General features: G+C 39.0%; 1 protein-coding gene across 1 annotated transcript; it reads right to left on the bottom strand.

Moving 5' to 3' along the window:
• Positions 1–2,982: 2,982 nt before the first annotated feature.
• On the bottom strand, positions 2,983–12,561 carry LOC125109302 (sulfotransferase 1C4-like). The gene is made up of 7 exons (XM_047746153.1): positions 12,186–12,561; positions 9,369–9,494; positions 8,233–8,330; positions 7,614–7,740; positions 7,309–7,403; positions 4,362–4,542; positions 2,983–3,435 (listed from the first exon to the last, which is right to left on the bottom strand). Exons 1-7 carry the CDS (start codon positions 12,352–12,354, stop codon positions 3,320–3,322), a joined length of 912 nt encoding a protein of 303 aa, XP_047602109.1. The 5' UTR covers positions 12,355–12,561; the 3' UTR covers positions 2,983–3,319.
• Positions 12,562–62,568: the final 50,007 nt, after the last annotated feature.

The raw sequence follows: 62,568 nt of genomic DNA, 5'->3' as shown, positions 1-62,568 counted from the left end.
TTGAGTTTGTAGGTGTTCAGAATGGTTTGATAGCTATCTAGCTGAACTCCTGTGACCTGATGTCATTTCAGTCTGCTACTTCTCTGCCATCTTGCCTCTCTCCTTTAATATTTTCTTGATTCAAACCTAAACTTCCTCCACAGTAGTTAAAGGTTATTGCTCACATGTGCTAAAACAGAATGTGTGGGGTGGCTGGGTGGATCCATTGGTTAAGTGTCCAGCTCTTGATTTTGGCTCAGGTCATGATCTCAGGGTTGTGAACTCAAACCTCACACTGGGTGTGGAGTCTGCTTAAGATTCTTTCTCTCCTTGTGTCCTTCTCCCACATTCTCTCCCCCTCAAACAAAACAAAACATAACAAAACAAAATAGAATGTGCATTCCATTGGTAGATTCTATATATCAGAAGGATTACAAAGACTAAGTACCTTATTGTAATTTTCTGCTGAAATGGAAATAATGCTGACTAAGTCTAGAATATAATATGCTAATCACTAGTTTTGAAAGACCAAAGGGGAGAGGCCAAGTTAAGGTGAGTTTGAGTTGGTTTGTTTGGGAATAGGGCTTAGAAACCAAAATACACAGATTGGGTTTGCTGGTCAAGATTATATAGGTAGTTTGGAGGCAAGTAAGAGGTAGAAACTTGAGTCCAGGGTGAAATGTCTAAGAGCCATGGGCTGAGCACAAGCACCCTTCCCCTGAGTTGTCTATGTTAGGCAGAGGGCAGGGCATGGATTTTGGTGTCCTGGAGGATTGGTGATATGTGAGGGAGAGCTGAACACAGCCACAGAAGGCACTGCATTCTGATAAGGGCCTGCAGAAATTTTACTCCATTTCAGGGGGAACCTTAGAGATATAAAGGCATAAAGGACAGATTTCAGACTGGACACATGAGGTGGATGCTGAGTGGGAGGCTATTGTTGGCTTAGGACTCTGTCTACTTCAGAGCATGTAGACAGTGGGAAATCTATTCAGTAGACTATTGCTAAGCTTCACCTGATCATAATGGGGAATGGCTGACAGTTTGATGCCAGTCTGGTTGGTTTTTGGATCAGGATCTGAGTTGGGCAGCCTTTAGTTAGTGGTGGTCATGATGAACCTGTGATGAGACTGTGTCAGGAACAGGAAAGGAGAGGTTCTATTTTAAGCAGTTAAAAAGGCAGATTTTGGAACCATTGGTGCTATGTTCAAAGCTAAATGCCAATATTTCTTATTTGAGTTAACTAATATCTCTGAAGTTTATTTATTTAAAAAATTTTATTTATTTATTAAGGCTATAGCAGGCAGAGGGAGAAGCAGGCCTTCTGCTGAGCAAGGAGCCTGATGTGGAACTTGATCCCAGGACCCTGGGATCATGAGCTGAGCTGAAGGCAGACAACTGACTGAGCCACCCAGGCATCCCATATCTCTGAACTTTAGTTTTAGTTTTCTCTTTGGGATAAAAATGCCATATTCAAAGGATGGTTGTAAAAATAAAATGTCTTATTCACTAAATCTTTCTCTGATGATAGAAATCTTTTATAATGTACAAGTGATAGCTACTAGCCATATGTGGCTACTGTGCACTTGAAATTTAACTAGTAAAAACCAATAACTGAATTTTATTTAGTTTTAATTAATTTAGATAGTCACATTTAGCTAGTAGCTAGTATATTGGACTAGCTGTAAATGATAGCTATTATCGGGACTACTTAAAATATAAAAAGTTAGCTTTTTAGAATTTCCTTGACTGATATATTCTTTCAGTTACTTATTTTTGTCCTTGTCATATTTTGTTTGGTGTGCAATGAAATATAGAACAATGTTTCTATATTGGAGAAAAAAACAAATGAAAAATTTAATAAACATACAAGAGACCATATATACGTACAAGATATATAATATACTTTAATCTTAATCACAAAATAATTATACCAAGTGTAGAGGACTTCAGAAAAGCAAATGTTTGTGTTGTATTGAGCACTAGGTGTTATATACAGCTAATGAATCGTTGAGCACTACATCAAAAACTAATGATGTACTATATGCTGGCTAACTGAACATAATAAAAAAAAAAGAAAAGCAAATGCTCCCTTCAGCTCTCAGTATTTTCAGGATGAATGAACCACTTGCACTGGTCATTGAAGCATGTTACATGTTTTGGACAGGTAGAGAGAAAAGAAAAGAAATTTCAGGTGGAGGCATGGTGAAAATAAAACTAGTAGAATATAAACCTTCAAGATGTGATCAGAGCTCAGTGAGTAGGCTTATTTTCTGAAGTATGGAGGTGGTTTAGAAGGTGAAATTAAGCTAGGAAAGTGGTTTGGAAGATGATATCCACCATATCATATCAATATAGTTGCCTTCAAATTGATAGCTAAAAAGTGTGGGATTTATCTTCCAGGCAGTAAAAATTAAGAATTACTGATGTATTTAGAACCAAAGAGAAATATAATCAAAATATTGTTTTAAGAAAGTAACCCTGGTAGATGTGGAAGAAACAGAGATAAGAGTTAGGAAGCTTAAACTAGTATGGACAAGAGGTAAAAGGTTTCTGAACTAGAAAGGTAGCCATACAAATGACACCCCAAGCAGGTAAAACTGACAGATATTGCTGTGGATGCATTGGAAGGAGGCGAGTCAAGACTCAATCATAGCATTGGCTGGAGTGAGAAAGAGACTTAAGTATAAAGGATATGATAAGAGATAGGGATAGATGTATTATAGTAAAAATACCGAGGTGAGTTGTAACATTTCATGGAGAAACAGAGTCACTTGATGGTTACTTGACTACCAAGACATTTCTAGGGGAAATAGTCACTATCTATATATTTTTGTGATGCATTGAAAAATTAGTCTGAACCAACACTTTGAAAACGTTAGTTTTTTTTTAATATAAGGAATGAAGCACTTTTTTTTATTTTATATTTTATAAACATATATTTTTATCCCCAGGGGTACAGGTCTGCGAATCGCCAGGTTTACACACTTCACAGCACTCACCATAGGGAATGAAGCACTTTTAATATGTCAACAAACACATGATCTGTAGGAAACTCAAATATAATGATAATCAACAATGACACCATGATTGTAACTAGTACCTCCAGTTACTAGTTTGTAACTCCAGATTGTAACTAGTAACTCCAACTCTCCGCCTTGTCTTCAATCTCTGCTAGCTTTATCCCTATTTCTTTTTTTAGAGCGAACAAAAGCAGATACAATAAACAACTAGTCTGAGAACTTGAATCCAGTATCATGTGGTCTGGGTAATAAGGTTTTATTGATTATTACCAATAAGTTGGTAATAGACTAAAAAAAAATTTTGGTTCTTTTCTTTTTTATGAGAATTGGAAGTGGAAAGTTATATTGGTATCAGCCATTTTCTTCTCGTAATCTTCATTAAATCTCTCATTCTGAGCAACAGTAAAGTGATTCTTCCAGTCTCCAACTGTCCCTGAAATTGTCATGTGGGAGAGAGTCAGTTTACCTTTCTCTACTCTCCTGTTTCTGTGTGAATTGTTCTACTCTACCTTTCAAGGAGCGCAATATTGGACAAAACATTTCTGTTGCTAACCTATCAATTTCATTCTGAAGGGAAGAAGAATTTCTTATCTGATTTGTGGGAGAGGGAGAGCCCATTATCTACCGATGCACATTAATGGGGGAAATAAAACTACCACAATTAAAACAGCAAGCCTGTGGGGGGATATCTTGTCTTTTTCCCCTGCCCTATTTGGATGTCAAAGTTTGGTAGGTGCTTATGCCTGTAGTTTCCATTTATAGGCCCACTGAGAGGGTCTTGTATGTGGGAGAATTCAAGGTATAGTTTTGAGGAAGAAAACTAAAAAGGAGGACCCCTCAAATTCTCCAATTGCAATCCTTGTTACTTTTCCACAGATGTTTTCTTCCCCGTTAGTGCTTAGCATCATCTGTTATCCTGGGTATAATTGTTTATTTTGTTTGTGGCTATAATATAACATTCATGAGGGAAGAAATTTCTGTGTTTTATTCACTGCTCTGAGCATTACCTAGAACAGTGCCTGACACATATTAGTCCCTCAGTAAGTATTTTTGAATGAATAAATCTGATAGCATAGAGCCCTTATAAACCCATTATAAAATGGATTCTTTGCCCCATCTGACTTAATTCAATGTTTTCACCTTATCAGCCAGATCTCTGGAGAGAACGGGAGGATGAGGAATTGGATGTACACACCACACCTCACTCTCCAATTGTTTTCATTTCATTCCCGGTGTTCTACTTCTTTTTCCAGAATCATTTATTATAGATCTTATTTTTCTTAGCCACAGAAAACTCCCTCAAATCTGTGAAAGATTGGACAATTCTTTAGGATTATGACCAAAAAAAACCATAAATACCTTTTCTCATGAATGGAGAAACAGAGTGGTTCATGATTGTAGTAGGAATTGATGAATAGTTTGCCATTGGATTCTGCTTCATAACATCAAATGAAGTGTGAAGGACAATTTTATCTAGGACTTCATCATCTAGGTTTTTCCCAATAAATTCTGCCAACTTCTGAATTTCGTGCTTTGGATTCTATGATGAGAGTCAAAAGAAAAGTGAAGATATGATATAAGATAATTGGTTTAAAAATATTGAAATGAGTTAATAACAGTAATCAGTAACATGTCATGAGTTAAAATTTAAACAAACATCTTAGGGTACCTGGGTGACTCAGTCAGTTAAGCATCCAACTTTTGATTTTGGCTCAGGTCATGGTCTCAAGGTTGTGAGATTGAGTCCCATGTTGGGCTCCATTGCTTAGTTGGAGTCTGCTTGAGATTTTCTCTTTCACCCTCTGCCCGTCCCCCTGCTCTCATGCAATCTCTCTCTCTCAAATATATAAATGAAATCTTAAAAAAAAAATCTCTCACAAGTACTCAATTTAACATGAGGACCCACACTGTTCTAATTTTTATTAACTGGAATTACTAAGTTTTTCTTGCTCTAACATGTAAACAAAAACTGAGTGGTATTAAGTGAAACATTTACTATAAAATAACATGCAGTGCATGGAGAATGCTTCACTAAAAGTTATGCCTAAGTGTCCTATGCAAGTCAGTTATGGGAGGAGTCTTGGTCTGTTAGATGTCTTACAGGGAGAGTCCATAGACCGATGATAAGAAGAAAGACATTGCAGAAGCATAGGGTCAGACAATTTAAGGAGGCACTCTCCTGTTTCTGACATTGATAGAAATATCCCAGACCATCTCAGTCATGGCAATAAGTGGTAGGAAAAGAATGACAGATGACTATTTTGCACCCATCAGGTACTCAAGAGGCACCCATGGCTAGTAAGTGTACTACCCAGCATATCCAGGTGTTCACGCATTCCTGAGAGGAGCTCAGTTCCAATGTTTCCTCATCAGAGGGACACACCACCCTGGGAAGCTGTGGCTATGGGAAGTCCCTATCTCTGGAAGGAGTGTTAGGGGAGTGCACGTGGAAAGGTTTAGCCTGACAACTGTGTCTTCTGCTTTAAAAGCTTGGATATCAAAAGTAGTACTTAATTTATTTGGCCTCACATAGACTAGGAATCAGCATGAGTGGTGGGAATATTGTGCTTTGAGTGACTAGTCAGGGCACATTCCAGAACATGATGACAGAAATACTTAAAAGGGCTCTAGGGACTCTGATGTTAGAACTACCAGTTCAGTAAAATTTCTTCCTGGAATTCATAATACTTCAGGATGCACCTTGTTAAAAGACTGTCATTCTTGGTGACATAGCCTTACTTTCCCACTGCTATGATACATATGATAGACAAGTATCACCTACATGGAGTTTTCTTATTCTGAGTTTAATAGCACCCTTCCTTCTGTGGCTTCCCCAGTTTGTCATATCTACCCATGAAAGGGAAACTCTCCCCTCATAGCATACAACTCCCTGCCATAATATTTCTTAACTGAGTATCTAAATCTAGAATTCTGTGAATAGATAACTCTCAGCACTAAAATAGGGATATGTTTGACATTTTCTGTTTGAAAAAACCATAGAGTGGAATCTAAGCAACAACAACTAAAATCATAGATATGGAGAAGAGATTGACGTTGCCAGAAGTGGGTAGTGGGGGGTGGGCAAAATGGGTGAAGGTGGTCAAAAAGTACAAACTTCCAGTTATGAAATAGGTATATCCTTGGGATGTAATGTACAGCATGGTGACTATGGTTAATAATACTGTATTGTATATTTGACAGATGCTAAGAAAATAGATCTTAAAAATTCTCATCACAAGAAAAAATTTTGTAACTATGTGTTGGTGATAGATGTCAGCTGGACTTGTTGTGGTGCTCATGTCATAATAAATACAGTTACTAAATCATGTTGTACCTGTAATTAATACAATGTTAAATGTCTATTATATCTCAACTAAAAAAATAGAAAAATTATTGTTTTACTCTTTTGATATTCTGTAGAAACACCTCGATGAGGCCCAGCAGTGACTGAACTTAGGAGTTGTGCGTCTAAACTAATGTGCCCACAAATCCCCTGGGCATCTTATAAAGTGCACATTCTGACTTAACAGACCTGATGTAGTCTCTTAGAGCCCCTAATTAGAGCAGCTAATCTGTGAAGCACCTTTTTAGTACCAAGACTTCCAGTGATAAATTGAAGAACAAAGACTGTAATTTTTGTAGATCTCTGTATTTAGTTAAGTCACAGATAGTATTTAGCATAATGATACATCAGTATATATACTATATATACTATATATACTATATCATTATATACTAGCTCCAATCAACATCATCTTATTTAGTCCTCATTGTAGATCTTGGAAGAGTATATGTTACTATCTAGTTTTTGCATTTAGGGAAACTAAGTCTCTATGATGTTAAGTGTCCTCCACAAGAATACTTGCCAGTAGGTGGTAAAGCCAGAACTTGAATTCAAGAATTTTGAATCTAAATCATTAGTATTCTCCATTACACTCTAATTTCTTAAATCATTTCTTGAGATTATGATGTTTCTCACGTACTAATGAAAAATCCCAAAATGTACTAGAAAATGTTTTCCTCTCTAAACAGAATTTTAGAGTAGACATGAAAGGGGAAAAAAGGTATCACTCATACTTTGCCTATCTGGAAAAGGTGTACCATACCGGATATGCTCTGGGGAGCTCCAGGAATTGGAGATGAAACTATGTGATACATAAACTCATGATATGCCATGTGTACTTTGATGCATGGACAGCAGCAGCCAATGAAATGCAGCATTTCTTGTTTCAATCTGTGGGTCCCCAGTGTGGTGCATACATTATGACCTAAATGTCTTATGGTCTATTAAAGCGTTGCCCCTCACCTTCTTCAGGTCCTCATAGAAGAGGTAGAGAATGCGATGTTGGTCTTTGGCTTTCCACCATCCTTTCACATGGTCATGCCAAGAACCCCAGCACACTGCAAAGAGGGATGAAAAATGGTAATGAATCATAGAAGCCCAACAAACAAATATTCCACTGAAAGTAGAGTTCCTAAAGAGAGGGAGAATATACTGATGATTTCTTCACAGTAAAGCAAGCAGAGCCCTGGCTGGTCTAAGGAAATGATTCTTTCCTTTTAGAGTGAGGATTTTGAGAAAAGGAAGAAACAAAAGCTGAATTCTCTTACCCTTCCCAGCCAGAAAACTCTCAAAATACTCTTCCCAGGTTCCTGGAGCAGGAAGGGCTTTATTCATTCTTTGGAAATGGTAATAAGATACCATATTGTCCTTTGGATTTCTTGCTACATAGATTATCTAGGAATGGCAGGAGGAGGGAAAAAAGCAAAAGTAGGATTAGACTTCTATGTAGTTATTGCCCATACAAATTATGTTCAAGTGGCTACATTCCATACAGATGAGATTTTCTGATGCGGTGTTCTTGTGATCATGGTCTTTGCAGGACTTAAGAATCAGATCAATCTGCATATTGATTATTGTGAAGAGATCTCTTCTTTAATAAGTGAGTGGTATTTAAAAAAGATTTTTTATTTATTTGTTTCTGAGAGAGAGAGAAAGAGAAGTGAGGGGTAGAGGGAAAGGAAGAGAATCTTAAGCAGACTCCACACTGAGCATGGAGCTCCCAATGTGGAGCTTGATCTAAAGGCCCTGAGATCATAACCTGAGCTGAAACCAAGAGTCAGATGCTTAGCTGACTTAGACACCCAGGTGCTCCAACAAGTAAAGTGATTTAAGAGGAAACTGAAGACCACTCTAAGGAGTAAACTGTGAATTCCTTTTTCTTTTTACCTTACAGTTTTTTTCTATGAAGGATGGTGGCAGCAGCTGGATGGGAAGATGTGTTTTCAGGGTCCGTGGTGAGGGCATTTTATTAGCTTGGTTCAAACCTGTAAAATTGATTTTTGATCACTTTCCACCATTTGTGGTTGCTTTAGAATCTTGTTGCTTCAATTGTTACTATTTTAGGAACAATTGAACAATTCAAAGTCACCTGTGCAAGCACTATAACTGTAAGTTTGATCTGAGAGAATATTTCTAGCCTATGAATGATTTTTTAAAGATCTGGAACCGTTTTTAACCTTAACAAACAAGAAACTAGGTAAATAAGAATGCAAAAAATTCATACTCTTCCACCATGAAATTATCTCACTTGGGCTCACCCTTATGGAATAAAATTAATTTCTTTTTTTTTAAAAGATTTTATTTATTTATTTGACAGAGAGAGAGATCACAAGTAGGCAGAGAGGCATGCAGAGAGAGAGGGGGAAGCAGGCTCCTCGCTGAGCAGACAGCCTGATGCGGGGCTCGATCCCAAGACCCTGAGATCATGACCTGAGCCGAAGGCAGAGGCTTAACCCACTGAGCTACCCAGCGCCCCAGGAATAAAATTAATTTCTAATGGAGAATAAAAACTTAACTTACTTTTGTATAAGCAGTAACTCCATTAGAAAATGTCTGGAGGGACGCCTGGGTGGCTCAGTTGGTTAAGCGGCTGCCTTCGGCTCAGGTCACAATCCCAATGTCCTGGGATCGAGTCCCTCATCCGGCTCCTTGCTCGTCAGGGAGCCTGCTTCTCCCTCTGCCTCTGCCTGCCATTCTGTCTGCCTGTGCTCGCTCTCTCTCCCTCTCTCTCTCTCTGACAAATAAATAAATAAAAAAATCTTAAAAAAAAAAAAGAAAATGTCTGGAGTACAAAAATGGCCATAGTTAAAAAAAAAATGCAAAGTCACAGAATTCATTAGTAATTGTTTGAATGCCTAGAATTTAATTTTTTTCTAGTTTTTCAAGGTGGTTGTATTAATTCTTATGTCTTCTCTATTAATTTTTTTCAGCTTGACTGCCTAAAATTTTGAGAGGGCTATGTGGTAGTAAAAATCCTAGGTGTTTATTTGGGCCTTAGTCAAGTGTGGCTATTTGAAACTTACCAGATCCTATGGATGGATGTATCCATTCGATGAAAGGAATTCGTATATGAGTAGGTGCTCGTTGACTTTTCTCAATATTGCCTTCATTTTGTATTAAGTCCACTATCTCCTGAGTCCATGTTGTTCCTTATTCCATTTGTAAGATGAAGATGCATAGACATTTAGTGTATTACATTTCTAAAAATATGATTATACTTTTCAGAACACCTCTCTGAATTTTAAAGCTAGGTTTATACTGGAATTTAGAAAACATCATTTTTTATTTATGTCTTGTGTTATCATAATGTGAATTTTTATACAAAGGCTGCAATTTGGTGTGGATATTATATTGGTAAATAGTTCACTTTTTTGCCTGTCATAACCATTAATTTGGATTTTTACCCAATCGATGTAGCTGCATTGTTCTAAGAAAGACAGAATGAAAGGTCTTTCTCACTTGATTATAATCTCTGGAGAGTAATCACTATGTGGTTTTCAGGCTGTTTCCCAAGCACATAGTATGGGGCTGCCACATAGGAGGTATTTAATATATGTTGGTTCCATGAACAAATGAATGATTAGTACCTGGGCTTGATATTAATCATTAGTACTTAGATTTCATTTTCAACTTTTTCTCAAATTTTCCCTTATCTCAGGGACTAGAAGGTTAAAAAGTGTATTCCCTAGACTTCTTTACCGCTAAGATTTTGAATACTATTTAGACACTGCTAATGAAATGCATTGGAAAGTGGAAGAGTGGTAGAGGTCATTCTTTCCGAGGTAGTGACACTAATGGTAACTCCAATAGGTAGACATTTTGCATAGGCCATACCACATTTTGCTGCCTAGTTCTTGAACCCGAGAAGCTACTGGAAGAAGGGCCTCTTTCTCCAGCCTCAGTTTCTGTGTGCTGCCTGATTCTAGACTAATATAGTTCCTACCCACTGAATCTTCATACTTTGATGAAGAACTGTTGTACTAGGTATTTTGACAAATCCATGTTGGGAAGATAGTTGACAATTTTAGGATGGTTCTCTGAATCCTGGATCTGGGCTTACCTTCCTGCAGTCTATGACACCAGCCCTCATTACAGTTGCCTTTTCTCATACTGTCAATTCAGTGCTTTTAGGTCTACAGGAAGGGCGTAAGTCAGGGAACAATGAAAAAAATTACTTTTTATATCCTAGACGAGTTAGGTCTCTAAGAATTTCTAGCACCAACTTTTTCATAACAGGGTAAAGGACCAATATTTCTTTAGCTATCTAATCAAAGAGAGAGCTGTTTACACTGATTTGATGTATTCATTGAATTTACAGCTGTTTAGAGTTAGCTGACTTTGGGGCAGGCTGACATGTTGCTACAGGTTTGGAGATGAGCGGAATGACTTCTCAATTCATCCTCTAGAAGTCAGTGATTTTAGAATATATTTTTCTCTTGGCTCATTCCCAGAGTATTTAATTATTCTTTTAAAAATTTAGGTATAAACCACATTTTTAATCTATGCTTTTTCTTCTTCCCGTTAAGCAATATAACCTTTATTAATGGGTAAGGTTTTAGTGATGATTAAATGTTACATTAGCTGGCAAGCAGGGTTTTTTTTTTTTTTTTTTTTTGAGTGTGTTGTTTGGATCATTCAAGTTCTATTAATTCTAACCCATGAAAACTTTAAACAAACCAAGTCCTACTGGTCACATTTGGCAGGTGGAGAAAAGATTAATTTTTAAATATTATACTTAAATGATGTAACCATGTACTGAAGTGATGACAAAGTAGAATTGTGGACAAAATTAAAACTGTGAGATGTGATTCTCACCAGTGATGACTTTTACATTCACATTAGGAAAGTTTAATCCTGAACAGGCTCCTGATGAGTAAGATTAGAAAATTAGGAACAATATGAAAGTGATGGATAAATGGGAGTCTAAAACTGCCTTCTGCTGGCAGAGTCTTTTATCAGGATCATTAGAGATAAAGACTCAAAAGGGGTTTGAACATACAATCTAAGAAAATGCTAGGTTTAGATTTTTTGGTGTGTGCGCACAAGTGTATGTTTCAATATGAACGTTTGTGTGTGGGTGTGTATGTGGAGTTATTGACAGGGAGCTTGGTTTTGCAAAGACCAAATGTATATGCAATCTGGCTGTGAATTGAATAGTATATTTTTAGAATACCTGCAGATATGCACAAATATCTGCAGAGAACTATTTCTCCCTGGTCATCCTAAAATTTTTATGATACAGTGGCTGGACTCAAGAAATCTAACTTCTGTAGCAACTTTTGTTAAACTGATTACTGAAACAAGGAAATAGGTTCAAAACATACCACAAAGGAAGATAGAAATCAAAAGAGTAATTCTTAGACCCTGAATTGGGAGATTTTGAGGGCTTCTGGAGGGTGCTGAGGTGAAATCAGCATTGAGGAGCAAAGCGCCTCTAATTCTTCACCTTTTGGGGAAATCCCTTTTGTAGCTTACACACAGACAAAGCAGCGGGTCCCCCCACCCTGCCTTTTTTTTTTTTTTAACAGGATCTGCACTAAGAGCCTGCATTGGGAACAAACAAATCAACAATCTAGTCCTTTACTTCTTGGCTGTTTGAGTCACTCCTGGGAAAGTAAAAAAATATGTGCATTATAAGAAGAATTAAATTCTTAAAATTTTGTGCATTATTTTAGTATTTTTTTCTGTAGTTTCAGTTTCCACAAGTGTTTTGACTTAGCCATATCACTCTGTCCAGTAAACAATTTTCCAACCCAGATCAGTTTCTTTATTTCATTACTAATATTTTCCCCACTCACCTTCCTAATTCTCTTCTTCACCACCCCCCTCCTTCCACCTACCTGCTTTAGGATATGTGGCAATAAGAAGATCATTGGACTTGGCTTGGAAGTTCCAGATCTGGTCCCATGAGTCACAGGTAGGTGTGGGTTGCAGAATCCCCTTCACATAGTCGACAGTTATGCGCTCTGTTCCATCAAATGTATCATTCTTTGTTTTGTTTAAGGCCATTAGTGTCAGAAATGAGAGTCCTGCTCCAGAAAAATGTTACTGCTCAATCTGCACAAAGCTGAGGTCTATTTATTGCACAGACAATGCAAAGCAGGCTGCAAGTTCTTCCTGTACAGCCTGGGGATGGCTGGCCGTCAAAGGGGAAAGCAGCTAGAGGTCTGCGGGCCCAAGTTCCAGGAAACTCAGAACTACTGTTTAGGCCTTTGTACCGAGGGCGTTTTCTTAATGAGCTCCAGTGCTCCTCCCTGCCAAGCTATGAGGTAATACCAGAGGCCCTCCCAAATCCTGGCTGCAGGGTTAAGGTTCATGTTCAGTCCTGCTCTTCTGTGTCAGTTTAACAGGAGTTAGTGCCGTGTTGTTTATGTTTTTCATCTTTGTGTTTGTAAAGTAATTCACAGATATTCGTTGTTTCTTCTGTTAATTTTAAGCTAATTAAAAAGTTACAGAGAATTTGCTCATGGAATTAGATAGCAGTATAGAATAACTTCCCTGAAAGGCTGAAGGGAAATGTGTCAGCTCTTGGCAAGAAGGTCCTAGATTTGAATCTCTTAGGACAAATATCCGGAAGGGTCAGTGTTGTTATTTTTAAGAGTAAAATAAAATATTCTCTATTACGGAAGCTTCTCTTCCTTTTGTAGGCTGTACAGTGTCAGTTTCAAAACAGGCATGTCTCATTTAAAGCAAAAGAGTTGCGGACAACTCCTTGCTTTTTCCTTGGAACCGTTTCTGGTTCCCTCTTGAATTTTCTTCTCCTGTTTCAACCATTACTTCTTCTCTGCTGGCCACCTCTTGAACAAGACTAGATTCCTTTTTCTTTTTTTTTTTTTTTTGTGATTTATTTTAGAGAGAGAAAAATAGAGTGAGCATGTGCACATGAGTGGGGAGGAGGGGCAGAGGGAGAGAATCTCAAGCCGACTCCCTGCAGCATGCAGAGATCTCAGAATCTTGAGACCATGACCTGAGCTGAAATCGAAAGTTGGATGCTTAACCCATTGACCCACCCAGGCCCCTCTCCTTTTAGTTTTTAACTGCTAAATATTATAGGTCACCCACCTAGTTTTCCTGTGTCTGACTGTGATGTAATAAAGAATGTATCAGGTCTTTGTTTCTGGTTCCTTGCACAGAGTTTCAAAAACTCCTGGAAGTTCCTGAGTGACTGGAGTATCTTTCGTTATTCATAATGAGTCCCTTTAGACTATTCCTGAGTTTATGTTAATGAGGTTACTCCTGATGGGCCCCTTAGATAGTTTCAGAGGACGGGCTGACCACACCCGAAAGATCAAGGAGGTATTAGAGGGTTGGAACTTTCAGTCCCATATCCAACCTCCAGTGAAAAGAAAGGGGCTAGAGACTGAGTCCAATCATGTGGCTAATGACAGAAGACCCCGGCAAAACTGTTCACTGAAGCTCAGTGGAGCTTCCTGGTTGGTGAACACATTGATGTGCTTGGAAGGTGGTATATCCAGATTCCATGGGGAGAAGGCAAAGCAGCTCTGTGTTCCGTCTCTGTCAAGAACTTGCCCTGGGCACCTCTTATTTGGCTGTTCCTGATCTGTATTTTTTAGGATAAAACTCTAACTGTAGGTATAGTACTTTCAGTGAGTTCTGTAAATCACTCATTCTAGTGAATTGTTGAACCTAAGGGGTCATGGGAAACTCCAAATTTATAGCTGGTTTGTCAGAAGTGCAGATGGTCCCCAAGACTTGTGGCTGGCATCTAAAGTAGAGGCAGTTTTGTGAATAACTTTGTCCTTAATTTGGGGTGTGCACTAACTCTAAGTAGTTAGTGTCAAAACAATTGAATTGTAGAACACTCAATGGGTGTCAGAGAATTATTGTTGGAATATCTTTCTTGCCCTAGGCTTTTTCAGAATCCATTCTGTTTTGGGCAATCAGTACTTTCACTTTTGCTTAAAACTCTTCCCAGCCAACCTTTTGTCTGTACCATCATTTGCAAATATCTTCTCCCATTCCGTGGGTTGCCTCTTTGTTTTGTTGACTGTTTCCTTTGCTGTGCAGAAGCTTTTGATCTTGATGAAATCCCAAAAGTTCATTGGGAGGAGAAGGGAGTTGAGGGAAATTGGAAGGGGAGGTGAACCATGAGAGACTATGGTCTCTGAAAAACAATCTGAGGGTTTTGAAGGGGCGGGGGTGGGAGGTTGGGGGAGCCAGGTGGTGGGTATTAAGGAGGGCGCATATTGCATGGAGCACTGGGTGTGGTGCAAAAACAATGAATTCTGTTACGTTGAAAAGAAAAAAAAAATGTACCTCAGGTTCTGAACTTCAAAAAAAAAAAAAAAAATCTTCTCAGCCAAACTTTCCTAGCATCCTAGGAGGGCCTTCATCTCCTACGGGACTGCAGCCAGGAAGGCCTTTGTTCTCATCTTGGCAGGCCCCCAGCTCCTTCCTGTGTCAAAGCTGCCTTTCTTCTGTTGATACTGTCTTGGCTATTGCCTCTTTGGTTCTTGTTTGTTTTTTTAGCTTCCTCCAAGTCTCTTTTTTTAATGTCTTCCTTCAATGTATCCTTTCTGGAGAGGCTTTCTCTGAATTTCAGTGTTGTCTGAACTAGGTCCCTTCTATTTCCTTACTTGTGGTACCTTCCTTTCCTTTAGAATGGCCATCAGAATTTAGTCTTTCTTGTTTACTTGTTAACGTTTTCTGCCTCCTATCCTATACTCTTCAATGTGTAAAACAGGGCCTGGGCTCTGTCTTGTCTTCTCACTCCAAGCCAGCTCTATGCCTGGTGCCTAGTATGCCACTATTTCTTGAGATAAAGAATGAGTACACCTAAGTAGAAAATGGGAGAAATGAGTTCTGTGAGCCATCATTGTTTTGGGGATTAGGTATGCCTGGTGGCTATCACTTGGTAATCTGCAGACAGAAGTCAGGAGTCAGACTGTTTGTATTTGAATCCTGCATCAACTGGTAGATGTGGGCCTACAGACTTCTCACACATTGGGCACCAAAGATGAAGTTGTACTCTTTCTCCTCCAATTCTTCCTCAAAGTACTACTACAGCATATGACTACTACTTCTACTTCCTCTTCTTCTGACTCTGTTACTGTTTTTTTTCTGGGTTGGAATGGAGATTCCAACTCTCCGTGCACTTGCTGGATGTCCCAGTTGCAAACTTTAGTAACCCATTCAGGCACAAATGTGATCCATTTGAAAAAATTATGACTGGGACTTCTAGTATGTTTTTCTTAGGAAGAGTCTGAGTGCAGGTTACTCTCCTTAAATAGGTTCTTTTTTAGTGTTTTTACAAGAAGAATCTGTCTAAAATAGATTTTGATTCAGTAAACTGCTTTAAAAGACAACTATTGGAAAGGGAGCTGAGTTTGTACTGAATGAAATTTAATTGGAATTGTGTTTACTCCTTGAGTCAATATTTAGCTTAGGCTCATTAAAAATGCCTCATTTGTATGTAAGGCTTCAAACCAAACCAGGAGGAAGGAACAACAAAGCCATAATCAATAAAAACTTGAACATCCAGACTGTGCTGGGATTGAGAAACATCTGTGGTTTACCCATAACTTGTTTCCATTCTACCTTATCCTGTTGAGATTGCGGAAACATCTATGGTTTACTTATAAATTGTTTCCATTCTACCTTATTCTATTTAGATTGCTCTTTATTATTATTATTATTATTTTTAAAGTAGGCTCCATACCCAACGTGGATCCTAGTGTGGGGCTTGAACTCACAATCCCAAGATCAAGGTCTGAGCTGAGATAAAGAGACACTTAACCCACTGAGTCACCAAGGCACTCCTCTACTTATATTTCTTTATGGCTATTTGTAATACTCTGTTCCAGAAGTAAGTAGGGAAAAAAATTAATCTGAAATGAATTGTGTTAATACTTGCTACTTTGATCAACTCCAGAGAGGTTGGGGTTGAGTATGAACTCTAAGTGAAGTAAGGATGTAGGAAATCTTTAATCTTAGATAATTCTTTAAAATATAAATCCAAGAATTCTTTATATTCTTGGAAAAATAAGTAGTGTTAAAACACAGAACACCAAGTTACATTTGAATTTCAGATAAATAATGAAGAGTTTTCAGTATAGGTATATCCCATGCAATATTTGGGATGTACTTAAAAAATTATTTGTTGTTTATCTGAAATACAAATGTAACTGGAGGTTCTATATTTTATTTGGAAACTCTAGGTAGGTAAGAAGATGCTAGCTAAATCTAACTTCAAAACAGAAAAACTCTGGAAGCTTAAGGAGTGAGATTAGAAAGATGACTGAACCAGAAAGCCCTTCAGAATTCCACACAAACTGAGTGAACTCCCTCCAGACTCTTTTCCACTGGTTTGTGGGCAAATGTGTACTGTTTGCACTTCCCAGTTATTAGCATCTTTGTAGGCTCTACTTCTAGGCCTTGAGAGTTACTCAGCTTGTTTTGTGGAGATGGCCCTACTTCATGAGTGACTATGGGTAAGGAAATGACACATAAAGATTTTCAGTATGAAAAGCAGTGAATAAACAGAAATTGGTATAAGTCCAGTGTGTTAGGTGAGACTTCTATGTATGCTTGGCCCTGATCTATCCTTATTAGTGTTGAGGGATTTAGGGGCAGGGAGAGATAGTGGGCACATGTGGGCCTCTTCATACTGTGTTTCATGAGAAGCTTACTTCATTGTGCTACAGCATATCACAATATAGCGTATTCTTCAATATCCAGTTTATTCAAATAAAACAAGAAAGAAAAGGATTTTAGTGCCAAAGAAGGAGTCTTTGAGCTCCCAGTATCAATGAAGAAAGGAAAAAACAACAGGTAAGCTGCTGTAGCTAACATGTTAGGAATTCTGATTGACTGGTAAGGTCCCTAAAGGGGAAGGGATACCCTTGCCTCTGACACTGTGAGAACCACAAGGAGACCTCCTTCTCTGAACAGGGGGCTGCTTTTGCTTTGTCAGTGTTCCTAGGACCTGGGGCAGTTTCCTTTTTTTCTGTGAAGCAAACACAACCTGCCTCTGTTCCCAGCAAGTGGAGAGTGAGGGGGGTGTACTCTCCCTGCCTTTCCTCCTACTCATTTGAAAACAAACACACAGGCTCTTTCTCTTTTCAAGCTTTTAAAAAATTTTTTTAATTAAAAAAAAACTTTTTTATATCTTTTCAGCGTAACAGTATTCATTGTTTTTGCACCACACCTAGTGCTCCATGCAACACGTGCCCTCCTTAATACCCACCACCTGACTCCCCCAACTTCCCACCCCCCCGCCCCTTCAAAACGCTCAGGTTGTTTTTCAGAGTCCATAGTCTCTAATGGTTCACTTCCCCTTCCAATTTCCCTCAACTCCCTTCTCTCCATCTCCCCATGTCTTCCATGTTATTTGTTATGCTCCACAAATAAGTGAAACCATATGATAATTGACTCTCTCTGCTTGACTTATTTCACTCAGCATAATCTCTTCCCATCCTGTCCATGTTGCTACAAAAGTTGGGTATTCATCCTTTCTGATGGAGGCATAATACTGCATAGTGTATATGGACCACATCTTCCTTATCCATTCGTCTGTTGAAGGGCATCTTGGTTCTTTCCACAGTTTGGTGACCATGGCCATTGCTGCTATAAACATTGGGGTACAGATGGCCCTTCTTTTCACTACATCTGTATCTTTGGGGTAAATACCCAGTAGTGCAATTGCAGGGTCATAGGGAAGCTCTATCTTAAATTTCTTGAGGAATTTCCACACTGGTTTCCCAAAGTGGCTGCACCAACTTGCATTCCCACCAACAGTGTAAGAGGGTTCCTATTTCTCCACATCCTCTCCAACACACATTGTTTCCTATCTTGCTAATTTTGGCCATTCTAACTGGTGTAAGGTGGTATCTCAATGTGGTTTTAATTTGAATCTCCCTAATGGCTATCTCTTTTCAAGCTTTAATGTTGATTGCTAAAAAGAAACATAAGGTTAAGAAAAGATAGCCTGCCTTTGGCTCAGGTCATGGTCTCAGGGTCCTGAGATCGGGCCCCACATGGGGCTCTCTGCTCGGCGGGGAGCCTGTTTCCCCCTCTCTCTCTGCCTGCCTCTCTGACTACTTGTGATCTCTGTCTGTCAAATAAATAAATAAAATCTTAAAAAAAAAGAAAAGATAGCCAGTGGGGGTTTATAGAATTTGTAATTTTATGGTCTCTGTTTTCTGACTTCCCTGCAGTGTCTCTCTAAACCTTCATGTGTCTCCTGGACCAGAATTTAGCTGCTTTCAGAAAATAGAAGATCAGAGGAGGTAGCAGCCAGCGTTAACAATGAGCAGAAAGGATGGAGACAGAGCAGGAGACTTTGGCCGTAGATGAAGATAGCCTCACAGATGAAGAGGGGAGGAAGAATTACCATTTACTAAATGCCTTCCATTTGTAGGATCTTGTGACTGCCTCAGTGGAAAGACACAGTCTCTGCTTTCAGGGAATTTGCAGTCTGATACAGAGACAGATATGCAATAAAGTAATTAGAATATAGTATGATACTTACTTTAGTGGGGGTATGGACACAGTGTTCTACAACACTGGAAGAGCCCTGAAATCAGACTGGTCTTGGGAGAGATCTTCCGGAATAGAGAAGACATTTAAACTGAGGCCTAAAGGATGAATTGAGGTTGGCCAAGTGACTGAGAGAGGAAGTAGTCTAGTAGAGGAGCTTGCATGTACAAAGGCCCAGAGAGGTAAGGTGTTTTCAGGGGGAAGTGGGCAGCATTGCTGGAGGGTAGGAGGTGTGTGTTGCAAGACCTTAGATGTTGCCAAGGAGCTCAAGTTAGATACTATGTAGATAAAGAGGAGGATAAAGATAAAGTTTTCAGGGTGGCAGTAAATGTCATATTTAATCCTTTGAGGTAAGAAGTTGTGTCTCGAATTTAGGTGGAATCTTGGAGAAGTAAAATAAGGGCCTCAACTTCAGAAGGTAATAAATGGTAAAGTGAGGACTCTGTTCCATTTGTTTTCGACTGCAGAGTCCAGGCACCTTCCATTTCACAGAGTTCTGCAGTCTGGAGATGACGGATATGGGAGAAAGTGATTTTTAAGCACCTGTGCCCTTCTAAAAGCATATCTACTAACACACAGGTTAGTGTTGGGTCTGGCTGTCACTGCCTCTAGGAAGACAAGCAAGGTCATTTAGCCCTCTGGTCCATACTGTCAGCCTCCAGGGCCCTAGCATGGCAAGTTACAGTTATAATAGTGAAGTCAACTGCACATTTTAGAAAGGTTTAAAATGAAAATCAGTATTTACATGTTAACTTCCGACTCTCTGGAGTATTTGCTTAGAGTGAATGAATTATTTGAGGAAGGGCTTGTATAACCTATATGTTGGTTGGAGGCACTATCTAGCAATAAAATGAAAGTCTTTGCAAAACGTGGCCACAGAAAGTCCTTAAAGGTTGGGATAGTTGATTGAAGTCACACATGCTCTATGTTAAGTATAGGTTGGAGTCACCAATAGTAGCATTTTAATCCCTGGCATGGTATTGTGAATATTTTACCATTGATACAACCAGGCCATGTGAAGCAGGAGGAATGTATCAAAACTCAAGACCTCTGTGGAATTCACTCTTTCCTTGGGTTCCCAAAGTTTGAAACTGTAGACTCTTAGCAACAACTCTCTGACTGGTGGTAATTGGTTCGGATCTCAAACCACAGGAAGCTTTATTGAATGAATATAAAATATTGTATGTGAATCCGAAACATATGGATCATCTTTACACTTGTGCATCGGTCTAGGCAAGCCTTCTGTGCTCTTGCAAAGAAAGGAATGCCAAAAAAGTTGCTAATATTACTCATAAAAATATTAATCTCATGCTGAAAATATAGTATCCCTAGTTTTTATCAGAACTATATAGCAGAATCAATGAAAATTTGTTTACTACTTTTTATTTTTGCATCATTTACAAGTACTTCATCTATTATGACACAATTCTATCAATAGGCACTGAACATAATTAATTTGAAATGTTTCAATACTTGCTCAAATACCAAAGCAAGTACTTTATTCATTCCTCTCCCTTCCTCTTCTCTTCTCTCTCCCTTTTTCTTCCTGCTACCTCTCTTCTTTCAGTACTTCTTGTCTCTGAAATGGATGAATCACTTCTTGGGCCTTTCTACTGAATTGACTGTTGGGGTGTTTACCTGTCCAGATGTCTCCTGTTGCTGGTCTCATAGCAACGAGATGAGGTAAAAATTAATAGGGTGTTTTTGGGGACTGTTTGAATCCCAGGTGTATCTCATTATCTCCTCAGTCATGTCTTACTACTTGAGAGAATATGTAGGGAACTGGGAGAGCAATAATTAATGGCTAAATAAGAGGTAATGTGGCAGAGACCTGGTAATAGTATCCCACATTTGTGTAGTGCTTTGCATCATCTCTGTTTTCCCACATATCCACATGAGGATATGCTAGCATAGGTCTTGGGGGGCAGCAGAATATGGTAAACTAGGGGAACTCTAAATGGTGGATGTCCTTGATGGAGGATACAGGCAAACTATTCCTCCACCTGACCACTTTCCACTGGTTATGATGAGACTGACGGATGTCAGATTCAGGTTGTCTGATGAGATCTTATTGTCCATGCCCTTATTGACACCCCTCCAGTGTCCATACCTATCATCCATGCATTTTCTCTAATAAGACTTTTTGCAATAGTCCCAGGAATGATGCAAAGTGGTAAAGGTGGAAGTATCCTCATAAAGGGTAGAAAGAATTGAAGTAATGGTTCATGGCATATCATCACTGGTCCTGCAAGGCCCCTCTCTCTTATTTTTATCCTTGTACCTCATTCCCATTGCCCTCCTCCTGTAGAATCCATGACATTTAATATGTATCTGTGGTTTGTAAGTGTTCTTGCAAAGTGAATATTTTTGGTTTGAGTATATTTAAAAAAAAACTTACTTTTTTCCTCTAAGCACAATATTTTAGACATATCTCTATATTTCTATGTGTAAATCTACTGCTTGTAATTGATTATTTTCTGATATCCCTGAATGTGTGTCACCACATTTTACCCTATTTAAATTCCTGGCACTGGGCACCCAGACAACCTTCAACTCCTAGCCAGCAAAAAAAAAAAAAAAAAAAAGTTACAAGAAACATGAACATAAATATCCTTATACACATTCCTTTACAGAATTGCTTAAGCGTTTATTTGGAATATATTAACAGGTGGGATTTCTGGGTTAAACAATGTTTACTTAATTTTAGTAGGCATTGCTAACTTGATTTTCTGGATAACTGCACATGTGTATTCTTCATCAGCAATATGGTATTTGACTTTCTAATTTTGGCTTGCTTAATAGATATGAAATAGTAGGTCATTGTTTTAACTTGTATTGAATCTTTAGAAGATTTATTTATTTGAGAGAGAGGGAGAGTGCAAGCAAGGGGAGGGGCAGAGGAAGAGGGAGAGAGATCATCTTCAAGCAGACTCCCTGCTTAATGTGGAGCCCACACAGGGCTTGTTCCCAGGACCCTGAGATCATGACCTGAGCTCAAGCCAAGAGTCAGGCGCTTAACTGACTGAGCCACCCAGGCACCCCATAGCTTCAGTTTTTAAAAAGTTTCTCAGGATGCTTTAATTTTCTTTTCTTTTCTTTTCTTTTTTTTAAGATTTTATTTATTTATTTGACACAGAGAGAGAGAGAGATCACATGTAGGCAGAGAGGCAAGCAGTGGGAGAAGGGGAAACAGGCTCCCCATTGAGCAGAGAGCCCGATGCAGGGCTTGATCCCAGGATCCTGAGATCATGACCTGAGTGGAAGGCAGAGGCTTAACCCACTGAGCCAACCAGGCACACCTAATTTTATTTTCTATATGACAAAAAGAGAAACTTCTTATTTTCCTTATTTCAAAAATAAATTACATTGGTTAAGAAAAATGTAGAAAAATATGAGCATACAGACAAGTCAGAAAGAAGAGATGAAAATCAGGGTTTATTTTTGAAGTCCTTATAGCAAAAAAGCTGCTAGAGGAAGCAGTCTCCTTCTGATCACCCAGCAGCTCTGGGGGTTTGAAGGGGTGGAGGAATGACACTCCAGGGATGCTGCTCTGTCTGTGGGTATTTTCATCAAGGGCTCACTGCAGCATGGCTTGTGGACTGCCCTGTGACTTGAAGGATACTGACATAGGTGGTCTGGATAGCTGTCACTGATTGTCACTCTTTAGGGGTGATGTCACTAGCGACACACTAAAGGGGTGTCACTCTTTAGGCAATGGTGGTTCCTAGGCAAAACATAAGAAAGACCAATGCAAAAAGATTAGCAGCTTTCCTTTACCAGTTCTCCCCTGTCCTTGCTTCCTCTAGTCATCCTCTGCTCCAGGCTGCTGCCCATCCCCAACCCTCACCCCAACTTAAGTTAGCAGTAGGTGTCCTCAGGGCTTCTCAGGACTATAGAGTTTGTCCTTGTAATGCACACACCCCTTCACTTCAGTTTTCTGCAGAATTGGTATTGAGGGGAAGTAGTTGGCAATCTATCAGGAACCAGATAGTTTTGGGGATAATTCCTAAGCTAATGACCTAAGGAATTCATGGAAAAACAAGACTATAACTGCTATTAGGCTTAACAATAACCAGCACTTGGCAAGTCTACAAACATGTTCTTAGTAAATGGTGTTAGGTCTACATATTTTAAAACAAGGGCTTTAAGATATGGTTTTGAATTTCCAGTTTAGATACTTTCTGTCTGTGAGACCTCAGAACAATTATTTAATCTTCTGAGCCTCAGAGTCCTTATCTGTAAAATGGGAATAATATTCCTGTTTCATGTATTGCTGGAGATTCAAAATGCATTTTAATTTAGACATATTTAAACACCATAGTGTCTGACACATAGACTCTCTATACAAGAATTCCTTTTATGTTTGGTGTAGAGTACATTCCTCTTCTTTCTTTAGTGATGGAGCCCTTGCCCTAGGTGCTGCTTTCTGTAGATTCCTTGATTTTCACAGTAGGCTTGGCAACTCTGAATTTACTGGGATATCTGGCTTTTATAAGGCATCATCCATATTCCAAGTTTATTCCCAGGACTTTCTTAGACTACTATGAGATAAGGTCTTTAGCTGGCATTCTGCTAAATTCTTGAGCTCATCCTCAAGTTGAAGTGAATGTTCAGTTGTTATTAATTTATATCATCAAGTCTGGCTTACGTCCAAGGCTAGAAGAATGAACATTTAAACCAGTAGAGACAAAGTCTCTGGGGAAAATTTTCTTTCCATGAAGCATCTGCTGCTGTCTTATCCCTAAAGCTGGGGAAAGGACTTGGGGAGGTCGGGAATCCCATCCTACCATATGAGCAGAAAATGGCTACGGTGTATTCCTTTTGTTTTAGATTGTTATTTCTTAAAAAGCATAACAAAAGGCTATATGGGTTATTAATTGTACTGAAAACCAAATGTTCTTCAACTATATTGTAGCCGGTCAATGTGAATAAGGAGGTTGTCTTTATGACTGCTCTTGACGTCTAGTTTTACTTCTGAGAGCTCTATGCAGAAAGACAGAGAAGTACAAGCCACTTTTTTTCCACAGTTTTCATTAAATTATTCATTCTGAACCACTAAGTAGTGATTTTTTTCCCCTAACCTCCAGTGGTACTTAAAACATGCTAACAAATGATACTTTTTTTTTTTTTACAAATGATACTTTAATGTGAAAATACATGTATAGAAATACCCGAAGAATGTATTCCAAAATGTTAAAGCTACCTCTGGGAGGTGGGATGATATATAATTTAATGGACTTCTGGAATTTTCTATAATAAGTATGCATTATTTTATAATAAGAAAGTTATTTAAAAGTTAAAACAGTTTATAATTAATTATAATTTATATAATTATAATTATAATTTATATAATTATAATTATAATTATAATTTATATAATTATAATTATATAAAAACTATTTTGGAGATTTAAAGTATCTTAAAAGTGGATTTTCTCCTAACACCTTAGTGAGAAAGGAGAAGAATTATTATTAGACAACTTGAAATATTGTCTTTCATAAGAAAGTCAGACAGCATATGTATATTAATATTATGATGATGATGATGAACATCAAGAAACATGGTCCAGGGATGTTCTGTAACTTGGACTTGAATAAACATATGAGAGATCAGAAGAGCCTGGCATTCTGACTCCTACCTCCGTGTTGATCGTATTTATTTATAGAGGGAACAGTTCTAAACTTTTTACATGGAATAACTCATTTATTCTCCACACACCTGCTCAGGTAGATACCAATATTCTCTCCGTATTACAGATGACACAACAGAGGAACAGAGAGGTTGAGTAACTTATCCATGGTTATATCCCCTGTCAGTGGCAGAGCTGGGATTTTAGTATAAATGTTTGGCTTCAAGGACAAGAGACTGCAAAATAGAAAAAGATATATATAAAATGGCATTATATTTAGTGTGCTTTACATGTGTTTTTGAGAGCAACAGGATGAAAAGGTATGGTTTGTCCCTGTACTTACACTTTTATTTACACTTAAAATTATGAAGTGTTTATTACATGTGAAGTATATTTTAAGGTAGTGAGGAAACAAGAAGAAGTATGGTCGGGGTGCCTGGGTGGCTCAGTGGGTTAAAGCCTCTGCCTTCTGCTCAGGTCATGATCCCAGAGTCCTGGGATCGAGCCTTGCATTGGGCTCTCTGCTCGGCAGGGAGCCTGCTTCCCCTTCTCTCTCTGCCTGCCTCTCTGCCTACTTGTGATTCTGTCTGTCAAATAAATAAATAAATAAAATCTTTAAAAAATAAAAAAGAAGTATGGTCAGTGGTGCTGCCCTTGTGAAGCTCACAATGTAGTGCAGGAAGGTAGCAGTGGAAACAATAAACATTATGTAGTAAACACTGAATATTAAATGATATATTAAGTATGTGATCTTATCCAGTGATATAGAATAACCACAAAGCAAAGAGTTTTTGGAGTTCCCACTTTAAATTTCTTGGTAGATATCCAATTAACTAAAAATAAAAATCACATATAATTTAGGAAAACACTTTATAATTTCAGAAATGATAAAGTATATATGTTAATTGTTACACTAAGAAGGATAGGGCAAAAAAATAATGTAAGCCTGCTGTGAGTTTGTTTCTCGATAGGGAAAATTTAGGTTTTCTATATATTGGGGAAGTTTTGAAACAATCTATTTTACATTGCTTCCAAAAAAGTAAAATTCTGACCTACTTTTTTGTCAGTGGACACTGCATGAGAGTTTTAGGTAAAAAAGGAAGAATGTCATTGTGACATTTCAGGTGGTAAAAAGGCTGAAGGGACTGTGCTGGGTTATTGGAACTGGTATACCAGACCAACACCTTGGGAAGGGGCAATGCCTTAAGTTACATCAGCTATGAGCACTATAATATTTGCCCACATTTTATTTCTTTCCTTGTCCGAATTCTACATCCATATGGAAAGACATGGCAAGCATAACACAGCAACTAATGTAGCAGCTGATCTTGTCTTTTCTTGTGGGCTCTAGCTGTCAGATTTGACTCAGACTTGTGCTGTTTGGAGTATGATGAATCCTTGCTCTTGTAAATGGAGAACAATTTACCAGATAATTCTGAATGTACCAGATAATTCTTTAAGAGGGAAGATTGATGGTGTAAGTAGTCCTCACTCACCTTATTTGTAGGTTACCTGGAGTATGTTAGATCACATGTCTATTAAAAATACTAAATTACCTCTCAGATTTTCAGATGGTTAATATAATTTCCTAAATAAAATAGAAAGTGAGTACAAAAAGTGGGACTCCATTTTGGGAAGAAAAATGACCTATAAGATATTTGAAACTTTAGGTTGTATTTATTGTTTACAAAATAATGAAGAATACACATGGAGTGAACAAAATTTAATAACAGAACCTTAGAATTCTATGATAAATCTGCATATTTTAGGGCGCCTGGGTGGCTCAGTGGGTTAAGCCGCTGCCTTCGGTTCAGGTCATGATCTCAGGGTCCTGGGATCGAGTCCTGCGTCAGGTTCTCTGCTCGGCAGAGATCCTGCTTCCCTCTCTCTCTCTCTGCCTGCCTCTCCATCTACTTGTGATCTCTCTCTGTCAAATAAATAAAATCTTTAAAATAAATAAAAAAAATCTGCATATTTTAAAGTTTGAAATTGGTAGTTTTAGAACAATAAAGTAGAAGCGAAGAGAATGATCTCCAGGGTCCCTTCTACTTTAAAATTCTGTTCCTGTGTGATATGAGTAAAATTCTGGAACAAATTAACTGAAGGACTGAACAAGATGATGATTGTTATAGGAAACATTTAGTTCCTGGCTGGATGGCAGTTTACCAAGAAAAGCTAGGGATGCTAAGACATGTGGAGATCAGTCTTGGTTACATAGCTATCTTAGATCAATTCACAGCCTAAATATGGTGCTGGAAAGAAATTGGCTTGACGTCTTATAGGGATTCTGAAATTCTTTCCAGGGAGAATCTAAGTATTAGGTACATATTTTTGTCCAAACTTATACCACAATGATGGAGATAATAGTCACATGGGGAATGCATTTTCAGGGTCATTGGGAAGGCAATGCATTTATTTGAAAGCTGCAAAAATGGGTTTGGGCTGTTGCTCCTTAATCTGCTGGCAGATTTTAGAATTTAATTTAGATTTAGATTTAGAATTTAATTGAATGTTTCCCAGCCATTCTGGCATCCTTTGGGTCATTCTTCTTATCTATATTGTAAGATACTTTATTTGTGAGGCCTTCAGATAAGAATAAAATTATGTAAGAAAACCTTGGGATTTGCATGTAAAATATTTAATAGGTTTACTTAGAAATGTAAAAAGCCTACTGTTTTTTAGTTATTTCCATCCTAGCTAAGTAAAATATATTTATAAATCCCCTGGAGAAGAAAAGTTTTTTAATCTATTATCTATCTATCTATCATCTATCTATTATCTATCATCTACCATCTATCTATTATCTATCGTCTATCTACTATCATCTATTTATCATGTGTCTGTTATCATCATTATCTATCTCTCTGTCCATCATTTAGTTTTTACTTGAGTAAAGTTCACAGACTGACAGGCTATTGCCAAATCATCTCATGAGATACATTTTTGGACATCTTTAAAAAATTACCAATTAAAAATTTGGAAAATTTCACAGAAAATCTTGGATTTTCATTTCCTCCAGAAAAAAATGTCCCATTTTGAACAACAGCAACAACAACAGCAAAAAAATGAAAGGTATGTGGAGAAATAATAAAGTATAACTTATACACTTGAAAAAAAAATCAATGCCAACTGTCACTATAAACACAGATGTTGGATTTACTAGACAAACATTTGTAATCAGCTATTTTAATATGTTTGAAGAGCTAAGGGGTCACTGACTCCCTTAGACGCAGGGGTCAATGACATAACTGTAGGAGCTGAAATTGTAAAACTCTTAGAAGGAAATAAATGTAAATCTTTATGGCCTTAGATTAGGCAATGATATTTTAAAGATTTTATTTCTTTATTAGAGAAAGAGAGAGAGCACAAGTGGGCAGAGAAACACAATCCCCACTGAGAAGTTAGCCTGACATGAGACACAATCCCAGGACCCCAAGATCATGACCTGAGCCAAAAGCAGATGCTTAACTGATTGAGCCATCCAATCACTCCTAGGCAATGACTTCTTTTTAAAAAATTATTTATTTATTTATTTATTTATTTATTTATTTATTTATTAAAGATTTTATTTATTTATTTGACAGACAGAGATCACAAGTAGACAGAGAGGCAGGCAGAGAGAAAGGGAGAAGCAGGCTCCCCGCTGAGCAGAGAGCCTGATGTGGGGCTCGATCCCAGGACCCTGAGATCATGACCTGAGCTGAAGGCAGAGGCTTTAACCCACTGAGCCACCCAGGCACCCCTAAATTTTTTATTTTTTAAATTTATTTTCACTGTTCCAGAATTCATTGTTTATACACCACACACAGTGCTCCATGCAATATGTGCCCTCCATAATACCCACCACCAGGCTCACCCAACCTCCCACCCCCACACCTCCAAAACCCTCAGCTATTCCTCAGAGTCCACAGTCTCTCATGGTTCATCTCCCCATCCAATTTCCCCCAACTCCCTTCTCCTCTCCATCTCCCCATGTCCTCCGTGTTATTTCTTATGCTCCACAAATAAGTGAAACCATATGATAATTGACTCTCTCTGCTTGACTTATTTCACTCGGCATAATCTCCTCCAGTCTTGTCCATGTTGATACAAAAGTTGGGTATTCATCCTTTCTGATGGAGGCACAATACTCCCTAGTATATATGGACCACATCTTCCTTATGTATTCATCTGTTGAAGGGCATCTTGGTTCTTCCCACAGTTTGGCAACTGTGGGCATTGCTGCTATGAACATTGGGGTACAGATGGCCCTTCCTTTCATTGCATCCATATCTTTGGGGTAAATACCCAGTAGTGTGATTGCAGGGTCATAGGAAAGCTCTATTTTTAATTTATTGAGGAATCTCCACACTGTTTTCCAAAGTGGCTGCACCAACAGGCATTCCCACTAACTGTGTAAGAGGGTTCCCCTTTCTCCACATCCTCTCCAACATGTGTTGTTTCCTGTTTTGTTAATTTTGGCCATTCTAACTGGTATAAGGTGGTATCTCAATGCATTTTTTTAAAGATTTTATTTATTTATTTGACAGACAGAGATCACAAGTAGGCAGAGAGAGAGGAGGAAGCAGGCTCCCTGCTAAGCAGAGAGCCCGATGCAGGGCTTGATGCCAGGACCCTGGGATCATGACCTGAGCCAAAGGCAGAGGCTTTACCCCACTGAGCCACCCAGGCACCCCTCAATATGGTTTTGATTTGAATCTCCATGATGGCTAATGCTGATGAACATTTTTCATGTGTCTGTTAGCCATTTGTATGTCTTCTTTGGAGAAGTGTCTGTTCATATCCTTTGCCCATTTTTTGATGTGATTATCTGTTTTGTGTGTGTTGAGTATGAGGAGTTCTTTATAGATTTTGGATATCAGCCCTTTGTCTATACTGTCATTTGCAAATATCTTCTGCCATTCTGTGGGTTGCCTTTTTGTTTTGTTGACTGTTTCCTTTGCTGTGCAGAAGCTTTTGATCTTGATGCAGTCCCAAAAGTTTATTTTAGCATTTGTTTCCTTTGCTTTTGGAGACATATCCTGAAAGAAGTTGGTGTGGCTGATATAGAAGAGGTTACTGCCTATGTACTCCTCTAGGATTCTGATAGATTCCTGCCTCACATTGAGGTCTTTTATTCATTTCGAGTTTGTCTTTGTGTAAGAAAATGGCCAAGTTTCATTCTTCTACACATGGCTGTCCAATTTTCCCAGCACCATTTATTGAAGAGACTGTCTTTTTTCCACTGGATATTTTTTCCTGCTTTGTTGAAGATTATTTGACCATAGAATTGAGGGTCCATATCTGGGCTCTCTACTCTGTTCCACTGGTCTATGTGTCTGTTTTTGTGCCAGTACCATGCTGTCTTGGTGATCACAACTTTGTAGTAAAGTTTGAAATCAGGCAATGTGATGTCCCCAGTTTTGTTTTTCTCTTTCAACATTTCCTTAGCAATTTGGGGTCTCTTCTGATTCCATACAAATTTTAGGATTGTTTGCTCCAGATCTTTGAAAAATGCCAGTGGAATTTTGATTGGAATGGCATTAAAAGTATAGATTGCTCTAGGCAATATCGACATTTTAACATGTTTATTCTTCCAATCCATGAGCATGGAATGGTCTTCCATCTTTTTGTGTCTTCTTCAATTTCTTTCATGAGTGTTCTGTAGTTCCTTGAGTACAAATCCTTTACCTCTTTGGTTAGATTTATTCCCAGGTATCTTATAGTTCTTGGTTCTATAATAAATGGAATCAATTCTCTAATTTCCCTTTCTGTGTTTTCATTGTTTGTGTATAAGAAAGCAACTGATTTCTGCACACTGATTTTGTATCCTAGGCAATGACTTCTTAAATATGACACTAAAAACATAGCACAAAAATAAAAAATAGATAAATTTTTCTTTATCCAAATTAAATATTTTGCACATCAAAGGATGCTATCAAGAAAGTGAACAGATAACCCAGAAATAGGAAAAAATTGTTTGAAAATCATATATATGAAAATGAATCTGTGTTCAGAATATAGAAATGGTTCTTACAAATCAACAATAAAAAAACAACCTAATTAAAAAACAAAGGATTTTTTTTAGATTTTATTTAAATTCAAGTTAGTTAACATATGGTGTATTATTAGTTTCAGGCATTGAATTTAGTGATTCATCACTTGCATATAGCACCCAGTGCTCATCACCTCACATATCCTACTTAATGTCCATCACCCAATTACCCCATCCCTAATCCACAACCCTTCCAGGAGCCCTCAGTTTGTCCCCTATAGTTAAGAGTCTCTTATAGTTTTCCTCCCTGTTTTTAATCTTGTTTTATTTTTCCCTCCCATATATTCATCTGTTTTGTTTCTTCAATTGCACATATAAGTGAAATCACATGGTACTTGTCTTTCTCAACTGACATTTCTCTTAGCATAGTATACTTTAGTTCCATCCACATTGTTGCAAATGGCAAGAGTTCATTCTTTTTGATGGCTGAGTAATATTCCATTTTATATCTATACCACCTCTTTTTTTTTTAAAATTAAAATATAATGTTTTATTTGCCCCAGCGGTACAGGTCTATAAATCATCAGATTTACACACTTCACAGCACTCACCATATCACATACCCTCCCCAATGTCCATAAGCCAAGCACCCTCTCCACCCCCGAAACCCGAAGAACCCTCAGTCTATTTTGTAAGATTAAGAGTCTCTTATGGTTAGTCTCCTTCCCAATCCCATCTTGTTTCATTTTTTCCTTCCCAACCCCCCAAACCCTCCACTCTGCCTCTCAAATTCCTCATATCAGAGAGATCATATGATAATTTTCTTTCTGATTGACTTATTTCGCTCAGCATAATACCCTCCAGTTCCATTCATGTTGTTGCAAATGGCAAGATTTCATTTCTTTTGATGGCTGCATAGTATTCCATTGTATATATATACCACCTCTTCTTTAGCCATTCATCTGTGGATGGACATCTAGGTTCTTTCCATAGTTTCATTATTGTGGACATTGCTGCTATAAACATTTGGGTACACATGCCCCTTCAGATCAATACATTTGTATCTTTAGGGTAAATACCCAGTAGTGTGATTGCTGGGTCATAGGGTAGTTCTATTTTCAACCTTTTGAGGAACATCCAGCTGTTTTCCAGAGTGGCTGCACCAGCTTGAATTTCCCCCAACAGTATAGGATGGTTCCCCTTTCTCTGCATCCTCACCAGCATCTGTCATTTCCTAATTGGTTGATTTTATGCATTCTGACTGGTGTGTGGTGGTATCTCATTGTGGTTTTGATTTGTATTTCCCTGATGCTGAGTGATGTGGAGCACTTTTTCATGTGTCTGTTAGTCTTTAGTATGTCTTCTTTGCAGAAATGTCTGTTCATGTCCTCTGCCCATTTCTTGATTGGATTCTTTGTTCTTCGGGTGTTGAGTTTGATAAGTTCTTTATAGATTTTGGATACTAGCCCTTTATCTGACATATCATTTGTGAATATCTTCTCCCATTCTGTCAGTTGTCTTTTGGTTTCGTTAACTGTTTCTTTTGCTGTGCAAAAGCTTTTGATCTTGATGAGGTCCCAATAGTTCACTTTTTTTTTTTTTTTTTTTGAGAGGGGAGAAAGTCAGTCCCATTGAGCTGGGAGCCCGATGTGGGACTCAATCCCAGGACTCCGGGATCATGACCCGAGCCAAAGGTGGTCGCTTAATCTACTGAGCCACCCAGGTGCCCCCCAATAGTTCGCTTTTGCCCTTGCTTCCCTTGCCTTTGGTAATGTTCCTATGAAGAAGTTGCTGTGGCTGAGGCCGAAGAGGTTGCTGCCTATGTTCTTCTCAAGGATTTTGATGGATTCCTTTCTCACATTGAGGTGCTTTCTTCCATTTTGAGTCTATTTTTGTGTGTGGTGTAAGGAAATAATGGTCCAGTTTCATTCGTCTGCATGTGACTGTCCAATTTTCCCAACACCATTTATTGAAGAGACTTTTTCCATTGGACATTTTTCTTGCTTTTTTGAAGATTAGTTGACCATAGAGTTGAAGGTCCATTTCTGGGCTCTCTCTTTGGTTACATTGATCTATGTGTCTGTTTTTGTGCTAGTACCATACTGTCTTGATGATGACAGCTTTGTAATAGATCTTGAAGTCTGGAATTGTGATGCCACCATCTTTGGCTTTCTTTTTCAACATTCCTCTGGCTATTCGGGGTCTTTTCTGGTTCCATATAAATTTTAGGATTATTTGTTCCATTTCTTGGAAAAAAAAAAAGGATGGTATTTAGATAGGCATCGCATTAAATGTGTAGATTGCTTTAGGTAGCATAGACATTTTCACAATATTTGTTCTTCCAATCCATGAGCATGGAACATTTTTCCATTTCTTTGTGTCTTCCTCAATTTCTTTCATGAGTACTTTATAGTTTTCTGAGTACAGATTCTTTGCCTCTTTGGTTAGGTTTAATCCTAGGTCTCTTATGGTTTTGGGTGCAATTATAAATGGCATTGATTCCTTAATTTCTCTTTCTTCTGTCTTGTTGGTGTATAGAAGTGCAACTGATTTCTGTGCATTGATTTTATATCCTGACACGTTACTTAATTTCTGTATGAGTTCTAGCAGATTTGGAGTGGAGTCTTTTGGGTTTTCCACATAAAGTATCATACATATCATCTGCAAAGAATGATAGTTTGACTTCTGTGCTGATTAGGATGCCTTTAATTTCTTTTTGTTGTCTGATTGCTGAGGCTAGGACTTCCAGTACTATGTTGAATAGCAGTGGTGATAATGGACATCCCTGCCATGTTCCTGACCTTAGGGGAAAAATTCTGTTTTCCCCCACTGAGAATGATATTCGCTGTGGGTTTTTAATAGATGGCTTTGATGATATTGAGGTATGTGCCCTCTATCCCTACACTTTGAAGAGTTTTGATCAGGAAAGGATGCTGTACTTTATCAAATGCTTTTTCAGCATCTATTGAGAGTATCATATAGTTCTTGTTCTTTCTTTTATTAATGTGTTGTATCACATTGATTGATTTGCAGATGTTGAACCAACCTTGCAGCCCTGGAATAAATCCCACTTGGTCATGGTGAATGATCCTTTTAATGTACTGTTGGATCCTATTGGGTAGTATTTTGGTGAGAATTTTTGCATCTGTGTTCATCAAGGATATTGGTCTGTAATTCTCCTTTTTGGTACGGTCTTTGGTTTTGGGATCCAGGTAATGCTGGCCTCATAAAAGAGTTTGGAAATTTTCATTCCATTTTTTAGGAACAGTTTTAGGAGAATAGGAATTAATTCTTCCTTAAGTGCTTGGTAGAATTCCCTGGGAAGCTGTCTGGTCCTGGGCTCTTGTTTGTTGGGAGATTTTTGATGACTGTTTAAATCTCTTTACTGGTTATGGATCTGTTCAGGCTTTCTATTTCTTCCTGGTTCAGTTGTGGTAGTTTATCTGTCTCTAGGAATGCATCCATTTCTTCCAGATTGTCAAATTTGCTGTCGTATGGTTGCTCATAATATGTTCTTATAATTGTTTGTATTTCTTTGGTGTTGGTTGTGATCTCTCCTCTTTCTTTCATGATTTTATTTATTTGGGTCTTTTCTCTTTTCTTTTTGATAAGTCTAGCCAGGAGTTTATCAATCTTACTAATTCTTTCAACGAACCAGCTCCTAGTTTTGTTGATTTGTTCTATTGGTTTTTTGGTTTCTATTTCACTGATTTCTGCTCTGATGTTTATTATTTCTCTTCTCCTCCTGGGTTTAGGCTTTCTTTGCTGTTCTTTCTCCAGCTCCTTTAGGTGTAGGGTTAGGTTGTGTATTTGAGACCTTTCTTGTTTCTTGAGAAAGGCTTGTGTTGCTATATACTTTCCTCTCAGGACTGCATTTGCTGTGTCCCACAGATTTTGAGCAGTTGTGTTTTCATTATCATTTGTTTCCATGAATTTTTTCAGTTCTTCTTTATTTTCCTGGCTGACCCATTCATTCTTTAGTGAGATGCTCTTTAGCCTCCATGTATGTGAGTTCTCTCCCACTTTCCTCTTGTCATAGAGTTCTAGATTCAGCGAATTGTGGTCTGAAAATATTCAGGGAATGATGCCAATCTTTTGGTACCATTTGAGACCTGATTTGTGACTCAGGATGTTGAGCATTTTTTTCGTGTGTCTGTGTAGCCATTTGATTATGTGTCTGGAGAATGTCTGTTCCTGTCTTCTGCCCATTTCTTGACTTGATTTTTTTGTTTTTTGATGTTGATTTTGATAAGTTCATTATAAATTTGAATACTATTCCTTTATCTTATATGTCATTTGGAAATATCTTCTCTCATTCCATAGGGTGCCTTTTAGTTTTCTTGATTGTTTCTTTTTAGGCAAAAGATTTGAATCAATGTTTTTCCAAAGAAGATATTATTGGGGGGAGGTCATGGAAAAGACATGATCACTGATTGACTTGTGACCTGGATCCAGGTTATCTGTCCTTGGAATGTAGGTTCTGTTTGCTTTTCCCACTTCTAGAGGTTGCTCCAAGTGCATAGCCTTGAGATAGTGATGTGGTGTTGAGAATATCTGTACAGTGACTAAACCCATTTACGGCCTCTATATAAATTTTTAAGATTTGGTAGATGGGTGTGGGGATCCATTCATCTTACTGCTGGTCAAGACAAGTCTCATATGCAAATTTTCCTTGCTTATTAAAACTGCCACCTACCAACCTAGAGTGTCCTGCCTCTTTCTTTGGTCTTCTCTCCCTGCCTCTTGCATTTGGACATCAATATCAGATTATATACCTCAGAAGCTCCTGAGAATGTTGCAAACCAACAGATATACAAATAGCCAATAAACACAAAAGATATCCTTATCATTATTAGTACATTAGGGAAATGTGTATTAAAACTACAGTGGGATACCACTTCATATCCATTTGGATGGTTAATTAAAAAAAATGGAAAATAAGCATTGGCAGGGACATGAAGAAATTGTACCACTCAATACATTTTGTTGGGATTGTAAAAAGGTGCAGTCCTTTATAAAATAGTTTTATAGTTTCTCAAAAAGTTAAACATAGTGTTATCATATGACCCAGCAATTCCACATTTAGGTATATGCTCAAGAGAATTGAAAACACATAATCACATGAAAACTTTTGTACAAATGTTTATGGCAGCACTGTTCATAGTAGTTCCAACGTGGAAACAACACTAGCTCATCAACTAATTTATAGATAAACAACATATATATCCATAAAATAAAATATTACTCAGTCATAAAAGAATGAAGTACTGATATTACAACATGGATAAACCTTGAAATATATCAAGCCAAAGAATCCAGACAAACAGTTCCTTATGTTGTATTATTTCATTTAGATAGAATATCCAGAGTATGAAAATTCTGGTGTATTAAGGTATATTATGTAGAGGTATATTCATTTTTTCTGGGTGGGATTTGGGATGACTGCTAAAGTTTGTGGGGTTTCTTTTGGGGATGATACATGTGTTCTAGGAAACAACAGTGGTGATGGTTGCACCATATAAAAACCACTGAATTTTGCACCTTAAAATGGTTAAAATGGTGAATTTTGTGTTGTGTGAATTGTATCTTAATTTAAAAATTGCAGAAAAAAAGGAGAAAGTTTGAGAAAATGGCAAATGTTAATGTAAAACTTTAGCTATTTAGTGAAATAAAAAGTATGATAAAGTTAGGTATTTATTTCTATTTAGTAGAATAAATGGGTAATATGCCTGCATTTTTTCCTGATACCTAGATAATCCATCTTTAATGCCAGTGCTGCAGAATTGTGGCTCAAATGGATTTTATTTGGTTTAGATCTGCTAATTCTCCACTTTACCATGACTACAGATCTTAACTTTAGCCAAAAGGTACAAAATTGTGCTGCATACAAAATCAAAGTTGTATAATTTCAGGTCTATCATAGTTAACAGGAAATCTACCTCAGTATATATGTTGGAAAATCAAAGCCTTTTTGAAAGGCCTCCAGGGGAAAATGGCAAAAGAGATTGTGCTTGTGTGAGAGTCCCTCTCATTTCGACAGTTCAGCAAAGCACCTGTCCTTCATCACTAGGTCCTAGTTTTTTTTTTTTTTAACCAGTTTTTTACTAGGTTTTTACCACTCCTCAGCCCCTGGGTTTTCTCCTTAATGCTATTAGCATACCAAATTCACCTTTTCCTAACCTAAGCTGACAAAGTTTGAAACTTTTAAAAACTAACTTCATGAAAAGGAACAAAATTTTTCTGAAATGGTCTAAAGAAACTAACCTCTGTTGGCTAGCACAACTCACTGGGCCCAAAGATTTGGCTCAAGCCAGATATCACAGAAATCCCTGAACCTTGCCATCCTTGGCACAGCCTAGAAGTTCACTGATGAGAGATACCTTGGATATTTGACTTTCCACAGAGATGCTGAGTATCCCCTCGGCACAGGTCCACAAGGAGGTCTAACTGAAATGACCTTTCCTTCTTTGCATCAGTAGTTCAGTGTGGTGCACCCCCCAGCACTAGGAAGATGGCCTGCTGTACTGAGCAGGTGCCTTTCTACAGATGCCTAGCATTCCTGGAAACCTGAGGGCAGGTGGTGCCTGGGGAGTTGTGTGTACATGCCAGCTGCTCCAACCCTGCACCAGGCTTTATGGGATTGATGACTCGTCCGGGGCTATAAGGATGGTTGGTCCATGGTTGGGGGAACTGTGGGGGACACAAGGCCACCAAGGTCTATATTGCTCCAAAACAAAGTAGCTTATTCTCCTGATGCTAGATCTCATGGGATCTCAGACCAGATCTCATGGGATCATTTAATCTGTTCTGGGCTTGACATTATTAGCTGGAGGAGACACCTGGTAGATTGCTAGATAGACTCTTAGTCTCATAAGGAAAGCAGAACCGTATGGAATATGATAGTAACTTTTGTTTTGGGAGGCAAATTTATGCTAACAGACTATGTTTGTCTATGCCAACATTTTATTTAACACAGAGTGAACCTGTGTTAAATTAAATGGGAATTTCACAAGCCAATAGCCTATAGGGACAATGTCTCTCTCTCTCACTCTCTTTTAAGATATTTATTTATTTATTTGACAGAGAGAGAGAGAGAGAGAAACAGGGGGAGTGGGAGAGGGAGAAGCAGGCTTCCCTAAGAGCAGTGAGCCCAACACAGGGCTCGATCCCAGGACCCTGGGATCATGACCCGAGCAGAAGGTAGATGCTTAACATCTCAGCCACCCAGGTGCCCTCCCTTTTAACAATTTTTTATTTGACACGCAAAGAGAAAGAGCAGAAGCAGAGGAAGTGGCAGGCAGAAGGAGATGGAGAAGCAGGCTCACCACTGAGCAGGGAGCCCCATGAGGGGCTTGATGCTGGGACGCTGGGATCATGATCTGAACCTAAGGCAGATGCTTAACCAACAGAGCCACCCAGGTGCCCCAGGGATAATGTGTCTTAACAAAGGATAAGAAATAGCCTACTTCAGGGGAGACAAGATGGTGGGGAAGTAGGAGGAGGTGCCGTTTCAACCTGTACCCTAAAGTGAGCTGATTATCTACCAAAGAACTCCGATCACCCATGAAATCAGCCTGAGATCAAAATTATACACATCTGGATCTCTACAGGGGCAGAAGACACCAGTGGGCAGGTAAAGTGGAGTGGGAACGTCGGACTGATATCAGAAGATAAACAAAAGGGGGAGGGAGCCACCAGAGGTGACGGATTGGAAAGTAATACCCCTAATACAAGAGTGCCCTGCATCTGGGGACCAGCATTAACTTGGAGACTGGTTGAAAGTACTCCAAAAGAGCAAAGGATCTCGGGTGGGGAAATTGTGGGAATCGGGGTGGCTAGGGACAGGGGCTTAAGTCCCCGGACCCAGGACAGCTTCCCCTGGTTCTGAGCCAGAGAGAGTGGGGCGGAGAAACCAGGTCTTGGTCCATGAGCCACCAGCATGCCCCAGAACGCGTGGGTCCGGCTTCTGTGAGGGGCTGGGAGCCTCGCCAGACAGCAGAACGCCGAGCCATTCTACCAGAGCCTGAGATGCCATGCACCCCAAGTCCTCCCCTGAGAGAGGTGCGTGAAGGCCCAGCCTGGTGCTCTTGGACCCGCGTCCTGCTAGCAGAGTCTGAGATGTGTGCGCGACCCACACCCTCCCCTGAGAGAGGTACGAGCAAGCCCGGGGCTCTTAGACCCAGAAAGACCAGGCACTCCCAGCCCGGGCGGGTGGGAAAATCTCAGTGTGCAATCGCTGCTTGGAACCTCTCTGGTAGTATGGAGCTGCCCAGACAGCCGCTGCTGCCTCCGTGGTTTGGGGTACAAGCAGAATAGCCTTTGTCCCCAGGAACCATGACTCGGAATCTGCTCTGCCAGCGGCCAAGGGGGAATTTATATGGGCTCTGCAGCACCCACAGGGGACCAGACTGAGGCTTCTCTCTGAGAGGGAGGTCAGGGTGCAGTTTGCTTTCCTCTAAACCTACAAAAACCATCAAAAGCAGTCAAGGCAAGAGAAAAAAAGTGAACAAACATAAAAACCTCCAGAGAACAAAAGCCTGAAAAAAACTGGTTCCCTCAGAGCCCAACCCCCTTGAGGGGGGTGGGAGGACTTAACTCAGGGAACATCATTGACTGAAAACCCACGTGGCAGGCCCCTCCCCAGAAAACCAACCAGGAAAGAAAAAAAAAAAAGACTACAAGAGAACAACCACCAATATTTCATAGGACAATTTTTATTTTTAACTAATTCCCACTATTCTGGTTCATTTTTTAAATATAGATAATTTTTTAACCTATTTACCACCACAGTGAGATATCCAGTACATCAAATTCCATAATAACCTTCTAACCTGAACTTTTTGATACATACACCTGTGTTTTTCTTTTGCATTTCTATTTTTTAAATTTTTTAAAAAATTTTACTTTAGTTTATCTAGTTTATTCCTTTTTTATTTTCTAATATTCATATAGAGTTAAACTTCAAGGTAATCCCCTTTCCCCAATCAATGCTACCCCTATAGGTAAACCAATTTTTAATCCCCCTTTATCTTAGGAAAGTTGAGTCCTTTAACAAAGATATCAAGATACATCTATGAAGAATCAAAACAACCTTCCTCACCCACACTAAGAATTTATAACCACTCTCCCATCTTTTTCTTCCGCCAGTGGTTCTGTGTTTTTGTGTTTGTCCTGATAGTATATAAATCTTATACTTGGGGTTCTTTTTGACGAGGTTCTTCCTTTATTTGCTTATATATATATCTATATATTTTTTTTTCTCTTGTCATATACTTTTATCAGTCTTTTTGTTTGTCTGTTTCTGTTTGTATACTTCATAAATCTTAACTTGGCACCCATTTGGGATGAACCTTCTCTTTTATCTTCCCTTTTTTTCCTGTCTCTCTCTCTCTCTCTCTCTCCTTTTTTTTCTTTTTCTTTTCTTTTTTTCTCTCGTTTGGGTGGGGAATCCTGATTGCTCAGAAGCGTTCCAGGGTGCACCTTGACTACACCACGGTCGATACATCCAGCTACATCCGTTCAGTCATCCCTCACCAAAATGACTAGGAGGAGGAATGCCCAACAGAAGAAAAATTCAGAGGATGGGCCATCTGCAACAGAGCTAATGACTATCAACATAGACAATATGTCAGAAACAGAATTCAGGGTAACAATTATCCAGGCAATATCTAGGTTGGAGAAAGCCATGGATGACCAAATGGAATTGATTAGGGCAGAACTGAAAGCGACCAAGGATGATGTTCACAATGTTAAGGCAGAACTGAAAGCCACCAGGGATGAGGTTCAAAATGCTCTCAATGAGTTCCAATCTAATCTAAATTCTCTAAAAGCTAGGGTAACTGAGACAGAAGATAGAATTAGTGATCTGGAGGACAAACAGATAGAGAGAAAGGATCAGGAGGAAGCCTGGAACAAACAGCTTAGAAGCCATGAAAACAGAATCAGGGAAACAAATGATGCCATGAAATGTTCCAACGTCAGAATTATTGGAATCCCTGAAAGGGAGGAGAAAGAAGTCTAGAAGATATAGTGGAACAAGTTCTTCATGAAAATTTTCCCAATCTCGTGAATGGAACCTGCGTTCATGTACTAGAAGCCGAATGATCTCCACCCAAGATTATAGATTCCAAAAAAACATAAAGACACCTGATAGTAAAATTGAGAAATCGTAATTGTAGATACAATCTCTTGAAAGCCGCTAGGACAAAGAGGCTCCTTACTTATAGAGGAAAGCCCATCAGAATAACGTCAGACCTGTCCACAGAGACCTGGCAAGCCAGAAAGGGCTGGCAAGATATATTCAGGGTACTAAATGAGAAGAACATGCAGCCAAGAATACTTTATCCAGCAAGACTGACATTCAAAATGGATGGAGAGATAAAGAGTTTCCAAGACCAGCAAGGCTTAAAAGACTATGCAACCACCAAGCTGACACTGCAGGAAATATTAAGGGGGGTTCTATAAAAGAGGAAAAATCCTAAGAATAGCATTGAACAGAAATATGGAGATAATCTACAGAAAGAGAGACTTCAAAGGTAACAAGATGTCAATAAAAACGTATCTATCAATAATCACTCTCAATGTGAATGGACTAAATATGCCCATAAAATGACACAGGGTTGCAGATTGGATAAAACGACAGGACCCATCCATATGTTGTCTACAAGAGACCCATTCTGAACCTAAAGGTACACCCAGACTGAAAGTGAAGGCATGGAGAAGCATCTTTCATGCCAATGGGCCTCAAAAGAAGGCCAGGGTGTTATTCTCATATCAGATAAATTAGATTTTAAACTAAGGACTGTAGTCAGAGATACAGAAGGACACTACATCATTCTTAAAGGGACTATCCACCAAGATGATCAACAATTGTAAATATCTATGCCCCCAATACAGGAGCAGCCAATTATATAAGAAAACAATCAAGATAAAGAGTCATATTGATATGAATACATTAATAGTAGGAGATCTTTTTTTTTAAGATTTTATTTATTTATTTGACAGTTACAAGTAGGCAGAGAGGCAGGTAGAGAGAGAAGGGGAAGCAGGCTCCATGCTGAGCAGAGAGCCTGATGTGGGGCTCAATCCCAGGACCCTGAGATCATGACCTGAGCTGCAGGCAGAGGTTTAACCCACTGAACAACCCAGTGCCCCTAACAGTAGGAGATCTTAACACACCTCTCTCAGTAATAGACAGATCATCAAAGCAGAAAATCAATAAAGAAACAAGAGCATTGAATGACACATTGGACCAGATGGACCTCATAGATATATACAGATCATTCCACCCTAAAACAACAGAATACTCATTCTTCTCGAGTGCACATGGAACCTTCTCAAGGATAGACCACATATTGGGTCACAAATCAGGACTCAACCGATACCAAAAGACTGAGATTATTACCTGCATATTCTCAGATCACAATGCTTTGAAACTGGAGCTCAATCACAAGGAGAAGTTCTGAAGGAACTCAAACACCTGGAAGCTAAAGACCACCTTGCTTAAGAATGCTTGGATCAACCAGGAGATCAAAGGAGAACTGAAACAATTCTTGGAAACCAATGAGAATGAAGACACTTCGGTCCAAAACCTATGGGATACAACAAAGGCGGTCCTAAGGGGGAAATACATAGCCATCCAAGCCTCCCTCAAAAAAAAAAAAAATGGAAAAATACAGAATACACCAGCTGTCTCTACACCTTAAAGAACTGGAGAATAAACAGCAAATCAAACCAACTCCACTCATAAGAAGGGAAATAATCAAGATTAGAGCAGAGATCAATGAGGTAGAAACCAGATATACATTAGAATGTATCAATGAAACTAGAAGCTGGTTTTTTGAAAGAATCAATAAGATTGATAAACCATTGGCCACACTAATCCAAAAGAAAAGAGAGAAAGCCCAAATTAATAAAATTATGAATGAAAAGGGAGAGATCACAACTAACACCAAGGAAGTAGAAACAATCATCAGAAGTTATTATTAACAGTTATATGTCAATAAGCTAAGCAACCTAGATGAAATGGATGCATTCCTGGAAAACTATAAAGTCCCAAAATTGAACCAGGAAGAAATTGACAACCTGAATAGACTGATATCTAGTAACGAGATTGAAGCAGTTGTTAAAAACCTCCCAAAAAACAAGAGCCCAGACGGATTCCCTGGGGAATTCTACCAAACTTTCAAAGAAGAAATAACACCTTTTCTTCTGAAGCTGTTTCAAAAAACTGAAGCAGAAGGAAAACTTCCCGACTCTTTCTATGAAGCCAACATTACCCTGATCCCCAAACCAGGCAAAGACCCTACCAAAGAGGAGAATTTAAGACCAATATCACTGATGATATGGATGCTAAGATTCTCAACAAGATCCTAGCAAACAGGGTCCAACAGCACATTAAAAAGATTATCCACTATGACCAGGTGGGATTCATCCCTGGGCTACAAGGTTGGTTCAACATTCGCAAATCAATCAATGTGATAGAACAAATCAAAAGAGAAGAGAGAAGAACCACATGGTCCTCTCAATTGATGCAGAAAAAGCATTTGACAAAATCCAGCATCCGTTCCTGATTAAAACACTTCAAAGTATAGGGATAGAGGGAACATTCCTGAACTTCATAAAATCTATCTGTGAAAGACCCACAGCAAATATCATCCTCAATGGGAAAAAGCTCACAGCCTTCCCGTTGAGATCAGGAACATGACAAGGATTCCCACTCTCACCAATTTTGTTCAACATAGTATTAGAAGTCCTAGCAACAGCAATCAGACAACAAAGAGAAATAAAAGGTATCCAAATTGGCAATGAAGAAGTCCAACTCTCTCTCTTTGCAGATGACATGATTCTTTATATGGAAAACCCAAAAGACTCAACCCCAAACTACTAGAACTCATACAGCAATTCAGTGACGTGGCAGGATACAAAGTCAATGTACAGAAATCAGTGGCTTTCTTATACACTAACAATGAAAATACAGAAAGGGAAATTAGAGAATCGATTCCATTTACTATAGCACCAAGAACCATAAGATACCTGGGAATAAACCTAACCAAAGAGGTAAAGGAACTGTCCTCGAGCAACTACAGAACACTCATGAAAGAAATTGAAGAAGACACAAAAAGATGGAAGACCATTCCATGCTCTTGGATCAGAAGAATAAACATTGTTAAAATGTCTATACTGCCTAGAGCAATCTATACTTTTAATGCCATTCTGATCAAAACTCCACCGGTATTTTTCAAAGAGCTGGAGCAAATAACCCTAAAATTTGTATGGAATCAGAAGAGATCCTGAATCGCTAAGGAAATGTTGAAAAACAAAAATAAAACTGGGGGCATCACGTTACCTGATTTCAAGCTTTACTACAAAGCTGTGATCACCAAGACAGCATGGTACTGGCATAAAAACAGACACATAGGCCAGTGGAACAGAGTAGAGAGCCCAGATATGGACCCTCAACTCTATGGGCAAATAATCTTCGACAAAACAGGAAAAAATATACAGTGGAAAAAAGACAGTCTCTTCAATAAATGGTGCTGGGAAAACTGGAGAGCTATATGCAGAAGAATGAAACTCGACCATTCTCTTACACCGTACACAAAGATAAACTCGAAATGGATAAAAGACCTCAACGTGAGACAGGAATCCATCAGAATCCCAGAGGAGAACATAGGCAGTAACCTCTTCAATATCAGCCACACAACTTGTTTCATGATATGTCTCCAAAGGCAAAGGAAACAAAAGCGAAAATGGACTTCTGGGACTTCATCAAGATCAAAAGCTTCTGCACAGCAAAGGAAAGAGTCAACAAAACAAAGAGGCAACCCACGGAATGGGAGAAGATATTTGCAAATGACAGTACAGTCAAAAGGTTGATATCCATGATCTATAAAGAAGTTCTCAAACTCAACACACACAAAACAGACAATCATATAAAAAAACGGGCAGAAGATATGGCCAAAATTAGCAAGACAGGAAACAACATGTGTTGGAGAGGATGTGGAGAAAGGTGAACTCTCTTCCACTGTTGGTGGGAATGCAAGTTGGTGCAGCCACTTTGGAAAACAGTGTGGAGATTCCTCAAGAAATTAAAAATAGAGCTTCCCTATGACCCTGCAATTGCACTACTGGGTATTTTCCCCAAAGATACAGATGTAGTGAAAGGAAGGGCCATGTGTACCCCAATGTTTATAGCAGCAATGGCCACGGTCGCCAAACTGTGGAAAGAACCAAGGTGCCATTCAACAGACAAGTGGATAAGGAAGATGTGGTCCATATCACTATGGAGTATTATGCCTCCACCAGAAAGGATGAATACCCAACTTTTGTGGCAACATGGATGGGACTGGAAGAGATTATGCTGAGTGAAATAAGTCAAGCTGAGAGAGCCAATTATCATATGGTTTCACTTATTTGTGGAGCATAACAAATAGTATGGAGGACAAGGGGAGATGGAGAGGAGAAGGGACTTGAGGGAAATTGGAAGGGGAGGTGAACCATAAGAGACTATGGACTCTGAAAAACAATCTGAGGGTTTTGAAGGGGTGGGGGGGTAGGAGGTTGGGGGAACCAGATGGTAGGTATTAGAGAGGGCACGTATTGCATGGAGCACTGGGTGTAGTGCATAAACAATGAATTCTGTTACGCTGAAAAGAATAAAAAAAAAAAAAGTTGAAAATAGAGCTACCCTATAGCCCAGCAATTGCACTACTGGGTATTTACCCTAAAGATACAAATGTATTGATCTGAAGGGCCACGGGCACCCAAATGTTTATAGAACCAATGTCCACAATAATCAAACTACGGAAAGAACCTAGATGTCCATCAACAGATGAATGGGTAAAGAAGAAGTGGTATATATATACAATGGAATACTATGCAGCCTTCAAAAGAAATGAAATCTTGCCATTTGCAATGATGTGGATGGAAATAAAGGGTATTATGTTGAGGGAAATAAGTCAATCAGAGATCGACAATTATCATATGATCTCCTTGATATGAGGAAGTTGAGAGGTAAAGTGGGGAGTTTGTGGGGTAAGGAAGGAAAAAATGAAACAAGATGGGATCGGGAGGGAGACAAACCATAGAAGACTCTTAATCTCACAAAACAAACTGAGGGGGGCTGAAGGGAGGGGGGTTTGGGAGAGAGTGGTTGGGTTATGGACATTGGGGAGTGTATGTGCTATGGTGAGTGCTGTGAAGTGTGTAAACCTGGCGATTCACAGACCTGTACTCCTGGGGCTAATAATACATTATATGTTTATAAAAAATAAAAAATTTTTAAAAAGTGGCCCTGTTTAAAGATCTTATGAGAGTTCATTTTAATGCAATTGACAAGGGGATACCATTATGCCAGGACATATAAGATTTTAGAAATTTTATACAAATATATTCTAAAAGAAGTTTAGCATCACTTTTTAGTTGACAATGCTTCCCATGAAATTTGACATATATAAAAAGTTACATTATTGTAACAACATTAGCTCTTTTAATAGTGAAGACCCAGTTTTCTCAAGTAGTCAAAAATATGATAAAAACAAAACACAGAATCTTTTTTTAGACAGATTACATAAAAGGTAAAGAAAAACATTTGTTTACAATTTCTTATTAAGAACAGGCCAGTAATCTCAGAAAAATATATATACATTTTTAAACAGGGAGGAATCCAAACTGTAATTTTTTTCCAGTATACTTTTGATATAATTCTCTTTTTCTTTTCTTTTTAAGTTATATAAATCCATTCAAATTGTAGCTTGACCACATATAAAATTCCTTTCTCAACATTTCTCTTCCACAAAACTTCTGAGATTTTCTATATCTATTCAGCTTTCATTTCAAAACTCTAGCCATGAATCTGGTACCCACTACTATGGCTAAAACTACTCACTGTTATCTGGATCTATGGAGGCTATGGAGTGGATTCTGGGTACAGCAGTCAGTATTTTATTATTCTTATTTTCAAAATATTTTATTTTTGTTAAAGTAATGTCTACAGTCAATGTGGAGCTTGAACTCAGAACCCCGAGATCAAGAGTCACATGCTTCACTGAATGAATTAGTCAGGCACCTCTATAGCAATCTGTTTTTATTTTATTTTATTTAGTTTTTATTTTATTTTTTAAATTTTTAATCTTTATTCAAAAGGTATAAGTAGGATATCTAGAACTTTTTTATTATATGCTTTTCTTCCACTAGAATGAATGAATATATATATGTATATATAAACATATAATGTATTTTATGTATTATACACACACACATAATGTATTTATATAATGTATTATTTGCTTCAGGGGTATAGGTCTGTGAATCATCAATCTTACACAATTTATAACATTCACCATAGCACATACCCTTCTCAATGTAATAACCCAGCCAACCTATCCCCCCATCCCTGAAATCTTCAGTTTGTTTCCTGAGATTAAGTGTCTCCTACGGTTTGTCTCCCTCCTGATCCCATCCCATTTAATTTTCTCCCTCCACCCCCATAACCCCACTCCCTGCCTCTCAAATTCCTCATATCAGAGAGATCATATGATAATAGTCTTTCTCTGATTGACATGCTTCACTTAGCATAATACCCTCTAGTTTTATTTTATTTTATTTATTTACTGTTTTGAGAGCAAGAGAGAGTGCATGTGCATGAGCCTGGGGTGGGAGCAGGGGTAGGGAGAAAGGGCAGAGGGAGTGGGAGAGAGAGAATCTTAAGCAGGCTCCATGCCCAGCCCAACTTGGGGCTCAATCTCATGACCCTGAGATCAGACCTGAGTCAAAATCAAGAGTCAGGAGTCAGATGCTTAACCAACTGAGCCACACAGGCACCCTTAGCAGTCTGTATTTTAAAAAGCCTTCCTCTCACCCTTGTTCTTTAGTCTTTGTGAGCAATGTTTTGATTATCACTTGGAGTGTTTAAATTTCAAACACATTAGGTAAGATTTAACACTTCAAGGAATAGAGAAAGAGTGCAAGTTTTTTCCTAGGTGTTTGGGGTAATTGTTATTTAAAGGTTTCCTATGTATTAGGGGTCAGAAGGCATGGAGCATATTGTCTGTTTTCTTACCAATAAATCACAACATCCACCTCTTCATTCTCATGACTTTTCCAGAGATTTAGCATCTCTTAGCACCCAAATCAGGCTTTGTCATAAGTGCCCAGAGGCATCTTGTGTCATCCTAGTTTTGCAAAATATCATGCTAAGGTCTCTAATTTATGATCCTGCTCCCCCACCTTGTCTGCTAGCTCCAAAGCTAGTGCAGTAGTGGACACTGCTACATCCTTGTCTAATTTCGGCTCTTCTAACTTTCTAATTTGAGCTTCACTTTCTAGTTGGGCATTGGTGGCCAGCCAAACTGTCCACATTTGAGGGCAGCCCACTGTAGCAGCCATTTGTTTCCCTTCTTTGCCACAGTGTACCATGCAAAGGTTTTCAAATGAGCCCATTATAGCAGCCAGCACCTTTGTGGGTGTCCCCATACTCACACGGCACTTCACAAACATCTCATGTAGTCTACTCCTCCCCACTGAGAAGTCAAGTGATTGATGGCCAACCAAGGATTTCCCCCATAAATGCCCCTTTCCCAAGATTAGGAAACTTACTTAAGAGACTCTGCAGGCATCCCTCATAAAAGTTGCTGGCCAACTTGGGATTTCCCTTGAGGTGCATCATTTCCAAGGCCCATGTCTTGTCTCCTGGGTCGCTCACCAATTGTTGGTTCACACCACTCTCAGAGCATCATGGGTGTAATGAGACTGGCCATTGTACTCAGAGGGCAGGGAGACACTGAAGAAAGACTTCAGGCCACTCCAGGTTGGTACATGGCAGGTTTAATAAGCAAAAGGAACTTACATATGAGGTTTGCTTTGCAGCAGCAAAATGAATGGATCCCTGCACACACCTGCCAAATATTAAAAGTTTATAAAGAGGCCCTAAAAGAGTTCAGTCACATTGTGCAGGTGTGTTCAACACCACATCATTATTTCAAGGCTGTGTCCTTACAGCAGCCTCTGAGAGTGGAACTTGCATTCCAGAGAAAAGGAGGAGGTGAGGAGCCGCTGAGTGCCCAGATTCGGCTCACAGATCAACTGGGGGACATGCCTTTTTGATGATCTCCCCAACAGAACCCCTTTCTATTATGTTTTTTTATTATATATTTATTATTTTTCTCTTAGCTATGCCTTTACATCATGTGCACATTAACAGAAACCAACATTACTAAGACATAGGTAGTACAAATGAGATCTGGGGAAAGGGACTCCAAGCAACTGGGGAATTGAAGACTGAAATAAGGGCTAAGGACCAGTGTTCTTTTAAAGTTCCTGTCAGTGGAGGCTGACCCTACTAACCCTGAACTGGAAAGCTGATTAAATCTCAAGCTTGAATGCTAAAAGAACCCACACAGAGAGGGGCTTACAGTGGCCCTGAGAAATGGTGAGAAAGTGAACTCAGTGGGGCCCAAGTGGTGCTGTGCCTCTGTCTCCCATTGTTCTTGGATGCTAGCAGAAGTTTGATTTGGAGTCCAGTGCTGCCACTAAATTTGTTTTAAAAAAATACAACCAAGTAAATTCAAAGATCTAAATGGCTTTATTTTATGATTCATGAATTTGTCAACATCCCATCTAGCAAGTAGAGGGTAGCTCCACTGAGCTGCAAGTTTTTAAAGGCAGAGAGAAGGGCGCCTGTGTTGCTCAGTCATTAAGCGGCTGCCTTCAGCTCAGGTCACAATCCTGGGGTCCTGAGATCAAGCCCCACATCGGGCTCTCTGCTCAGTGGGGAGCCTGTTTCTCCCTCGGCCTGCTCCCCCTACTTGTGCTTTCTCTCTCTCTCTCTCTCTCCCACTGTCAAATAAATAAATAAAATCTTAAAAAAAATAAAGGCAGAGAGAATGCATTAAAAAGGGAATTTATTAGCAAGGAGAGCATTATTTAGGCAAGGTCACCCTTCTAAGAACTCCCAGGGGATTGCTTCCAGAAAATTCCAGTTTGGCTAGTTAATAGTTACATTCCTGAGGTGGTTGAAACTATAGGAAGGCTAGGAATTAAATTTTGTTTTACTGATACGGGGCCTTAACTTAAGGGACTCCAATGGAGTTTTTCTTTTTAGCACAACTTAAAGGCCACTGGTGGGAACCTCTACTCTAAGGGAAGCTCAGTGGAGTTATGTCTTCAAGACCAAGGCCTGATGAAGAGTCTTTCTGAACTTCTTCCTAAAGCAGACTTCAGCTTGGTTCCCACAGTCATGGTGTTATATCACTTAACAAAAAGTATTGTTTTTTTTTTTTCCCCTGTTAGTCCTTAGTAACTTAAATTTGGTTAGATGAAATTAGAATTATTTATTCTGCCTAATCATTTTAAAGCTTAGTGGTCAGAGAGAAAGCAAAAATTAGAAAAAGAGTTACATTTATTTAATGTCATACACATAAAACACTGAAGTGCAGGGACTGTGTCTCATTTTTCCTAGCATTTCTAGCACTGCGCCTACAGCATTAAATGTGTAGACTTCCTTGGGTAATATAGACATTTTAACAATATTGTTCTTCTAACCCATGAACATAGAATGTCTTTCCATTTTTTGTGTTATCTTCAACTTCTTTCATTAGTGTTTTATAGTTTTCAGAGAGCAGGTCTCTCACCTTTTTGGTTAGGTGTATTCCGAGGTGCCTCACGGTTTTTGGTGCAGTTGTAAATGGAATTCTTTCCTTAATTTCTCTTTCTGCTGCTTCATAATTAGTGTATAGAATGCAACAGATTTCAGTACATTTCTTTTGTACATTGATTTGTACCCTGAGACTTCACTGAATTCATTATCAGTTCCAGTAGGGTTCTGTTGGAGTCTTTTGGATTTTCTGTATAGAGTATCATGTCATCTGCAAGTAGTGAAAGTCTGACTTCTTCCTTACTGATTTTGATGCCTTTTTTTTCTTTTGTAGTCTAATTGCTGTGGCTAGAACTTCCAGGACTATGTTAATAAAGGAAGTGAGAGTGGACCTCCCTGTCTTATTCCTGACATAGAGGAAAAGCTCTCCATTTTTTCATTTGTTGTTTTGCTTTTGTTTTTGTTATTTTTTCCCCACTGATGATATTATCTGTGGGTCTTTAGTATATGGCCTTATTATGTTGAGTTATGTTCTCTCTATCCCTACATTGTTGAGGGTTTTTTTAATCATGAATAGATGTTGTTATTTGTCAAATGTATTTTAGAAATGTATTTTTTAAACGTAAATACATTTAGAAATGTATTTTAGAATCACTTTTGCTGCATCTCAGAGATTTTGGACCTTGTATTTTCATTTTCATTGGCTTCCATGTACTTTTCATTTCTTCTTTTATTTCCTGGTTGATCCATTCACTGTTTAGTAGCGTGTTATTTAACCTCCATGTATTTGTGGTCTTTCCAGATTTTTTCTTGTGTTTGACTTCTAGTTTCATAGCATTGTGGTCTGAAAATATGCATGGTATGGTCTCAGTCTTTTTGTCTTGGTTGAGTTGTGATTTCTGACCCAGTGTGTGGTCTATTATGGAGAGTGTTCCATGTGCATGTGAAAAGAACATGTAGTCTGTGCTTTAGGATGAAATGCTCTGAATATATATGTTAAGTCCATCTGGTCCAGTGTGTCATTCAAACCCTTGTTTCCTTGTTGATCTTTTGCTTAGATGATCTATCCATTGTTGGGAGTAGGATGTTAAAGTCCCCTACAATTATTGTATTATTATCAATGAGTTTCTTTAAGTTTATTTTTTTTTATTTAATTTTTCGTTTTATTTTTATTTTTTTTATTATATCTTTTTTTAATTAATTTTTTATTTTTTCAGCATAACAGTATTCATTATTTTTGCACCACACCCAGTGCTCCATGCAATCCATGCCCTCTACAATACCCACCACCTGGTGCCCCCAACCTCCCACCCCCCACCCCTTCAAAATTCTCAGATCGTTTTTCAGAGTCCATAGTCTCTCATGGTTCACCTCCCCTTCCAATTTCCCTCAACTCCCTTCACCTCTCCATCTCCCCTTGTCCTCCATGCTATTTGTTATGCTCCACAAATAAGTGAAACCATATGATAATTGACTCTCTCTGCTTGACTTATTTCACTCAGCATAATCTCTTCCAGTCCCGTCCATGTTGCTACAAAACTTGGGTATTCATCCTTTCTTTTTTCTTTTTCTTTTTTTTTTTTTTACAGCTTTATAAACATATATTTTTATCCCTAGGGGTACAGGTCTGCGAATCGCCAGGTTTACACACTTCACAGCACTCACCATAGCACATACCCTCCCCAATTTCCATAACCCCACCCCCCTTTCCCAACCCCCTCCCCGCATCAACCCTCAGTTTGTTTTGTGAGATTAAGAGTCACTTATGGTTTGTCTCCCTCCCAATCCCATCTTGTTTCATTTACTCTTCTCCTACCCCCTCAACCCCCCATGTTGCATCTCCTCTCCCTCATATCAGGGAGATCATATGATAGTTGTCTTTCTCTGATTGACTTATTTCGCTAAGCATGATACCCTCTAGTTCCATCCACGTCGTCGCAAATGGCAAGATTTCATTTCTTTTGATGGCTGCATAGTATTCCATTGTGTATATATACCACATCTTCTTTATCTATTCTTCTGTAGATGGACATCTAGGTTCTTTCCATAGTTTGGCTATTGTAGATATTGCTGCTATAAACATTCGGGAGCACGTGCCCCTTCGGATCACTACATTTGTATCTTTAGGGTAAATACCCAGTAGTGCAATTGCAGGGTCATAGGGTAGTTCTATTTTCAACATTTTGAGGAACCTCCATGCTGTTTTCCAGAGTGGTTGCACCAGCTTGCATTCCCACCAACAGTGTAGGAGGGTTCCCCTTTCTCCGCATCCTCGCCAGCATCTGTCATTTCCTGACTTGTTCATTTTAGCCATTCTGACTGGTGTGAGGTGATATCTCATGGTGGTTTTGATTTGTATTTCCCTGATGGCGAGTGATATGGAGCACTTTTTCATGTGTCTGTTGGCCATCTGGATGTCTTCTTTGCAGAAATGTCTGTTCATGTCCTCTGCCCATTTCTTGATTGGATTATTTGTTCTTTGGGTGTTGAGTTTGCTAAGTTCTTTATAGATTTTGGACACTAGCCCTTTATCTGATATGTCATTTGCAAATATCTTCTCCCATTCTGTCAGTTGTCTTTTGGTTTTGTTAACTGTTTCCTTTGCTGTGCAAAAGCTTTTGATCTTGATAAAATCCCAAAAGTTCATTTTTGCCCTTGCTTCCCTTGCCTTTGGTGATGTTCCTAGGAAGATGTTGCTGTGGCTGAGGTCGAAGAGGTTGCTGCCTGTGTTCTCCTCGAGGATTTTGATGGATTCCTTTCTCACATTGAGATCCTTCATCCATTTTGAGTCTATTTTCATGTGTGGTGTAAGGAAATGATCCAATTTCGTTTTTCTGCATGTGGCTGTCCAATTTTCCCAACACCATTTATTGAAGAGGCTGTCTTTTTTCCATTGGACATTCTTTCCTGCTTTGTCAAAGATGAGTTGACCATAGAGTTGAGGGTCCATTTCTGGGCTCTCTATTCTGTTCCATTGATCTATGTGTCTGTTTTTGTGCCAGTACCATGCTGTCTTGATGATGCAGCTTTGGAATAGAGCTTGAAGTCCGGAATTGTGATGCCACCAACTTTGGCTTTCTTTTTGAATATTGCTTTGGCTATTCGAGGTCTTTTCTGGTTCCATATAAATTTTAGGATTATTTGTTCCATTTCTTTGAAAAAAATGGATGGTACTTTGATAGGAATTGCATTAAATGTGTAGATTGCTTTAGGTAGCATAGACATTTTCACAATATTTATTCTTCCAATCCAGGAGCATGGAACATTTTTCCATTTCTTTGTGTCTTCCTCAATTTCTTTCATGAGTACTTTATAGTTTTCTGTGAATAGATTCTTAGTCTCTTTGGTTAGGTTTATTCCTAGGTATCTTATAGTTTTGAGTGCAATTGTAAATGGGATGGACTCCTTAATTTCTCTTTCTTCTGTCTTGTTGTTGGTGTAGAGAAATGCAACTGATTTCTGTGCATTGATTTTATATCCTGACACTTTACTGAATTCCTGTACAAGTTCTAGCAGTTTTGGAGTGGAGTCTTTTGGGTTTTCCACATAGAGTATCATATCATCTGCGAAGAGTGATAGTTTGACTTCTTCTTTGCCGATTTGGATGCCTTTAATTTCCTTTTGTTGTCTGATTGCTGAGGCTAGGACTTCTAGTACTATGTTGAATAGCAGTGGTGATAACGGACATCCCTGCCGTGTTCCTGACCTTAGCGGAAAAGCTTTCAGTTTTTCTCCATTGAGAATGATATTTGCGGTGGGTTTTTCATAGATGGCTTTGATAATATTGAGGTATGTGCCGTCTATCCCTACACTTTGAAGAGTTTTGATCAGGAAGGGATGCTGTACTTTGTCAAATGCTTTTTCAGCATTTTTTCAGCTGAGCAGAGAGCCGGATGTGGGCCTCGATCCCAGGACCCTGAGATCATGACCTGAGCCGAAGGCAGCGGCTTAACCCACTGAGCCACCCAGGCGCCCGTGTTTGGAGATTTTTGATGACTGTTTCAATCTCCTTACTGGTTATGGGTCTGTTCAGGCTTTCTATTTCTTCCTGGTTCAGTTGTGGTAGTTTATATGTCTCTCGGAATGCATCCATTTCTTCCAGATTGTCAAATTTGTTGGCGTAGAGTTGCTCATAGTATGTTCTTATAATTGTCTGTATTTCTTTGGTGTTCTTTGTGATCTCTCCTCTTTCATTCATGATTTTATTTATTTGGGTCCTTTCTCTTTTCTTTTTGAGAAGTCTGGCCAGGGGTTTATCAATCTTATTGATTCTTTCAAAGAACCAGCTCCTAGTTTCGTTGATTTGTTCTATTGTTCTTTTGGTTTCTATTTCATTGATTTCTGCTCTAATCTTATGATTTCTCTTCTCCTGCTGGGTTTAGGGTTTCTGTCTTGTTCTTTGTCCAGCTCCTTTAGGTGTAGGGTTAGGTTGTGTACCTGAGACCTTTCTTGTTTCTTGACAAAGGCTTGTACCGCTATATATTTTCCTCTCAGGACTGCCTTTGTTGTGTCCCACAGATTCTGAACCGTTGTGTTTTCATTATCATTTGTTTCCATGAATTTTTTCAATTCTTTAATTTCCTGGTTGACCCATTCATTCTTTAGAAGGATGCTGTTTAGTCTCCATGTATTTGGGTTCTTTCCAAATTTCCTCTTGTGATTGAGTTCTAGCTTCAGAGCGTTGTGGTCTGAAAATATGCAGGGAATGATCCCAATCTTTTGATACCGGTTGAGACTTGATTTAGGACCAAGAATGTGATCTATTCTGGAGAATGTTCCATGTGCACTAGAGAAGAATGTGTATTCTGTTGCTTTGGGATGAAAAGTTCTGAATATATCTGTGATGTCCATCTGGTCCAGTGTGTCATTTAAGGCCTTGATTTCCTTGTTGATCTTTTGCTTGGATGATCTGTCCATTTCAGTGAGGGGAGTGTTAAAATCTCCTACTATTATTGTATTCCTGTCGATGTGTTTCTTTGATTTTGTTATTAATTGGTTTATATAGTTGGCTGCTCCCACGTTAGGGGCATAGATATTTAAAATTGTTAGATCTTCTTGTTGGACAGTTCCTTTGAGTATGATATAGTCCTTCCTCATCTCTTATTATAATCTTTGGCTTAAAATCTAATTGATCTGATATAAGGATTGCCACTCCTGCTTTCTTCTGATGTCCATTAGCATGGTAAATTCTTTTCCACCCCCTCACTTTAAACCTGGAGGTGTCTTCGGGTTTAAGATGAGTTTCTTGTAGGCAACATATAGATGGGTTTTGTTTTTTGATCCATTCTGATACCCTGTGTCTTTTGATTGGGGCATTTACCCCATTAACATTCAGGGTAAGTATTGAGAGAGATGAATTTAGTGCCATTGTATTGCCTGTAAGGTGACTGTTATTGTATATTGTCTCTGTTTCTTTCTGATCTACTACTTTTAGGGTCTCTCTTTCCTTAGAGGACCCCTTTCAATATTTCCTGTAGAGCTGGTTTGGTATTTGCAAATTCTTTCAGTTTGTGTTTGTCCTGGAAGCTTTTAATCTCTCCTTCTATTTTCAATGATAGCCTAGCTGGATATAGTATTCTTGGCTGCATGTTTTTCTCATTAATACTCTGAATATATCATGCCAGCTCTTTCTGGCCTGCCAGGTCTCTGTGGATAAGTCTGCTGCCAATCTAATATTTTTACCATTGTACGTTACAGACTTCTTTTCCCGGGCTGCTTTCAGGATCTTCTCTTTGTCACTAAGACTTGTAAATTTTACTATTAGGTGATGGGGTGTGGACCTATTCTTATTGATTTTGAGGGGGGTTCTCTGAACCTCCTGAATTTTGATGCTTGTTCCCTTTGACATATTGTGGAAATTCTCTCCAATAATTCTCTCCAACATACCTTCTGCTCCCCTCTCTGTTTCCTCTTCTTCTGGAATCCCAATTATTCTAATGTTGTTTCGTCTTCTGGTGTCACTTATCTCTCGAATTCTCCCCTCGTGGTCCAGTAGCTGTTTGTCCCTCTTTTGCTCAGCTTCTTTATTCTCTGTCATTTGGTCTTCTATATCGCTAATTCTTTCTTCTGCCTCATTTATCCTAGCAGTGAGAGCCTCCATTTTTGATTGCACCTCATTAATAGCTTTTTTGATTTCAACTTGGTTAGATTTTAGTTCTTTTATTTCTCCAGAAAGGGCTTTTATATCTCCCGAGAGGGTTGCTTTAATATCTTCCATGCCTTTTTCAAGCCCGGCTAGAACCTTGAGAATCGTCATTCTGAACTCTATATCTGACATATAACCAATGTCTGTATTGATTAGGTCCCTAGCCTTTGGTCCTGCTTCTTGTTCTTTTTTTTGTTGTGAATTTTTCCGCCTTGTCATTTTGTCCAGATAAGAGTATATGAAGGAGCCAGTAAAATACTAAAAGGGTGGCAACAACCCCAGGAAAATATGCTTTAGCCAAATCAGAAGAGATCCCAAATCGTGAGGGGGGAGAAAGGGGATAAAAAGGGGTTCAAAAAGAAAAAAGAAAAAAGAAAAAAAAAGAAACTATTTTAAAAAAGAAAGCCGATAAAGAAAAAATATAAAAAGAGGAAAAAAAATATATATATTAAACTATTTAAAAAACGTTAAAAAAGAAAACGGTAAAAGTTAAAAAAAATTAGCAGAAGAAGAGAAAAAGAAAAAAAAAATTGAAAAAGAAAAAAAAATTAAATTAACTGCAAGGCTAAAAAATCATGGGGAGAAAGCCATGAGTTCAGTGCTTTGCTTTCTTCTCCTCTGGAATTCCGCCGCTCTCCTTGGTATTGAAACAGCAGTCCTCGGTAGGTGAACTTGGTCCTGGCTGGGTTTCCCGTTGATCTTCTGGGGGAGGGGCCTGTTGTAGTGATTCTCAAGCGTCTTTGCCCCAGGCGGAGTTGCACCGCCCTTACCCGGGGCCTTGCTGAGTAGCTGAGTAATCCGCTCGGGTTTGCTTTCGGGAGCTTTTGTTCCCTGAGTGCTTTCCGTAGAGTTCCGGAGGACGGGAATGAAGATGGCGGCCTCCTGGTCTCCGGCCCGGAGGAGCCGAGAGCCCGGGGCCCCACTCCTCAGTGTGCCCCCAGAGAATAGCGCCCAATGACTACCGCCACCCTGGCCTCCGGCCTCGCTCCAAGCTGACCGAGCCTGCGACCGGTTCAAGGCAACCCGAGCTGAGAGTCACTCCCCGGCTCTGTCTCTGCAGCCAGCTTCGCCGTTCTAATACCGGTAAGCTCTGCGACACTCAGACACCCCCGATCCTTCTGCGACCCTGTGGGACCTGAGGCCGCGCTGACCCCGCCTGGGCTTCACCCCAGTTAAGTCTCTGGAGCAATGTCCCTCAGCGGAACAGACTTTTAAAAGTCCTGATTTTGGGGGCGCCTGGGTGGCTCAGTGGGTTAAGCCGCTGCCTTCGGCTCAGGTCATGATCCCAGGTCCTGGGTTCGAGCCCCACATCGGGCTTTCTGCTCAGCAGGGAGCTTGCTTCCTCCTCTCTCTCTGCCTGCCTCTCTGCCTACTTGTGATTTCTCTCTGTCAAATAAATAAATAAAATCTTAAAAAAAAAAAAAAAAGTCCTGATTTTGTGCTCCGTTGCTCCGCCGCTCGCCGGGAGCCGGCCCCTTCCCCCGGCGGTCTGTTTTCCCGTCACTTTGGATTCACTTCTCCGCCAGTCCTACCTTTCAGATAGTGGTTGATTTTCTGTTTCTAGAATTGCTGTTCTTCTTCTCTTCAATCTCCCATTGGATTTGTAGGTGTTTGCAATCTTTAGATAAGCTATTTAGCTGATCTCCCGCTACCCGAAGTAGTCTCAGCCTGCTACTTCTCTGCCATCTTGACTCCTCCACCTCTTTAAGTTTATTATTAATTAAATGATTTAAGTACTCAGCTGCTTCCAAGTTGGAAGTATGAATATTAAAACTGACCTTTTGGATAGCTCCCTTTCTTATGACATAGTGCTCCTTTTCATCTCTTATCACATACAGTCTTTAGTTTAAAATCTAATTTGTTGCATATAAGGATGGCTACTCCAGCTTTCTTTTATATGTTGCCTCTCTGTGCAGGCTACTGTCTTTTTACGGGCAGTGACCCAGCTATCACTCACCCTCCTGGCTTACCAAGTGTCGAGTCAGCTAACATTTAAAATTCGAGGTTCCAAGTACCACTGGTTTTACAAACTCACAGAATTCAGCCCTTTTGGTGTTTAAATCCAAATGCTGTGGGGGATTAGTCTTCCCCATGTGAGCTCTCTGATGCAAGGCCTATGTCTTTGCTCTTGCCGTGTGTGTAGTTCCTTTCTTCCTGTGGGTGGCTTCCCTCTGCCCTTCTGACATTTTTAACTTTTCAGTTGCAGCATCTTCTCATGTTTAGTTGTGGAGTTTGTTCTGCTAGTCTTAGGTTCACTCTTTGATTTGTTGACTTGGATATGGATGATATGTAGTTGAAAACATGGGACAGGGTGAGCTCAGGGTCCTCCCACTTCACTATCTTCCCAAGCTCCTTGTCCACTCTTTTCTCTCTTGAATATTCTTCCACTTCCTCCTGCCTTTGGGCTTTGTCATTGGAGACTTATTTCACTGGATCTTGGAGGATTTCTGTATCTCAGGAAACCTCTGAAATATGTGTCCCTGATGTTCTTGAAATAAATTATAAAGTAGGACAGCCTTGGACTTCAGGATGATGGGGAGACAGGATTGCTAACTGTGCTAAACATTGTGGGGTGCTTTGTGATCAGAGAATGGACTATTGCAAAATAACCATGGCCTCACATCCTTACTTTGCTCAGGTTTTCTGGAAGCTCTGTGCCATGTGGTTTGTTTTTCTTTTCTACAATCCTGCTGCCCCATTCAGTCTATTTTAGTGCATATCCTGGTTTGCTTGATCAAACAATTTACCTGTGTTCATGCTGTATTCCCCTACAAGGCTGCACCTTTCCTGGGGGAAGGAACCTTGTTTTTATCATCTTTAGATTCTCTCCACTTTCCAGCATGAACAAGGCACTCAATACACGTCTGCTATCAAATGAATGGAGTTGGCAATTTTGCTAATTAATATTGAATTGTACAGAAATTTTGAAAGAAATGTTTTAATTCAAAGAAAATTATAATAGAAAATAGAGAATATATAGAAGGAACAGGAATGATTAAATGTGTAGCATGTTATATATTACAGGCTGGCATATCAAAATTCACTTAAATATTAAAAATCTACAGAGAGAAACAAAACAAAAACAAAAATGGTATATTGAGGTTGGATGATTAAAGTCACATTGGGGTTAATCCAAAAAGCAGGTCAGAAATTCAAGACTAAAGAATGTCTGGAGTGTTATGCTTTGATTCCTTTCTCTTCCTCTTTTGCATCTCTACTATAGGTTTTTACTTTGTTGTTACCATGAGGCTTACATAAGACATTTTATATATATCATAATCTATTTTAAAGCTGATAACACTTTTTTTTAAAGATTTTATTGATTTATTTGACAGAAAGAGATCACAAGTAGGCAGAGAGGCAGGCAGAGAGAGAGAGGGGAAGCAGTCTCTCTGCTCAGCAGAGAGCCCAATGAGGGGGGCTTGATCCCAGGACCCTGGGATCATGACCTGAGCTGAAGGCAGAGGCTTAACCCACTGAGCCACCCAGGTGCCCCTAAAGTTGATAACACTTTAACTTTGCATACAAGACTGTGACCTCTTAACTCCTTCATTTTTTGTTGTTGATGTTATAATTTACATTTTTACATTGCATCCATCAACAACTCATTGCAGCTATAGTTATTCTTAAATACTTCTTTTAACCTTTGTATTAGATCTAAAAGTGATTTACATGTTTTAGAGTATTTTGAATTTGATTCTATGTTAAGTTTTACCAGTCAGTTTTTTACTTTCATATGTTTTCTTGTTACTAATTAGTGTCTTCTGGTTTCATCTTAAAGTTAACATCCTTTAGCATTTCTTGTATAATAGGTCTCTTGCTTGTTGACTCCTTGAGCTCCTGTTCATTTCTGAAAGACAGCTTTGCCAAATAAAGTATTCTTGGTTGACAGGTTTTTTCCCCCCTTCTTTTAACAGTTTGAATATATCACTTCATTCTCTCCTTTCCTGCAAGGTTTGTGCTCAGAAATCTGTTGATTGCCTTTGGGGGTTCCTTTGTATGTGAAGAGTCTCTCTTCTGTTGCTGTTTTCAAATTTCTCTGTTTTTGACTTTTGACAGTGTGATTACAATGTGTCTGAGGGAGGACCTCTTTGGGTGATTCTGTTTGGGGACTTTGAGCTTCAGGTCCCTGGATGTGCATAACTCTTTTCAGATTTTGGAATTTTCTGCCATTGTGTCTTTTTTTTTTCTTTTTGTGTTTTATGCATATCCTTTATTTGTATAAATTATTGCAAAATATACATTATCCTTTTGTGTGCATGTGTGAGGGCTTATAGCCCTCCATCTGCTTTATTTTTCCAAGTTTTTATTTAGATTCCAACCCATTAACATACAGTGCAATATTAGTTTCAGGTCTACAGTTTAGTGATTTATCACTTAATAGAACATCTAGTGCATCTCACAACAAGTGCACTCCTTAATCTACATCACTTGTTTAAGCCACTCCCCCCTCTATTTTCCCTTCAGTAACTATCAGTTTATTCTCTATAGTTAAGAGTCTGTTTCTTGGCTTACCTCTCCTTTTCCCCTATGTTTATTTGTTTTGTTTCTTTTTCTTTTTTTAAGATTTATTTTATTTCTGAGAGAGAGAGAGTGCAAGAGCACATGTGAGTGCAAGTGGGGGAAGGGGCAGAAGAAGGGGGAGAGAGAGAATCCTAAGCAGACTCCCTCTGGCAGAGATCCTGATGTGAGGCTCAATCTCAGAACCCTGAGATCATGACCTGAGCCAAAGTCAAGAGTCAGTTGCTTAACTGACTGAACCACCCAGGTATCCCCATTTTTCCCCTTAAATTTCATCAGCTATTATATCTTTAAATAAGGTCTCTTCTCTGTCTGGTGTTCCTGCGATTGTATATTGGTTTTCTTGATGGCATCCTATAAGCCCCACAGGCTTGCTTTACTCTTTCTAATTCTCTCTTTTTTCCCTCTGAGTGAGTGATTTCAAATGATTTGCCTTGAGTTTGCAGTTTCTGTGCTCATAGTAACAAGTTCTAAAACCCATGAATACATCTTTGTTCTCTTCCACTCATCTAGACATCCAGCATAATCTTGTGAAAATGCAAATATTATCAGCTTGTTCCCTTGTATAAAGCTTTCCATTATTTATACATTGCTCTTAGGATTAAATTTAGAATCCCAGACCTGGTGTACAAGGCCCTGTGTGATCTGGCTCTTGACTAGCCATTTCCCTTTGCCCACCAATTGCAGGTGGTGGGCATGCTTACCCTCTTTCCTTCTTTGTGTCTCTTCTCTAATCTTTTGGCCAGCCTTTTGCAGTGTGTCCTGCTCTGCCATTTTTCTCTTAAATCAGGAGATCTGAAACAGATGAACATCAAGAGGACTGTGCCTCTCTGTTGAGGGAAGTCTTTGAGAGGATGTGACCGCCAGTTGACCCATGAGCTCGACCCTGACAAATCTTTAGACCAGAAGGCAATAAATAAGAGGTCTCTTGGGGGCTCTGAGAAACATGAAACAAATTCCTTAGTGATCAATTGAAGATGGATGTGAAAATGCACCTGCACCACTGGAGGCTTCAATATGGAAAGTAATTTTGATGTTCCTAAAATTTTGACCAAGTAATCTGGTTTTCATTGTCTCAGAATGACTAGAACTTATAGGTGCCATTAGATATTGAAAGAGACAGTTTGGTTGCAGTGAAATAAAATGAGAGCATAGTGGAACACATGGTTTCTGAGATTTCTCCAATGTCGTCTTCTGATCATTTAAATAAATACTCATATACAGCAGGCCAGCTGTATATGAGCTTAGAAAAAAATCTTGCGGATGTAGGAGACAAAGAATAGGCAGTGTGAGGTAGTGGAAAGATCATGGGGTATCAGGTCAGGAAGATCTCAACTAGCAGAGTGTTTCCTCTACCTTAATGTGTTTATTATTGGCCAAGTTGTGTGATATCTCAGAGCTGTAGTGTGCTCCTTTGTACCTCACCCTCATAGCGTTATTGAGGGGCTGAGAGAAGCTCAAAATTGAGCTTAATAGATGTTAGTTCTCTCTCTCTTCTCATCATAGGTATATACTGAGCCCATCCATATCAATGAGAGATGGAGGACATTGAAGATGAATAAAGGTCCCATAATCTATCTGTTCCCTGTTGCTCCTAGCAGGCATGACCTAGGAATGACTGGACAATGGTTCTGGCACAAGATTCTATGGGGAAATCCATCTGAATATTTTCTTTTTTTTTTTTTAAGATTTTATTTATTTATTTGACAGAGAGAAATCACAAGTAGGCAGAGAGGCAGGCAGAGAGAGAGGAGGAAGCAGGCTCCCTGCTGAGCAGAAAGCCCGATGTGGGGCTCGAACCCAGGACCTGGGATCATGACCTGAGCCGAAGGCAGCGGCTTAACCCACTGAGCCACCCAGGC

This window comes from Lutra lutra, chromosome 9 (genome assembly GCF_902655055.1).
Source record: "Lutra lutra chromosome 9, mLutLut1.2, whole genome shotgun sequence".
Taxonomy (NCBI): domain Eukaryota; kingdom Metazoa; phylum Chordata; class Mammalia; order Carnivora; family Mustelidae; genus Lutra; species Lutra lutra.
Note: the sequence above shows the minus strand (reverse complement) of the source record. Positions and strands in the feature narration are given on the sequence as shown.

Bases quoted from the DNA above. Each gene is read 5' to 3' on its own strand.
- LOC125109302 (XM_047746153.1), bottom strand. From the start codon at position 12,354: ATGGCCTTAAACAAAACAAAGAATGATACATTTGATGGAACAGAGCGC. The intron at 7,741-8,232 runs GTAAAAAGAAAA...TGCCATTCCTAG, and splicing joins TCATAGAAAAAAACTGTAAG to ATAATCTATGTAGCAAGAAA. The intron at 7,404-7,613 runs GTAAGAGAATTC...CCCTCTTTGCAG, and splicing joins GAGTTTTCTGGCTGGGAAGG to TGTGCTGGGGTTCTTGGCAT.